The following is a 72,089-nucleotide window of genomic DNA, read 5'->3' on the forward strand; positions in this document are numbered from 1 at the left end:
AGATAAACTAAACATTCATGTTTGACAGCTGCTGCTTTAAGATAAAATAATGAATAAGATAGCTAACGTATCTTATTAAGATAATGAATGTGTATATATTGTAAATTAATATAATTCCATTTGTAATAGTAAATAGAAAAAAAACTCAGCTTTTTTCAGCCTTTATTGGGCATACGATTAGTAATGAATGTGTTTATATTGTGAATTATTGTGAATAATAAATTATTTTTTACGATATTTTGAAGTGCCCATGATAACAATATTGTGCATATTCATTATCGTGATATATTGCGCATGTCTAGCAAGGACCCAAAACACATCACTGAGAACTGGTATCCGTTGTTTTTGGTTCACCTACGGTAGATGGAGGATGGTGTGGGCCCTGGCATTGGGGCAAAAGAAATCTCACAGGAGGAGGGGGGGGCTAGCTGGGGCCACAGGCTTTGGTAGTCGCTGCTTTTTGGTTGATATCTGGAGGCTCGCTGCAATCATGTGTGATAGTCTGGTTCCAGCATACACCAGTTACAGCATACACCTCCATTTTCTCGGAGAAGTTTAGAAGCAGGTATGCTGGAGAGAGGGATAACATGTCTGTTGCTCTGGTGTTACTGGAGGCTGTAATATGTTGTCCTGGATTAACTGGCTGCTTCCAGAAAGTCATCCTTGGGTGCTGAATCTTGGAGCAGTTCTAATCCATTACAGTCTGTCTGTAGTGAGCTCTGTTGGCAGGGCTAAGCTGGGAATGTATCCGTGAGCAGTGGTTGTTGTGGCTGCATGGTGTTATCATTGTCCTTGTTGGATGTGTCAACTGCATGTCCATTTAGGTGTGAAAATGAAGTCCTGTGGTCATCCATGCTCTGTCCAGGTGTGTGTGTGTGTATGTGTGCCATTCAGGTTGAGTGTATTGCCATACACAGCTAAAGGATGGTGGAGGGAAAAATAGACTGCCCGAGTTCACTAGACCACTCCGATGTTGCAGCGCTAGTATAAATATGGAAGTGGGACAAAGGAAGGAGGGGTGGTGAATACACATAAGGACTAATATACCAGGTAGTACAACCAGTCTGTGGGGTGGATCCAACCTGTTCACAAAGTCTGACACCGAATGGTTAGCCGTTTCCGGGGAACACAACTGGGGAAGAATAGACGCACGTATCCAGCCCAGAGGGCGGGAGTGGTGTTGCAAGCCGACACTAGAACGGCACTTAGTGCTACTGGTCACTGGGGGCGAGGATATGGGAAGATACTGGTTCTACACAGAGGGTATAAAATTCAGCGAATGTGTTAGGTGTCGCCCAGCCCGCAGCTCTACATATATTTGTCAGTGAGGCACCTTGAGCCAGTGCCAGGAGGAAGCTACACTCCTTGTTGAGTGGACTGGTAAGCCAAGATGATAGCATCCACTATCCAGTGGGCTAACCTCTGCTTGGAGACAGCCTTTCCCTTCTGCTGGCCTCCGTAACAGACGAAGAGCTGCTTTGAGGTTCTTAAGCTTTGAGTCCAGTCAACATAAGCGCGAAGAGCACAGATGGGACACAACAAAGCCAGGTCTGGGTCTGCCTCCCCCAAAGACAGTGCTTGCAGATGCACCACCTGGTCCCAGAAAGGAGTGGTAGGAACCTTGAGCACGTATCCAGACCGCGGTCTCAGGAGAACGTGAGAATTAGGTTTAGGGTTAGGGCTAAACCTAAAGGGTACTGAGGTAGAATGAGGAGAATTTAGTGTCCTCACACCTCTGAAAAACTTGACGATTAGGTCATGCTTTCCTAAGGATTTACCTTCTACTGCATCATGATACCTCTATATTGCTGCAACATGCACTTTGAGGGTGGAGGGAGACAGCCTTCACTCCAGCCCATCTTGCAGAAAGGAAAGCATGACATTAATTGAACACCTTCGGGAAAGAACACCACTCAGCGAACATGTTCCACTCACAAGCGTAGAGGCTCCTCGTAGAGGGGACTCTAGCAGAAGTGATGAGGTCTACCACTGCCTGTGGCAGGCCACCTAGAACCTCCGCATCTCATCCTGGGACAAGACATGGGAGTTTCCAGGGGTTTGAATGTAGGGGTGCCACAGAGTGCCCTGCCCCTGAGAATGTAGGTCCTTCCTCAGGGGGATCGGCCAGGGAGGGGCTATTGCAAGAAGTGTGAGTTCGGATTGGTTTATGCAATGGCCGCAGTGCTGTTCATACATACCAGAACATGCTTGCCCTGTAGCAGCTTTTTGAGGTGACACAGGGCGAGAAGTACTGCAAGTAAATCTAAGCAATTGATATGCCAGTGCAGTTGGGGCCCCGTCCACAGACCCGAAACTGCATGCCCATTGTACATGGACCCCCAGCCCGTGGATGAGGCATCCGTGAAGACCACAGCATGCCTTGACACCAGTTCAAGGGACAATCCCGCCCATAGAAACACGGGGTCCAAACATGGGTTGAAGGTTTATTGACAGTAAGGAGTAACTGAGACCCGGTACTTGCCGTTCTGCCATGCCCATCTCGGGACTCGGTTGTGAAGCCAGCATTGAAGCCAGTGCTGAAGCAGTCTTATATGAAGCAATCCGAGCGGCGTTACCGCGACTGCAGGTGCCATTTGCCCCAGGGGCTTCTGAAAATCTTTCAGTGGGACCGCTGTCCTGCCTTTGAACGTATTCAAGCAGTTCAATACTGACCGTATTCGTTCCTCTGTGAGGCGTGCAGTCTAGCTGACCAAATCCAGCTCCATACCGAGATGAGATCCTCTGTGTGGGACAGAGTTTGCTCTTCTCCCGGTTGACCCCAAGGCCCAACAGGCTGAGGTGATCGAGCACCAGGTCCCTTTGTTCACACAACTGATCCCAGGACTGAGCAATTATAAGCCAGTCATAGAGATAGTTGAGAATTTCAATGCCGCGTTCTCTGAGCGGAACAATGGCTGCCTCTGTGACTTTCGTGAAGACGCAAGGCAACAGGGACAGCACGAAGGGCAGGACTTTGTACTGATATGCCCTCCCCTCGAACGCAAAGCATAGGAAGGGTCTGTGTCGAGGGAGAATGGAGACACGAAAGTACATGTACTGAGAGAGGGAGGGGTGCGGACACTGCCTCCTCAAGATTAGATCCACTTCTCACTGGGCTACCCATTTCAGGGCTGCTTGCGCGGGCCCCTGGATGGGTTGGGACCCTTGCACTGACCACCTGCTCCCCGGGTGGAGGCTGCTGCTTGGCTTTGGCAAGCTGTCGGAGGCAGCAGTTGGTCGTCAGGGCAGTTTTTTCATCCGACATCTGCTTCTGGGCCACCAAGAACTGCTGGGTGATGTGGTCATGCTCTCATGAGAGAAGATGAACCACCCACGAACACAGTCTCAGCATGCTGGTTGTGCGATAGAGGAAAGGGGGCCCGAGGAGATGTACCCGGCAGTGAAACCCCACTGTAACTCTCAGGTGCACCAGAAAAGAAACTAGATTGGGGGATAAGCAAAGGGACACAATCACATTTTTCGGTTTCATAGTCTCGACCGCGAATCTAGAGCGCCAAGTGATGTACCGGGTTGCCATGGCAACCTCCCGTCAGCCATCGATGGATGGCACACAGCACGCTGCACGCTCAAGCCCTTACGAGAAAGATGAGATGAACAATGTGCCGACGTGACTATGTTCTCCCGAGAGAGCATGGAAAACTGATCCCAATTCGTTGGTCATTTCCGACGTACGTCTAACATGACCAACTGAAAGGGAACGGTGACATTCCTATTTATGTTTGAAGGGAGTAAAGCCTATGTTTAGGCTATTAAAGAAAATTAAGTTTGAAAAAGAAGAACTTTTGCTTTAAATAAATGTTCATTTAAAAGCAGACTAATTCAGTGTAATATGACACCATATCATGCTTAACACTGAGAAATTGTAATGTGACAATCGTGTGCAGGTTATGTGTGGATATCTAAATCAGAGAAAATCAAGTGGATGATTTATTTATAACAGTGAATTCAGTTGATGTTAGAGCTGACCTTAACCCTAACCCTAACCTAACCCATATCTCTAGCAGCTAGACATTGTCAAGTTGTAAATAAGACAACTGTAATTTTGCTGACTTTGATTGGTAAATTGATCATGTTTGTTACTTGGCAAGCCATCACACAACTGAAAAAGCAACAAACAAAAAAAATCAAGATTGTGATGCATCAAATAAAACAATGGTTTGTCTGAGCAGATATACTACAGCCATTGCAACATTATTAGAGGTTTTTTAGAGCTACACTCAGTATTTCTTCTCATTAAAACATTTAGCAGAAAATTACAGAATGTACTTTTGAAAAATCTCTTTAAAGTGATGTACACAAAATGAATGTTTGCATAGATGTATGTGAATGACTGAAGCTGTCAGATTGAAGACACTTACATTTGTATGAAAGGATGAAAGGATGGCATACATCAGCAATGTTCTGTTAGTGGTAGGAGAAAGAAAAATAAATCAGAACATTGAGTCCCATTATCAGCATTAATTAATATATTTGCTACCATGAATCAGAAATCAGAAAAAAAAAAATTGTTAATATACATTTATTGATATGAATAGTTGCTGATATGTTACAGTGCATTTTAATAGATACTAGGGATGCCACAATACTCAATATAATATTGAACCGTTTTTTTGCGTTTTTTTCGGTTTTGCATTTAATTAATTATTTTGAATTGTCTTTGTTTGAAATATCTATATTAGTTTATTTCGGCTCTGTTTGAGTGTGCCTGTGAGTCTACGCACTGATATAAGCAAATATCCAATCATATGTACTAAAGTTAGGGGGTGTTTAGCTGCGTTAAGCCTTGCCGGTTAAATATTTCATGCGCATTCTACATGCGCTGAGCGCGCGCGCCTGTCAGACACATGATTACTGGACTGAGTCGTCTTACTGCGCTAACACTGTCAAATACAACATATATAAACACAGCCGGTTATGTCTAAAGTGAAAGTAAAATTTCATGTCTGTATGAGATGCGAGCAGGTCTTAGCAGTGCAGACTAGTGATTGTGAATGCTCATCCTTAAAGGGACAGTTCACCTCTAAAATTATAGAGGTATTAGAGGTATTAAAATAGACGAAGAAAAAAAATCACTCACTTCTCTTGAATAAAGTAATAATACAGTAGCTTTCAATCAAGGTATATTGTATATTGAAGACTACGTATTTTAGCCAACATTTATTCATTCAATTTCATACTTAAATGCTACTGTACATCTCTGATCTGCCACTGTAAATCTTTATATGTATTTATTTTATATTATACAATACAGTGGGAATGTGTACAAGGGTTGTAAGGGTTACAAAAGTAAAGTTTTAAGTTTAAGGAAGGTTTTTCAAGTCTTTTAAGTAAAATAAAGAAAAGAGTATTACAATAAAAATGTCTTTCTTTAAGGAACTTTTTGTTCCTGTTGCCTAAGAATAGAATAGCAAAAAAACGAACCGAAAACCATGGTAAAAACTGTATTGTTGCATCCCTAATAGATACTATGAAAATGTGTTAATTTTGAAATAAATATTAATATTAATAGCAACGGCATTGTTCAATGTTAGTTCATGTTAAATAATGGAGTTAGCTGATCTTAAAAATAGAAAAAAAGTTTCCCACAAAATAAATGTAAACGATTGGATCATTATGTGCCAAGAGAGAACTCCATTTCACAATGATTAAGTTATTACCAAATATATAATCTGACAAGAGCACTCAAATATATTCTAATGTTCCAAAAATATCCCATATAAACGCCTATTCTACATCTAAAACTCAGGTTTAATCCAAATACTACTAGAAATTCAGAATGAAGGACATATACCCAAATCTGTCCTCAAAGACAAATCCTATAAAAACTACAGATACATTCTCTTCTCATGTATAAGAAAATCCATAAAAAACCGTGGAACCAATTTTCCATGATTCAACCACATTACTTCTCTGTCTAAAGATGTAACTCTTGCTTGTGAATTCTTCTAAGGAAATCGGTTGAACAAGAAATCATCCAAAGAGAATGTCAGTATTACAAATGCAAATAATATATCATTTTAAAATAAATATTACCTGGCCAGTTGAGCTGTGTCCCAGTACTGTATGTCAATGCAAGAACAGCACGCCTGCAAACCAACTGTTGAATAAAAGCATCTGCTAAATTAATACATAGAAATAAACACTAATGTAAAGTCTTTCTTTATACTGACCAAACTAAAGAAATATGTAATAATTAATAACAAAAGATGAAAATAATCAACAGCTTCCTAGAATATTCTTATGAAAATTGGTGTCCGAGATGGAGTTGATTAAAGCGAATGACCATCTGATATCAAACCTTTCAACTTGACACCACAATAATGCTTGTAATCTTTGCTGACAAATGGCAAAGCACTAATGTCATAGCTGACCGACCAGCTATATTTGTGGAAAGTCCTAATATGACCACCCTTAGGTAAAGATGCCTTTAATTGAGCACATGTCCCCTTCTCATGAGGTGTCAACACCTTAGAATTTATTCCACAGCCTCCTGCCATCATTTCAAAGAAACTAGGAAAGCCTGTAGGACACATTGCATTGTCCTTGCAAGGCAAAGCAAAAAGACATGGGCGGGATCCAAAGCACACGGCACACCCTAAGACACATCACCCTGGAGAGCTTTTTAGAAATCAGGGCCACTTTCATGATGCATTCGTGCTTTTTTACACCTCAAAACCCTCACACAAGGCTTCTTGATTGTGGATTTAGTTATCCAATAAAAGTTTGCACAATGGGTGAAATATGCCACACACTGACTCTCTCACTTAGAACAAACCGATCAATTCTTAAAACTCTCAATTGTCTTGAACGTGAAGACATATCAGAGTCACTGAGGCACAACAAGTGCGGTAAATATAAAACATCTGGACCTAAATCTGGAGAATCAGTCATGTCACATCATTATATACTATATCGTCATTTCGCCCAGCTCTAAAACTTTCTCTATGGTAAAGTACAAAGTCATTATAGACATAACAGTAAAACCGATTTGAAATTATGTGTAGTGTGAAAAGTGCTGTAATATGACTACGACTCTGAGATCAACAGCATTTGATCACAAATTAACAGACACCTGAAGCCCAATAGACTAACACAGCACATTAGTAGAGTGTAAAACTGAAATAACAAGCTGGAAAATAGCAGAGAGATGAGAGAGGACAAATTAAATGCATAGCCAAAAATAAACCTGGCATTTAGTCCAAATTAAAACTGCCACTGAACTCATACACTTTGATGTGTTTAATTCACAACAATTGCTATGCTTCTTGTTTATCATCTATTTCTATTATCCACCTGATTAAAATGACTTTATGAATTTATTTAGATTGTCCACTTTTTTACTAGCTATACTCTACGTAACTTTGCTACGATATGCCAACTAACTCAAATTAGAGTATTAGTAGACTGTTCTTATTACACGAAATTGCCAAAAGTATTGGGACACCCCTCTAAATCACTGAGTTCAGGTGTTTAATCACTTCCATGGCTACAGGTGTATAAATCATGCAGACACTTCTACACACATTAGTGAAAGAAGGGGTCGCTCTCAGGAGCTCAGTGAACTCAAGCGTGCTACCGTGATAGGTTGCCACCTGTGCAAAAAGTACATTTTTGAGAATTCCTCACTATTGAATATTCCACGCTCAAATGTTAGTGGAATTATAAGAAAGTGGAAGCCATTGGGAACAACCGCAACTCTAAAGCAGTGGAGACGTGTTCTCTGGACTGACCAATCACGCTTCTCTGTCTGCCAAATCCCATGGATGAGTCTGGGTTTGGCGGTTGCCAGGAGAATGGTTGTTTTTCAGGAGTTGGCCCCTTAGGTCCAGTGAAAGGAACTCTTAATGCTTTAGCATACCAAGACATTTTGGACAATTTCATTCCCCCAACTTTGTCAGAACAGTTTGGGGACAGCCCCTTCCTGTCCCAACTGCATTACTGCGCTCCAGTGCACAAAGCATTGGTCCATAAAGACATGGATGAGCGAGTTTGGTGTGGAGGAACTTGACTGGCTTGACCTCAACCCGATAAAACATATTTGGCATCGACTGAGAGCCAGGCCTTCTCGTCCAACATCAGTGCCTGAAATCACAAATGAGCTTCTAGAAGAATGGGCAAAAATCCCCATAAACACACTCCTAAACCTTGAGGAAAGCCTTCCCAGAAGAGCTGGAGCTGTTAGAGCTGCAAAGGGTGGGTGAACTCCAGATTAAACCCTACGGATTAAGAAAATAATGCCATTAAAGTTCATGTGCATCTAATGACATGCACAACTTTTGGCAATATAGTGTATCTACTAACACTTTATTTTGATGTTCACGCATTAGACATTCTACTGACGTAAAACTAAAATACTGAAGTAACTTTGTAAGTACAACCTTAAAACCTAACCCAAGCCTTTTAGTCTACTAACAGTCTAAAGAGTAAATGTATTAAACAGTAATGTAGTTGAAAAGATACGTATAGATACGTAAGATACAAGTTATGTAGCTTGTAGAATGTCTAAATTATTCTGAACAATGAAACTGACTAGTCTCATATATTTTCATGGTTTGGTCTGAACAGTGTTATTCTGCCAGATCTCATCCATCTTTCAGCATATCAGTGTCATCATATGAATAAGTTCACAGAACGACAACTGTTGTGCCCTAATTTGCTGTTTTGTCATATGAAAAGCTTTTCAGGATTCTGGGAACCGTATCCCAGTGACATCTGAGAGCTTCTCCACGGCTAAACTGGGATCTACTGTAGTGCCAAGACACTAGAAGAAGATTATGCCCAACATAAGACCCAAACAATGTCTGAACTCCAGTAAACGATACCCTTCAAATAACAACCCTTTCTCAAGGTTAAGGTGCTTGATCACAAGTGACGCCTATAAATACATCAAATCTAATTTTTTAATCACTATATTAGTGACATATTTTCAAATATTTGTTAACTTAATCTAGTGCCATTTCACTTCATTTTACTGAAGGGTTCACTACCATCATCTCAATCCCATTATCTGTTCTTCTAACACAATACTTACTTAAACAAAACTAAAAATAAAGTTAGACTGGACAGTTAAATAAATCATATGATAATATGTGTTGTTGGTGTCAGGAAATTGATGAATTTGACAATCAGACACAAAAATTCCAGTTGAAACGGAGCTATAAATACGTGACCAAATACAGTGAGTGCATTTTGCTGAGTGAACAGTATTCTGCCTATATAAGAAGCTGCTTCAGGCTCCTTCAAGAACGGACTGGAACTCAAAGGTGGGTGAGTTGTTCATCATGCTCTCCTTCTACTATTAACCTAATATCACATTCTTGTGTTCAGCGGTTTAGAGATTGAATGGCTAAATCTGATGCATGGTAATCAGTTTGCAGATTTAAGAGTTTAGAGTCTGGCTATGCTCTGTTCAACATGTTTTTGACATGTATTCAAACTAAAATGTTTGCCTTTCTCTTAGCATCTCCTACCTCAGACAAATTCTCTCTGGACAGGACAGCAGGTATTATGATTGTGATTAATAAACAAAATACATACATACATACTTATAACCATTGGTTTCCATTTTTTATAAGCAAAGAAATAAGAGATCCCATTTAGTTCTAAAGCAAACATTTGGTCGAATAGAGTACCACAATGTTTTAAGTGTTAAACTTGAGTAAAGAGTGTTGCCATAAAATGGCTTTAGAACACAGAAGCTCAAAAACACTCACATAGAGCAGCATCCTTGCATCCACATTTATATGAATTCATGTTTTACTCCACTTGCATTTGCTTCATATTTAGAAGTAATGAAAGTAATTATCCCTCTGCACATTCTCTCCTCATCACTTCTCACAGTAAACCACAATTATGGGAGATGGTGAAATGGAGTGCTTCGGCCCGGCGGCCATTTTCCTCCGGAAGCCGGAAAGAGAGAGAATAGAGGCTCAGAACACCCCCTTTGATGCCAAAACGGCTTTCTTTGTGACAGTGCCGGACGAGATATACCTTAAGGGTGCTCTTGTTAGTAGAGAGGGTGGAAAAGCTACTGTCAAAACTCTGTGTGGGAAAGTAAGTAGAATTAGAAACTGTGTTGATCTTCTGTAAAACAGTTGCAGATTATGCTGTGGACTGAACAACTACATGCCAGGTAAAAAAAATATTGCATTTATAGTAAATGTCTCATTCATGTTGAAAACTTTATAGACAGTCACTGTAAAAGAAGATGAAATCTTCCCCATGAATCCCCCCAAGTTTGACAAAATTGAGGACATGGCCATGATGACCCACCTCAATGAGCCTACTGTGCTGTATAACCTCAAAGAGCGTTACGCAGCATGGATGATCTACGTAAGTCTCAGCAAACCATATTTATTCCTGGGATGGGGCGGCAGCATTGTTAAACTGGACTATCTATCTCTGTTTCAGACCTACTCTGGTTTGTTCTGCGTCACTGTCAATCCCTACAAGTGGCTCCCAGTCTACGATTCAGTCGTTGTGGCTGGATACAGAGGCAAAAAGAGGGTTGAAGCCCCGCCTCACATCTTCTCCATCTCTGACAACGCCTACCAGTTCATGCTCACTGGTAAGTGGGCATATAAATTGTCAATCCGTTTTGCAATCCATAAACTTGTGCTAAACTTGAGCCAGTTTCTATTTTACTTAACACACCAACAATTTCTTTATTTATTGGACTCATTTTATGTAATAAATCTCTCATGAGTAATTTATGTATGGTGTACATTGTGTTACATATGTTATATGCAAAAAAATGGGGAAAAACAATCTGTTAAGCTGTTGCACTTAAAATAACACTAAATGTGTTTCAGACAGGGAGAATCAGTCTATCCTGATTACGTAAGTAGGCTATGATAATTATAGTTTTGTATAAGAATCATCATGTGAATGCTAACACTGTTCAAGCTATTGAGATAAGGCAGTTTAACACCTGGCTTTTCTGCTGGACAATGCTGGTAATGTGGTCATGCAAAAGCATACGAGTCGTTCTTATTGGCATGTGCTGGGAAAGACAGGATAACTAAAGTAACAGAAAGGTGTGGAGAAAAGCCGCTTACTGATAGTGCATGTATATGAGGTGAAGACCACACTGCCTGCATAATGCAGGTGTAACAAAGGCCAGCTAGTAGTAGTTGCTGTGCGAGTAAACCTCACTCCCCTGACCTCAAGAGATGCTCTAGCGACTGACGCTAGAGGTTGCAGCCTTTAGCCTCCTTCTTAGAGCATCCGGCTCTCATGCCGGCGGACCCGGGTTTGAGTCCCGGTCCGAATAGAAGGGGTTATACAGGTGCATGCAGGTTTCACGCCTTAAGACTTAAAGAAGCACTTCATATCACGCCATTTATAATATTCTGAAATATGTTATTTTCTATCTTAACATGTCCACTCCATGTCCAGTGGAGAATCTGGTGCAGGAAAGACTGTCAACACCAAACGTGTCATCCAGTACTTTGCGACAATCGCTGTGGCTGGTGGAAAGAAGGCAGAACCAGTTTCTGGCAAGATGCAGGTGACTAAACATTCAAATATCATTCAAAGAACAGCTAAATAATTATTCTGCATGATGAAATTACTTGACTACTCACCAGGGGTCGCTAGAGGATCAAATCATTGCAGCCAACCCTCTGCTGGAGGCTTATGGAAATGCCAAGACTGTGAGGAATGACAACTCCTCTCGTTTTGTAAGTTGAAATTAATTGTACAAACTCAGTTAACATTCCAAAGCTGAGCAATTCTGGGAAAACTGTTCTAAATATTTCAATCTACTTAGGGTAAATTCATCAGGATTCACTTTGGGACCACTGGAAAACTGGCCTCAGCTGATATTGAAACTTGTGAGTAATTTTTGTTTTAAACCAAAATATAAATGTTTAATAAAGCAAAAAAAAAATGTATTAATGTTATTTATTTATTTTGGAAGATCTGCTGGAAAAGTCAAGAGTAACATTCCAGCTGTGTGCTGAGAGGAGCTACCACATCTTCTACCAGCTCATGACCGGACACAAGCCGGAGCTGCTGGGTGAGAAATCGGCAGTATTGTGCATTTCATTTATTATTAACAATATTCTTGTTTAATAGACACGTCATCCTCAATAAACTTGTCTCTTGCGTGATACCCACAAATTTAGACTATTCTGATCTAATATGATTTCTGACCTGTAAGGTGGCCAAAATAATAATCCTCCACTGTGTTAATATGCCCGAGGAGAACTGAGTCTGGTTTCTCCCAAGGTTTATTTTTCTCCATCATGCCCTGATGGAGTTTTGGCTCCATTTATACTGTCGCCTTTGGCTTGGCTTGCACAGTTGGGGACACTAAAATTTTGATCTAAGTTATTCAACTAAATATACAAATGAAATCCATTTATTAGGTCTTATTAATTCTGTAAACTATAATACTGATCTTCCAACAATGTCGCTATATGATAAATTAAAATAAGCGTATAACAATAAATGAATAAAATTGCAATATTGTCCTGTTTAACACTGTGAAGCTGCTTTGAAACAATCGCCATTGTATAAGTGCTATATAAATAAAGTTGATTAATTATTTGATTGATTGAATGAATGAATGAATGAATGAATGAATGAATGAATGAATGAATGAATGAATGAATGAATGAATGAATGATTAATTGATTGATTGATTGATTGATTGATTTTCACCATATTTGAGAACACTGTTAACATACTGCACATCAACTCTTTACAGAGGCTCTGCTCATCACCACCAACCCTTACGACTATCCAATGATCAGCCAGGGTGAAATCACTGTCAAGAGTATCAATGATGTGGAGGAGTTCATTGCCACAGATGTGTGTGGACAGCTACAGTATTAGTAGTAGCAGTAACTGAAGATTGCAGGACATATGAGAATATGAAATACCCTTTTTTTTTGACAGTGATTAACTTGGTCATTGTATTACAGACTGCCATTGACATTCTGGGCTTCACTGCTGATGAGAAAATGAGCATTTATAAGCTTACAGGTGCTGTGATGCATCATGGGAGTATGAAGTTCAAACAGAAGCAGAGAGAGGAACAGGCCGAGCCTGATGGCACCGAGGGTAAGACTACTAGCACATGCTATTAACAGTCAAAACATTCACTTCATTAGAGACAATAATGCATAAAACTGTTCTTCCTTAGTGGCCGATAAAATCGCCTACCTCATGGGCCTCAACTCCGCTGACATGCTGAAAGCTCTGTGTTACCCCAGAGTGAAGGTCGGAAATGAGATGGTGACCAAAGGCCAGACAGTACCACAGGTGATTACTAATCTCATCGAATAAAGTTAGAAATGTCTCTCAGACATATATATAGTTGTCATGAGACGTAAAATTTTAATGATATGATCCATACTGACCTTTGAATTTCTCAGGTGAACAACGCCGTCTCTGCGCTCTGCAAGTCTGTCTATGAGAAAATGTTCTTGTGGATGGTCGTCCGTATCAATGAGATGTTGGACACAAAGCAGCCTAGGCAGTTCTTCATTGGTGTGCTGGACATCGCTGGATTTGAGATCTTTGATGTGAGTGTCAGCTATCAAAGTCTCTGTAGCAATCAGGATATAAAACATAATAGACTATAGTAAGAACTTGCCCCTGTTTAATTATCAGTTCAACAGCTTGGAGCAGCTTTGCATCAACTTCACAAATGAGAAACTGCAACAGTTCTTCAACCACCACATGTTTGTTCTGGAGCAAGAGGAGTACAAGAAAGAAGGCATTGAATGGGAGTTCATCGACTTTGGTATGGACTTGGCTGCCTGCATTGAGCTCATTGAGAAGGTAAGAAACATTCAGCAAATTTAAAAGATGAATTTAACATTTAACATTTAACATTTAATCATTTAGCAGACGCTTTTATCCAAAGCGACTTACAAAAAAGGGTAGAGCAATAGAAGCAACGAAACAAACAAAGCCAACAACCTGTAAGAGCTGTAAGAAATCTCAATTAATTAGCACAGTACACAACTGTTTTTTTTTATTTATTTATTTATTTATTTTTTTATAGCCAGCTACAACAAATACTCACGTACGGAAAATACAGAACACTGGATTTGGATAGCTAAGATAACAACCCATTAGGACTAAGGCTGATGCCCCAACTGTTGTCGTTAATGCGGATTCAGTGGCCCAATGGGTTGGTTTTGTATGGCATTCTAGCTAAACGCGCAGCAATAGCCATCGGCAGCAAAAACTCACGTACGCAAAATACAGAACACTGGATTTTGGTAGCTATGATAACTATGTAACATACCCGCCTGAAGGCACAAATTCGGATGAGAGACGTAGATATGATCAGTAAGTGCTATTCTGTATTGGTCAAGTGCAATAGGAAAAGTGCAATTGGAAAAGATGTGTCTTAAGATGTTTTTTAAAAATGGCTACAGACTCGGCAGCACGAATTGAGATCGGCAGGTCATTCCACCAGGTGGGAACGGTCCAGGAAAATGTCCGTGAGAGCGATTTCATGCCTCTTTGGGAAGGAACCACGAGGCGCCGCTCATTCGCAGAACGCAAGCTTCTGGAGGGTGTGTAAGTCTGAACAATTGAGTTTAGGTATAATGGTGCAGAACCAGTGGTTGTTTTGTAGGCGAGAACTAGAGCCTTGAATTTGATGCGAGCAGCCATTGGCAACCAGTGCAGTTTGATGAAGAGAGGCGTAACATGCGTTCTCTTCGGCTCATTAAAGACCACTCTCGCCGCTGCATTCTGGATCAGCTGCAAGGGTTTGATAGTGCATGCTGGCAGCCCAGCCAGAAGAGCATTACAATAGTCCAGTCTGGAGAGAACAAGAGCTTGAACCAGGAGTTGTGCAGCCTGTTCTGATAGGAAGGGTCTAATCTTTCTAATGTTGTATAAAGCAAATCTGCAGGACCGGGCTGTTGCAGTAATGTGGTCAGTGAAGTTTAACTGGTCATCAATCACAACTCCAAGGTTCCTGGCTGTCCTTGATGGAGTTATGGTCGATGAACCAAGCTGAATGGAGAAATTTTGATGAAGTGCTGGGTTGGTTGAGAAAACAAGTAATTCTGTCTTTGCAAGATTGAGTTTAAGATGATGCTCTTTCATCCAGTCAGAAATGTCTGTCAGACAGGCAGCGATACGAACACTGACTGTAGGATCATCTGGTTGAAATGAGAAGTAGAGTTGAGTGTCATCAGCATAGCAGTGATAGGAAAAGCCATGTTTCTGAATGACGGAACCTAATGATGACATGTAGATGGAGAAGAGAAGTGGTCCAAGGACTGAGCCCTGGGGAACCCCAGTAGCTAGATGATGTGACTTAGACACTACACCTCTCCATGACACCCTGTAGGACCTACCAGAGAGGTAAGACCTGAACCACTGGAGGGCAGTTCCTGAGATACCCATCGTCTTAAGTGTTGACAGGAGGATCTGGTGGTTAACTGTGTCAAAAGCAGCAGACAGATCCAGCAGAATGAGCACTGAGGATTTGGAAGCTGCTTTTGCCAGTCTCAGTGCCTCAGTTACCGAGAGCAAGGCAGTCTCAGTCGAATGGCCGCTTTTGAAGCCGGATTGGTTGTTGTCTAGGAGGTTGTCCCTTTCAAGAAACATAGAGAGTTGATTGAACACAACTCGCTCAAGGGTCTTTGCAATGAAAGACAGAAGGGATACCGGTCGGTAGTTTTCTAAAAGTGCTGGATTCAGAGAGGGTTTCTTAAGCAGTGGGGTTACCCGAGCCTGCTTAAATGCTGTGGGAAAGGTTCCCGTATGAAGAGAAGTGTTGACAATGTGAGTGAGTGCAGGAGTGATTGAAGAAGAAATGGCCTGAAGGAGGTGAGTGGGTATAGGATCAAGTGGACAGGTAGTAGGGTGATTGGAAAGGATGAGTTTAGAAATATCTGCCTCGGAGAGCGGAGAGAAGGATGGAAGCGTGTTCGTGTTAGTTGTTGAGATGTGCTTGTCAGTTTGTGATGAGGAGAACTGTTTGCTGATGAGGGATGTTTTGTTTGTAAAAAATGATGCAAAGTCATCAGCTGTAAGAGTTGATGAAGGAGGGGGAGGAGGAGGACAAAGGAGAGAGGAGAATGTTTTAAAGAGTTTGCGAGAGTCAGAGCATTTGTTGATTTTGTTGTGGTAGTATGTTGTTTTAGCAGTGGAGACATTTGTAGAGAAAGAAGAGAGAAGCGACTGATACAAGGTAAGGTCAGTATAGTTTTTAGATTTCCGCCATTTCCTCTCTGCCGCCCTGAGTCCAGAGCGATGTTCACGGAGAGATCTTCAGACAGCCAGGGGGCAGATGGGGTGGGGCGGGCTGGTCTGGATGAGAGGGGGCAAAAACTGTCTAAGGAGGATGTTAGAGTGGAGCAAAGAGTGTTGGTAGCACTGTTAGTGTCCAGTGCTGAGAACTGAGCAGGTGGAGGGAGTGAAGATGATACCATAGTGGATAGGCGAGAGGGAGAGAGGGAGCGTAGATTACGCCGAAAGGTAATCTGTGTAGGAGTGCGTGTTGTATCAGGAGTCAGTATGAGGTTAAGAGTGATGAGAAAGTGGTCTGAGGTGTGTAATGGAGTAACTAAAGTGTTGTCCGTGGAGCAGTTGCGTGTGTATACAAGGTCTAATTGGTTACCTGATCTGTGAGTAGCCGTAGTAGATACTAACTTAAGGTCAAATGAAGTCAGTAGAGTGCTGAAGTCTGCAGCTAGGTGTTTATCAAGATGGATGTTGAAGTCACCAAGCAGAATCAGTGGAGTGCCATCCTCAGGGAAGCTAGAAATTAACACATCCAACTCCTCCACAAAGTTACCGAGGTGACCTGGAGGACGATAGACCACTACCACATGGATTTTAACAGGGTGAGTAACAGTGATTGAGTGCGATTCAAATGAACTGGCTGGTAGAGATGGTAATGGATCAAATTTCCAATCATTTGAGATAAGCAAACCAGTACCCCCACCCCTCCCAATAGGCCGAGGAGTGTGTGAAAAAGTTAAATTGGTTGAAAGGGCTGCAGGAGTGGCAGTGTCCTCTGGTTTGATCCAGGTCTCAGTTAGGGCCATGAGGCTGAGCTGAGAATGAGTCCCAATAGATGAAATGAAGTCTGCTTTGTTTACAGCAGACTGACAATTCCAGAGACCAATTGGAATAGAGAGTAAAGTAGCAGAGGATGTTAGGATATAGCGCAAATTATTAGGATTGCGGCGTCTCGTGCGTACAGAGCGTGAATTACGAGTGCTAGTAGTTATAGTTGAGATTTGGAAGCACATGGTGAATACAGATCAGAGAAAAGGCCAGATCGGAATTAGAAAAGAGCCGAACACAAATAATGAAAGGAAGATGATACTCAAGTGGCTTGTCGAGGTCCTTGCTCGAGAGGAGTTGCACAGGGAAGAGTTGAAGTCTTTACACTCGTCGGTCTTCACACAAGGAGGGCTTCACACTGCCGCGGACTATCACGCTATTTATACTCACTTGAGTATCGTTATTGAAAGCAGCTGGGAACGCCCCCAACAAACTGACTCCCAACGTGGCAAAGACCAAACAAATGCTAACTCAACAAATGCTAACTCCCACACACACCACCAGAATACACCAAAACTACTAATACACACCACTGCACCACACAGACACACTTATCCAACAACAAATGAACAAACAATCAAAAATGAGAAAAGTTACAAACACTTACACAGTAGTTGTCTATCAGTCAATCAATGCTTCACCTCTAGCCAGCTGCTAACAAACACACGAGGCTTTTAATACCTCATATTGTTAATGAATCATATTGTACCTGTTCTTGAGCCTGAATATTCCTTCATCAGCCAATGGGCATCTTCTCCATCCTTGAAGAGGAGTGCATGTTCCCCAAGGCTACAGACACTAGCTTCAAAAACAAGCTGCATGATCAGCATCTGGGCAAAACTGCAGCTTTCCAGAAGCCCAAGCCTGCCAAAGGTAAGGCTGAGGCCCACTTCTCTCTGGTGCACTACGCCGGCACTGTGGACTACAACATTAATGGCTGGTTGGACAAGAACAAGGATCCACTGAACGACTCTGTTGTGCAACTCTACCAAAAGGCATCGCTCAAAGTGCTGGCCTTCCTGTATGCCGCTCATGCAGGTGCTGAAGGTACGACCATCTGCATTTCCTCGATTCCTTTGTTATGATGTAATTAGTTATTATCTGATAGTGATTTATTAAAGGGGTTAATGGAAAGCCACCCAATATCAACAAAGACCATTTTTTATTGACATAAACAGCTGAGGGAGGTGGAAAGAAGGGAGGCAAGAAGAAGGGTGGTTCCTTCCAGACTGTCTCTGCACTTTTTAGGGTAAACAGATTCTCTATTTTAATGAAAGTGAACTTTTTGTCCAATAAATATAAAACTATTGATAAACATTTCCACAGGAGAACTTGGGTAAGCTGATGACTAACCTGAGGAGCACTCACCCTCACTTTGTGCGCTGCTTGATTCCTAATGAGTCCAAGACTCCAGGTAAACTTAATCCCTGAAGACTCAAAAGTTTTGAAAATACCTCTGGAACCTAAAGAACATTTTCATTGCAGGTCTGATGGAGAACTTCCTGGTTATCCACCAGCTCAGGTGTAATGGTGTGCTGGAGGGCATCAGAATCTGCAGGAAGGGTTTCCCCAGCAGAATCCTCTATGGTGACTTCAAGCAGAGGTAAAGACACCTTTGGAGCCACTGAATTAGAGATGATGCACCACCTAATCTTCACAATCTTTTAAATATTTTTCTCAAAAACCTGACTTTTCCCTGACTGCCCTCTAGATACAAAGTATTAAATGCTAGCGTCATCCCTGATGGACAGTTCATTGACAACAAAAAGGCTTCAGAGAAACTCTTGGGCTCTATTGATATTGACCACACCCAATATAAGTTTGGACACACCAAGGTGAGCTGCACAACAAATGGTGAAGCTCAAATCTACAATAGAGGAGAATGGATTCTGTAATATACCAGTACCATCAATATATGTTGTTGTAGGTGTTCTTCAAAGCTGGTCTCTTGGGTACTCTTGAGGAGATGAGAGATGAGAAACTAGCAACGCTGGTTACCATGACTCAGGCTTTGTGCCGTGGATTTCTCATGAGGAAAGAGTTTGTCAAAATGATGGAGAGGAGGTATAAATTAACTTACAATACTGTTCGGCACAACTGTTTATTATGAAAGATTGATAATGACTGATTTACTGGTTGCAAATTACACAGAGAAGCAATTTTTTCCATCCAATACAACATCCGCTCATTCATGAATGTGAAACACTGGCCATGGATGAAGCTCTACTTCAAGATCAAGCCTCTTCTAAAGAGTGCAGAGACTGAGAAGGAAATGGCAGCCATGAAGGAGAACTATGAGAAATTGAAGGAAGATCTAGCAAAGGCATTATCTAAAAAGAAAGAGCTTGAGGAGAAAATGGTGTCAATAATTCAGGAGAAAAACGACCTTCAACTGCAAGTGGCAGCTGTGAGTATTTCAGCTCTTATTGATCCTAATATGGATACTACAGTTATGAACATAAGCCATTAAACTAAATCCATCTCAATGAACAGGAAACTGAAAACCTCTCTGATGCTGAGGAGAGATGTGAAGGTCTCATCAAAAGCAAGATCCAGCTCGAGGCAAAACTCAAAGAGACAAGCGAGAGACTGGAGGATGAGGAGGAAATCAATGCTGAACTGACTGCCAAGAAGAGGAAACTGGAGGATGAATGCTCTGAACTGAAGAAAGACATTGATGACCTGGAGCTCACCTTGGCCAAAGTGGAGAAGGAGAAACATGCAACAGAAAATAAGGTCAATAATCTTTTCACATGTTCTTCACACTGCTGATTGTTCAGGATCTTGAGAATAAAACCAGTAAACAATGTTTCCATTTAGGTTAAAAACCTGACAGAGGAGATGGCCTCTCAGGATGAGAGCATTGTCAAACTGACCAAAGAGAAGAAATCCCTCCAAGAGGCACACCAGCAGACTCTTGATGACCTTCAAGCAGAGGAAGACAAAGTCAACACTCTGACTAAATCTAAGACAAAGCTCGAGCAGCAAGTGGATGATGTAAGATGTTTGGCATGAAAATAAAAGCATAAATTAATTGTGTCTCTATACCAGACTTAAATGCTCTGTTTTCTGTAACAATAGCTTGAGGGCTCACTGGAGCAAGAGAAGAAGCTCCGTATGGACCTTGAGAGATCCAAGAGGAAGCTTGAGGGTGACCTGAAACTGGCCCAGGAGTCCATAATGGACCTGGAGAATGACAAACAGCAATCAGATGAGAAGATCAAAAAGTGGGTGGACATCAGTCTTTACACAATTGCACAAAATTAGTATTTTGCACATTTAACAAAGCAATACTATAAATACAGGAAAGACTTCGAGATTAGTCAGTTTCTCAGCAAGATTGAGGATGAACAGTCTTTGGGATCACAGCTTCAGAAGAAGATCAAAGAACTTCAGGTAACACTAACCCTAATCTTTTCTCTGTGTTATATGAAGTAGTAGCACAGCTTGGAAAACCCAGGTTATCAATATCACTAAGCAATTAATTTTTCTTTATATATTTAGGCCCGTATTGAGGAGCTGGAAGAGGAAATCGAGGCTGAGCGAGCTGCTCGTGCTAAAGTGGAGAAGCAGAGAGCGGATCTCTCCAGGGAACTTGAGGAGATCAGTGAGAGGCTTGAGGAAGCTGGTGGTGCCACTGCTGCCCAGATTGAGATGAACAAGAAGCGTGAAGCCGAATTCCAGAAGTTGCGTCGTGATCTGGAAGAGTCCACCTTGCAGCATGAAGCTACAGCCGCAGCTCTCCGAAAGAAGCAGGCAGATACTGTTGCTGAGCTCGGAGAACAGATTGACAACCTCCAGCGAGTCAAGCAGAAGCTGGAGAAGGAGAAGAGTGAATACAAGATGGAGATTGATGACTTGACGAGCAACATGGAGGCTGTGGCTAAAGCAAAGGTAAAATATTAGGAAAACTTCAAGTAAAGATTTATTTTTTGTTTTACAAAACTACTTTAACTTCTTCTAATATAAATAACTGCCAAAAGTACAAACCACAAAGAGGTCAAGACATTTTTAAACCCTTTTAATTAACAGGCAAACCTTGAAAAGATGTGCCGGACATTAGAAGATCAAGCAAGTGAGCTAAAAACAAAAAATGATGAGTTTTTACGCCAACTTAATGATTTAAATGGACAGAAGGCCAGGCTGCAAACTGAAAATGGTAAGTAAATAAACTGAATATACCAAAACACATTAAATATACCATGGACACAATTATATAATCTTGTACAAACCTGCAGTGAGAGAACCTTATATTGACATCATACAGCTCTTCTACACACTTTCATAAAATATAAATGTCTCATTCTAGGGGAATTTGGGCGTCAATTGGAAGAGAAAGAAGCTCTTGTTTCTCAATTGACAAGAGGCAAACAAGCTTACACTCAGCAGATTGAGGAACTCAAAAGACATATTGAAGAAGAGGTTAAGGTCTGTACCTGCAAAAATGCTACAATTGTCTGTTACGAAGTACTGTAAATACCTATGAACATATGAACATAGCTGTGTACAATAAAAGGAAACTTTTTGACTTCAAGGCTAAGAACGCTCTGGCCCATGCGGTTCAGTCTGCCCGCCATGACTGTGATTTGCTCAGAGAGCAGTATGAGGAAGAGCAGGAGGCCAAAGCTGAACTCCAGCGTGGAATGTCTAAGGCCAACAGTGAAGTGGCTCAGTGGAGAACCAAATATGAGACTGATGCCATCCAGCGCACAGAGGAGCTCGAGGAATCCAAGTAAATACATCAATGGAAAAAGTCCTAATTTCTCTACATTTAACATTAAAAATATTAGCAAGATTTTATAATTTTATTTAATTTTGCTCAGGAAAAAGCTGGCCCAGCGTCTGCAGGATGCTGAAGAATCCATTGAGGCGGTGAACTCAAAGTGTGCCTCTCTGGAAAAGACCAAACAGAGACTGCAAGGTGAAGTAGAGGATCTCATGATTGATGTGGAGAGGGCAAATGCATTGGCAGCCAACCTTGACAAGAAGCAGAGAAACTTTGACAAGGTAAGAAAGACATGGATAACCTGTAAACCTAAAACTTGAATTATGGACTTTACCAATTAACAATGACTACATTTCTTTCATTATCAGGTGCTAGCAGAGTGGAAACAGAAGTATGAGGAAAGTCAGGCTGAACTAGAAGGCGCTCAGAAAGAAGCTCGTTCTCTCAGCACTGAGCTTTTCAAAATGAAGAACTCCTATGAGGAAGCTCTTGACCACCTCGAGACCCTGAAGAGGGAGAACAAGAATCTGCAACGTAACGCAACTTTTATTTGTACACTAAAAAAGAGATGTATTAAATAACAAAAACGTACACTTATGCATTTTAAACCCTTTTAGAGGAGATTTCTGACCTCACTGAGCAGCTTGGAGAGACTGGAAAGACAATTCACGAACTGGAGAAGGCAAAGAAGACAGTGGAGTCTGAAAAAACTGAGATACAGACTGCACTTGAGGAAGCTGAAGTATTGTTACTTAAAACTCTTAAATCCAAAACCATGAAAACATACAATTGCACCATTGTGAACATTACGTAATTTTTCTACCAGGATTACGTAATTATTACTTTATCCATCAGGGTACCCTGGAGCATGAAGAGTCCAAGATTCTTCGTGTGCAGTTGGAGCTGAACCAGGTGAAGAGTGAGATTGACAGGAAGCTTTCTGAGAAGGATGAGGAGATGGAACAGATCAAGAGGAACAGCCAAAGAGTAATCGACTCCATGCAAAGCACTCTGGACGCTGAGGTCAGGAGCAGAAATGATGCCCTGAGAGTCAAAAAGAAGATGGAGGGAGATCTGAATGAGATGGAGATCCAACTGAGCCATGCCAACCGCCAGGCTGCCGAGGCACAGAAACAGCTCAGGAACGTCCAAGGCCAACTCAAGGTATCTTTCTGTAGAACATGGAATTGCAATAAATACTGAATGTTGGGCAAAATGAATATGACACATGAATTATGACACCAAATGAAGAGAGCTAACAAAGAAAGAATGTTGCCACAGGATGCCCAACTGCACCTTGATGACGCTCTCAGAGGACAGGAGGACATGAAGGAGCAGGTGGCCATAGTGGAGCGCAGGAATAACCTGATGCAAGCAGAGATTGAGGAGCTGAGAGCTGCACTGGAGCAAACAGAGAGAGGCCGTAAAGTGGCAGAGCAAGAGCTGGTGGATGCCAGCGAGCGTGTGGGACTGCTACACTCACAAGTACAAAAAATTACTACATGCATTTAACAAATTCAGGAAACACAATAAACTTTCATATAAATGTATACTAAACAAAATGCTTACATCCCACAGAATACAAGTCTTATTAACACCAAGAAGAAGCTTGAGGCTGATCTGATCCAAGTTCAAGGTGAGGTGGAAGATTCAGTCCAGGAGGCCAGAAATGCAGAGGAGAAGGCCAAGAAGGCCATCACTGATGTGAGTGTTGAGATTCTGCTTATATACTCTAAATTAAACAGTTATTTGCATTGTCTTTAGGAGCATGTAATAACCAATTACACAGTCATGGAATGTGTTTCTATATATTGTGTTGGTTAGTTAATTTTTCAATCATGGCTTATATTTCAGGCTGCCATGATGGCTGAGGAGCTGAAGAAGGAGCAGGACACCAGTTCTCATCTGGAGAGGATGAAGAAGAACCTGGAGGTGACTGTCAAGGACCTGCAGCACCGTCTGGATGAGGCTGAAAATCTGGCCATGAAAGGTGGAAAGAAACAGCTCCAGAAACTGGAGTCCAGGGTAAATTTGAGTGTTCAGGAGCTTAACAAAGCACCTTCTTAGGTGTACTGGTCATAGCAGAGATTTGACAGGCAAAACTATAACTCTCTACTGAAGGTGCGTGAGTTAGAGTCTGAAGTTGAAGCTGAGCAGAGACGTGGTGCAGACGCTGTGAAAGGAGTGCGCAAATACGAGAGGAGAGTGAAGGAGCTCACCTACCAGGTAAAACTACCCAGGTATTAGAAATGTTCCACCTTTTACAACATACAGTTTAACTAAGACCATGGCCATTATTTACACCCAAAGACTGAGGAAGACAAGAAGAACGTTACCCGACTGCAGGATCTGGTAGACAAGCTGCAGCTGAAAGTGAAGGCCTACAAGCGCCAGGCTGAAGAAGCTGTAAGTCTAATATCAAATGTCTTGAGCATGAAGTTTTAGTATTGAAAAAAACATTTAGCGCCCTGAATGCACTGCTATAAAATGGGTTGGATATCTTTTGTAATCGTAAACAGGAGGAGCAGGCCAACACTCACCTGTCCAGGTACAGGAAGGTGCAGCATGAGCTGGAGGAGGCTCAGGAGCGTGCTGACATCGCAGAATCCCAGGTCAACAAGCTGAGGGCCAAGAGCCGTGATGTCGGGAAGGTAACAGTCAAACCTATACTACCATGATAACAGTGTTGGGGTGACAATACCAACAAAGAGCAAAGTTGTTCATCTTAGCCCCACTAGCTGATTCAAAACAACTCGACAGTGATAGGAAAAACAGAATCACACAAAGTGCTCTTTTACATTTCGTAATCGCATCTTGATTTCAAACTTAGCAGTTATTTCCTCCAACCATTAAGCGTTGTTTGCTGCTTGTCTGTCTTTGAGTGGTTTGTTCATCTTCCACTCATCCTCTTGTGTAATGGTATGCAGGCTTTAGTGGATCTGTATGTCCATATGTCAGCAAATAAATTCCTGTGTTCTGTGCATCGGTTGTTGGCTGGATGTTCATATGCGACATTTGCACTGACAAGAGTGTGAGCATTTAAGAAGACTCGGTGATTGGAGAAGTCCTGTTTGTTACCAGAAAGAAAAAATAAAATGTCTTTCATAAGAAGATCAATACAACAAGATGCCTTTAGAAAATAGAGTGAATTCACATTTCTGCTCCTGATTTAAGGAATGCATCCCAGTACTCTATTTTTTGTGTCCTAGAGGAAATAATGTTTCCTACGGGAACTGTTCTTTCAAAGCCTTGATCAGAATATTCAGGATGGCATCAGTGAGCTGAAACAAAAGAGATATATAATGCAGAAAAGCAAATCATGTGTAACTCAATGCATGCCTTCTTTAGTTAATGACTGCTGATGGGAAAACCAAGACCGATCAATTAATGAGGATCAATTAATTGAGGATCAATTAATGAGGATCAATTAATGAGGCCAGAGGAGAACTGGCACCCCGACTGAGTCTGGTTTCTCCCAAGGTTTATTTTTCTCCATCACGCCCTGATGGAGTTTTGGTTCCTTGCCACTGTCGCCTTTGGCTTGGCTTGCTCAGTTGGGGACACTAAAAATATGATTAAAGTTATTCAATTTATTATACAAATAAAATATATGAATTAGGTCTTATTTAATTCTATAAACTATAATACTGATCTGCCAACATTGTCGCTGTATAATAAATTAAAATAAGCTGATAACATCACTGTTTTCTCCAGTACGACTGTACAGCCAAATCTAATTTTGTCGCAATATTATCCTGTTTGACACTGTGAAGCTGCTTTGACACAATCGTGATTGTAAAAGCGCTATATAAATAAAGTTGATTGATTGAATGAATACAATGAAGATGTAAAACAGCACTTTATAAATTGAGACAAAGGAAAATCAAGCAAATATGTAGTTTTAACCAAAAAATTATATTTATTACTAGCGCTGGGAAGATGAAGATAAAACATTTAAAATGATTTTAAGATCAAGTTCTGTAAACCAAAAAAAGTTGGCATAATGTAGGTAATCAGTTGAGAAATGTACAGTTTAAGTAAGCAGAATTTGCAGGTTTTTATTTTGTAATCATACATTTTAATTGCTCTGAACTTTAAACTTTAGTTTTAACTAGCTAACTAAATAGAACAAAAGAGAAACTCTTCTAAACTAGCATAACAAAACATTTCTACTAAATGTCCAACTTAACATTAATCTTGCACAAAAAACATAACACTTCATTTTGGCATTTGCCCTTCCTGACATTAGTGTTATGGCAAAGCATTCTGGGAAACAGAGTTTTGGGTACAGCCTAGTTTTGGGTAAATTTAAGTTAAATTAAGTCTAAATTAAAATAAAAAAGTGAATGAAATTCAAAACAATAAAAAACATTTTTGAAAAAAAGATTTATGTAGAATGTGTTAGTTTTGAAAAACACACTATACAAACCATAGGGTTTATGGCGTATGCATGCATTATTTGTGTAACGCTAATTAATAACTAAACACTCACTACTGTATAGTCACAAAATCCTACCGTTTTAATTTGAAATCACTTATAATAAAAAAATTAAACGATTATTTAAAAAAATTAGCTGAATTCAATTAAACGCCTTATGCATGTTCTGTCAGTCATTTTCAAAATTGTGAACACATTGGATGTAAACAGAAGTTTGAGCTCATCTTTCCATCCTCCGTGTAAAATGTGTGTGAAAGCGTCTGTCCATGAAGCGTCTTACTTTACTGTTGTGCATGTATGAAACCTTTCAGTCCTGCTCCTGGAGATTTACCTTCAAACCTTGATGATCTGGTTGTTGAGGTCTGTTTTAGGAGTAGGACAGAGGAGCTTGCGGCAAAATAACTCTGATATGTTCTTGTTTTCAGAGCAAAGAAGCAGAGGAATGAGGGACAACACCCAGACACAGCAGCAAGTCATCATATAATATGAATTTCTTGTGAAGTGTCTGTTTGTAATTTAGTGACAATAAAGGTAAAACTGCAATCTTATTACTGTTGTGTTCTTATCAAGCTCTTCAATGACACCTTCCACTAAACGAGGCTGAGCAATGTCTGCAACAAAACAAATAATCAGAAATCAGAAGAAGAAGAAGGTCATTAATTCCTTGAGAAAAGTTCATTAGCTTTTATACGGTACATTATTACACAGTGAGGCCTAATTTGGCTCATTTGATTTACAATGAACAGAACAGGAACTGGCCTGGAAACTCTGCATAACAGAATAATTAATATGATATCATCATCTTTACCCTAAATGTAAAATGTACTTCACTTGGTTTTACAGTTTTTTTCCATTGGTTTGGTTCTTTTTTTGAAACAGAAATTACATTCTCAAAATTGTAAGATCATTTGACAAAACAGTCTTACAGTTCAGCACAACACTATAGCTCACTTGCAAAAGCTAATATCTCTCCCAAAACTGTTCACTCATGCTTCAGAACTCAATTCCTTTCCCATATAAATAGTCAGTGCCACCAAAATGGCAAAGATCCTTCTCAATTGCTTTGGCTCATTTCTTGAAACAGACTGGACGTTCTCAACACTTTTGGTGCTTTTGCCAAAATAACATGGATGATTCTGCACAACACCCTGGTTCACCTGCAAAATCTCATACCTCTCCCAAAACATTTCACTCATATGTCAAAACTTAATTTCCTTCTCATTTAAACAGTCAGTACCCCCAAAATGCTTTATCCCTTTGACATTGTGTAAGCACTGCAAGTCAAAATGTTTAGATGTTTTCTCACTACCCTAACCCTAACCCCCTCTCATCCCTTCTATACCCCTCTCTAGCCCTCTCAACCCCTTCCCCTCTCATCCCTTCTATACTCCTCTCTAGCCCTCTCAACCCCTTCCCCTCTCATCCCTTCTATACCCCTCTCTACCCCTCTCAACCCCTTCCCCTCTCATCCCTTCTATACCCCTCTCTAGCCCTCTCAACCCCTTCCCCTCTCATCCCTTCTATACCCCTCTCAACCCCTTCCCCTCTCATCCCTTCTATACCCCTCTCTACCCCTCTCAACCCCTTCCCCTCTCATCCCTTCTATACCCCTCTCTACCCCTCTCATCCCTTCTATACCCCTCTCTAGCCCTCTCAACCCCTTCCCCTCTCGTCCCTTCTATACCCCTCTCTAGCCCTCTCAACCCCTTCCCCTCTCATCTCTTCTATACCCCCCCTACCCCTCTCAACCCCTTCCCCTCTCATCCCTTCTATACCCCCCTTTAGCCCTCTCAACCCCTTCCCCTCTCATCTCTTCTATACCCCCCTCTACCCCTCTCAACCCCTTCCCCTCTCATCCCTTCTATACCCCCCTCTAGCCCTCTCAACCCCTTCCCCTCTCATCCCTTCTATACCCCTCTCAACCCCTTCCCCTCTCATCTCTTCAATACCCCCCTCTACCCTTCTCAACCCCTTCCCCTCTCATCCCTTCTATACCCCTCTCTAGCCCTCTCAACCCCTTCCCCTCTCATCTCTTCTATACCCCCCCTACCCCTCTCAACCCCTTCCCCTCTCATCCCTTCTATACCCCCCTTTAGCCCTCTCAACCCCTTCCCCTCTCATCTCTTCTATACCCCCCTCTACCCCTCTCAACCCCTTCCCCTCTCATCCCTTCTATACCCCCCTCTAGCCCTCTCAACCCCTTCCCCTCTCATCCCTTCTATACCCCTCTCAACCCCTTCCCCTCTCATCTCTTCAATACCCCCCTCTACCCTTCTCAACCCCTTCCCCTCTCATCCCTTCTATACCCCCCTCTACCCCTCTCAACCCCTTCCCCTCTCATCCCTTCTATACCCCTCTCTAGCCCTCTCAACCCCTTCCCCTCTCATCCCTTCTATACCCCTCTCTAGACCTCTCAACCCCTTCCCCTCTCATCCCTTCTATACCCCCCTCTACCCTTCTCAACCCCTTCCCCTCTCATCCCTTCTATACCCCCCTCTACCCCTCTCAACCCCTTCCCCTCTCATCCCTTCTATACCCCTCTCTAGCCCTCTCAACCCCTTCCCCCTCTTATCCCTTCTATACCCCTCTCTAGCCCTCTCAACCCCTTCCCCCTCATCTCTACTATACCCCCTCTACCCTTCTCAACCCCTTCCCCTCTCATCCCTTCTATAGCCCCCTCTACCCCTCTCAACCCCTTCCCCTCTCATCCCTTCTATACCCCTCTCTACCCCTCTCAACCCCTTCCCCTCTCATCCCTTCTATACCCCTCTCTAGCCCACTCAACCCCTTCCCCTCTCATCCCTTCTATACCCCTCTCTAGCCCTCTCAACCCCTTCCCCTCTCATCCCTTCTATACCCTCTCTAGCCCTCTCATCCCCTTCCCCTCTCATCCCTTCTATACCCCTCTCAACCCCTTCCCCCTCATCTCTTCTATACCCCCCTCTACCCTTCTCAACCCCTTCCCCTCTCATCCCTTCTATACCCCCATCTAACCCTCTCAACCCCTTCCCCTCTCATCCCTTCTATACCCCTCTCTAGCCCTCTCAACCCCTTTCCCTCTCATCCCTTCTACAACCCTCTCTAGCCCTCTCAACCCCTTCCCCTCTCATCCCTTCTATACCCCTCTCTAGCCCTCTCATCCCCTTCCCCTCTCATCCCTTCTATACCCCTCTCTAGCCCTCACAACCCCTTCCCCTCTCATCCCTTCTATACCCCTCTCTACCCCTCTCAACCCCTTCCCCTCTCATCCCTTCTATTCCCCTCTCTACCCCCCTCAACCCCTTCCCCTCTCATCCCTTCTATACCCCTCTCTAGCCCTCTCAACCCCTTCCCCTCTCATCCCTTCTATACCCCTCTCAACCCCTTCCCCTCTCATCCCTTCTACACCCCTCTCTAGCCCTCTCAACCCCTTCCCCTCTCAACCACTCTATACCTCTCTCTAGCCCTCTCAACCCCTTCCCCTCTCATCCACTCTATACCCCCCTCTACCCCTCTCATCCCTTCTATACCCCTCTCTAGCCCTCTCAACCCCTTCCCCTCTAATCCCTTCTATACCCCTCTCTAGCCCTCTCAACCCCTTCCCCTCTCATCCCTTCTATACCCCTCTCTAGCCCTCTCATCCCCTTCCCCTCTCATCCCTTCTATACCCCTCTCTACCCCTCTCAACCCCTTCCCCTCTCATCCCTTCTATACCCCTCTCTAGCCCTCTCATCCCCTTCCCCTCTCATCCCTTCTATACCCCTCTCTACCCCTCCCCCTCTCATCCCTTCTATACCCCTCTCTACCCCTCTCAACCCCTTCCCCTCTCATCCCTTCTAAACCCCTCTCTAGCCCTCTCAACCCCTTCCCCTCTCATCCCTTCTATACCCCTCTCTAGCCCTCTCAACCCCTTCCCCTCTCATCCCTTCTATACCCTCTCTAGCCCTCTCATCCCCTTCCCCTCTCATCCCTTCTATACCCCTCTCTAGCCCTCTCAACCCCTTCCCCCTCATCTATTCTATACCCCCCTCTACCCTTCTCAACCCCTTCCCCTCTCATCCCTTCTATACCCCCCTCTAACCCTCTCAACCCCTTCCCCTCTCATCCCTTCTATACCCCTCTCTAGCCCTCTCAACCCCTTCCCCTCTCATCCCTTCTACAACCCTCTCTAGCCCTCTCAACCCCTTCCCCTCTCATCCCTTCTATACCCCTGTCTAGCCCTCTCATCCCCTTCCGCTCTCATCCCTTCTATACCCCTCTCTAGCCCTCTCAACCCCTTCCCCTCTCATCCCTTCTATACCCCTCTCTACCCCTCTCAACCCCTTCCCCTCTCATCCCTTCTATTCCCCTCTCTACCCCCCTCAACCCCTTCCCCTCTCATCCCTTCTATACCCCTCTCTAGCCCTCTCAACCCCTTCCCCTCTCATCCCTTCTACACCCCTCTCTAGCCCTCTCAACCCCTTCCCCTCTCTACCCCCTCAACCCCTTCCCCTCTCATCCCTTCTATACCCCACTCTACCCCTCTCAACCCCTTCCCCTCTCATCCCTTCTATAACCCCTCTCTAGCCCTCTCAACCCCTTCCCCTCTCATCCACTCTATACCTCTCTCTAGCCCTCTCAACCCCTTCCCCTCTCATCCACTCTATACCCCCCTCTACCCCTCTCATCCCTTCTATACCCCTCTCTAGCCCTCTCAACCCCTTCCCCTCTCATCCCTTCTATACCCCTCTCTAGCCCTCTCAACCCCTTCCCCTCTCATCCCTTCTATAACCCCTCTCTAGCCCTCTCAACCCCTTCCCCTCTCATCCACTCTATACCTCTCTCTAGCCCTCTCAACCCCTTCCCCTCTCATCCACTCTATACCCCCCTCTACCCCTCTCATCCCTTCTATACCCCTCTCTAGCCCTCTCAACCCCTTCCCCTCTCATCCCTTCTATACCCCTCTCTAGCCCTCTCAACCCCTTCCCCTCTCATCCCTTCTATACCCCTATCTAGCCCTCTCATCCCCTTCCCCTCTCATCCCTTCTATACCCCTCTCTACCCCTCTCAACCCCTTCCCCTCTCATCCCTTCTATACCCCTCTCTAGCCCTCTCATCCCCTTCCCCTCTCATCCCTTCTATAACCCTCTCAACCCCTTCTCCTCTCATCCCTTCTATACCCCTCTCTAGCCCTCTCATCCCCTTCCCCTCTCATCCCTTTTATACCCCTCTCTACCCCTCTCAACCACTTCCCCTCTCATCCCTTCTATACCCCTCTCTAGCCCTCTCATCCCCTTCCCCTCTCATCCCTTCTATACCCCTCTCAACCCCTCTCCCTCTCATCCCTTCTACACCCCTCTCTAGCCCTCTCAACCCCTTCCCCTCTCATCCACTCTATAACACTCTCTAGCCCTCTCAACCCCTTCCCCTCTCATCCACTCTATACCCCTCTCTAGCCCTTTCAACCCCTTCCCCTCTCATCCACTCTATACCCCTCTATAGCCCTCACAACCCCTTCCCCTCTCATCCCTTCTATACCCCTCTCTACCCCCTCAACCCCTTCCCCTCTCATCCACTCTATACCACTCTCTAGCCCTCTCAACCCCTTCCCCTCTCATCCACTCTATACCCCTCTCTAGCCCTTTCAACCCCTTCCCCTCTCATCCACTCTATACCCCTCTATAGCCCTCACAACCCCTTCCCCTCTCATCCCTTCTATACCCCTCTCTACCCCCTCAACCCCTTCCCCTCTCATCCCTTCTATACCCTTCTCTAGCCCTCTCAACCCCTTCCCCTCTCATCCACTCTATACCACTCTCTAGCCCTCTCAACCCCTTCCCCTCTCATCCACTCTATACCCCTCTCTAGCCCTTTCAACCCCTTCCCCTCTCATCCACTCTATACCTCTCTCTAGCCCTCTCAACCCCTTCCCCTCTCATCCACTCTATACCCCCCTCTACCCCTCTCATCCCTTCTATACCCCTCTCTAGCCCTCTCAACCCCTTCCTCTCTCATCCCTTCTATACCCCTCTCTACCCCTCTCAACCCCTTCCCCTCTCATATCTTCTATACCCCTCTCTAGCCCTCTCAACCCCTTCCCCTCTCATCCCTTCTATACCCCTCTCAACCCCTTCCCCTCTCATCCCTTCTATACCCCTCTCAACCCCTTCCCCTCTCTACCCCTCTCTACCTCTCTCTACCCCTCTCTAACCCTAACCCTAACCCCTTTTATGATGTCATAACAGGAAAATTCAAGATCAGCTCGTCTGAGCTCTCATTTTCTCAAAGGCAAAGAAAGACAGCTAGAACTCAGTTTACACCGATCAAAATTTCTAGCCACTTGGGGAGAATATTCAGGCTAGTGGAACTCTAATTAATTTTGAAAACCATATAAAATGAAAATTTCATGCCATGGGACCTTTAAAGGGGGGGTGAAATGCTGTTTCATGCATACTGATCTTTTTACACTGTTAAAGACTTGGAATCCCATACTAAACATAGACAAAGTTTCAAAAGTTAAGGTGGACGTTTGATGGGAGTATTTCTTTGTCAAAAATACTACTTCCGGTTAGTCATAAGTTTCGGCAAGTTTTTTGAGATCATGCGTCCCCTTTGACGTTAATGGGGGCGGAATTTCCTTGTATGGGCCTTACGGACAATTCTACCGGAAGCGCGTGAGAGAGAGAGGGAGAGAGCGAAAGTAACAGGCTACGCCCATCAAAGCGCTGGCTTGTAGGATGCGCTGAACAGGTGATGTGCACATAACAATGTCACCAAAAAAGTGCGACAAGACAGTCCTGCACAGATTCCCCAAAACCCCCGCGTTAAGGCAACAGTGGATGTAATTTGCTTTTCCGGATCAGCAACTGAGTTGCGCGAATGTTTATATCTGTTCGCTGCATTTCGGTGCCGACTGTTTCATAAACAAGGCCCAGCTCGACACAGGATTTTCTGATCGCCTAATGCTGAAGGATGGAGCAGTCCCAACGTTAGAACCGCAGGCGGTGAGTGAGACTGCTTCAAATGTCTGTGTTTTTGCCAATGCTCATCAAGTAGCCCAAACATGATCACGTATAGTTAATTGATCAATGGAGCATGCGATGTGTAGTGCGTGTACATTTGTTTAGCTGGCCACTATATGTGAAACTTTATGTTTGTGTATTGTAAAAGCACTCCAAACAACAATACACAAAGAGGGGGGAAATATGTTGACCTAAATAAGCACGCTGCTTCATTCAAATTCGCTACTATTCCGTGTCTTTCTATGTAAACACTAACTTAGCCTGCGGTGCAAAACCAGTCCGCTTACTGTCTACACAAACCACGCGTAAACACACAAACACACGTGCACTGCACTTCCCACATGTACACCTTCAAAGACAAAAATACGACGATATAATTCAAGTATAAATATGTAAATAACACAAGCCGCTAAGCATATTATGTAGTTAGTGTATAACTTGTACCACATAGAGACGTCCTGCTCTAGTCGTTTTTGCTGCTGCTCCTGTTCAACTGCAGCCTCTGGGTCTGATTCCGGATCATAGATGTATGGCTGTATCTGATTAAAAGCCATATTTTTATTTTGAATAAAGTTTTTTTCCCACTGTTAGGGATGACACAGCTTTACGACGCACTCGACTCAACACAATAGCAGCAGCGAGCACACGTCATTATTTAGCTCCGCTCACACGACACGCCCCCACCCGCTCAGCTTTTTTCGGAAAGACTCGGAACAGCGCATCTTTCTTATATAATTATAAAAAAAATAAAGACTTTTCGGAGATATGCAGGATGCAATGCTACTCTATAGGTACTCAAGATTGACATGACACTGACTGAAACTGAGTGTTTCACCCCCCCTTTTCATAAGTCTATTCTGTAGCTTATGTTTTTTAGCATAAGCCCATTTTCTAGCCATGTAACTTGAAAAATTTACAAGCACATATCCTGATTGATTGCTCCTGTCTGCCTGCTGCTGCGTGCCTGCCTCTGTGTTTGTAGCTCTGTATAGCTGAGTTTTAATCTCTATTTGATATATTTTCTTTGTTACCTACACTGCTAAATATAACTTACTCATCACCATATAGTGTTTAATATAGCCTATCAAGTTAAATTTGACATCGCTAGCTTTTAATCTAAATCACTACAAAACGTTAGCTTTTCGCTAGCCTGGTAGCTTTCCATCTCGGCACCTGGGTCTTCTGATTTCTGAGTTCTTTAGACAACTAAGGTGAGTTGGATTATTAAATAGACTCCATCAAACAACTGTGGTAAGTTTTGGATTCATCAACAAATATGGTAAGCCATGTCTTCTTCTCCAGTCATTGTCACTTGCACTGCATGCTACATGTTTAGCATATCTATCTCCGTTGGCGAACAGGGCTTCACATGTGATAAATGTAAGGAATTAATCAGGCTGACGGAGAAGATTTCAGATTTAGAGACACGCATCCAAGCTTTATGTGAGAGTAGTGAGAATGTAACAGCTTTCAACAACAGAGAGGAGCAATTCATTGACTGATAGACAACTACTCTGTAAGTGTTTGTAACTTTTCTCATTTGATTGTTTGTTCATTTGTTGTTGGATAAGTGTGTCTGTGTAGTGCAGAGGTGTGTATTATTAGTTTTGGTATATTCTCTCGGTGTGTGTGGGAGTTAGCATTTGTTGAGTTAGCATTTGTTTGGTCATTGCCACGTTGGGAGTGAGTTTGTTGGGGGCGTGGCCAGCGAGGTATTAAAAGCCTTGTGTGTTTGAAACATTTTGGCTAGAGAGGAGCAATTAAATTGACTGATAGACAACTACTCTGTAAGTGTTTGTAACTTTTCTCATTTGATTGTTTGTTCATTTTTTGTTGGATAAGTGTGTCTGTGTAGTGCAGAGGTGTGTATTATTAGTTTTGGTATATTCTCTTGGTGTGTGTGGGAGTTAGCATTTGTTGAGTTAGCATTTGTTTGGTCATTGCCACGTTGGGAGTGAGTTTGTTGGGGGCGTTCCCAGCTGCTTTCAATAACGATACTCAAGTGAGTATAAATAGCGTGATAGTCCGCGGCAGCGGAAGCGGCAGTGTGAAGCCCTCCTTGTTTGAAGACCTACGAGTGTAAAGACTTCAACTCTTCCCAGTGCAACTCCGCCCGAGCAAGGACACCGGCAAGGCACTTGAGTATCATCTTCCTTGTCATTATTTGTGTTCGGCTCTAATTCCTATCTGGCCTTTTCTCTGATCTGTATTCACCATGTGCTTTCAAATCTCAACTATAACTACTAGCATTTGTAAATCACGCTCTGTACGCACGAGACGCCGTAATCCTAATAATTTGCGCTATATCCTAACATCCTCTGCTACTTTACTCTTTATTCCAATTGGTCTCTGGAATTGCCAGTCGGCTGTAAACAAAGCAGACTTTATTTCATCTATTGGGACTCATTCTCAGCTTAGCCTCATGGCCCTAACTGAGACCTGCATCAAACCAGAGGACACTGCCACTCCTGCAGCCCTCTCAAGCAATTATACTTTTTCACACACTCCTCGGCCTATTGGGAGGGGTGGGGGTACTGGTTTGCTTATCTCAAATGATTGGAAATTTGATCCATTACCTTCTCTACCGGCCAATTCATTTGAATCGCACTCAATCACTATTACTCACCCTGTTAAAATCCATGTGGTAGTGGTCTATCGTCCTCCAGGTCACCTCGGTAACTTTGTGGAGGAGTTGGATGTGTTACTTTCTAGCTTCCCTGAGGATGGCACTCCACTGATTCTGCTTGGTGACTTCAACATCCATCTTGATAAACACCTAGCTGCAGACTTCAGCACTCTACTAACTACATTTGACCTTAAGTTAGTATCTACTACGGCTACTCACAGATCAGGTAACCAATTAGACCTGGTCTACACACGCAACTGCTCCACGGACAACACTTTAGTTACTCCATTACACACCTCAGACCACTTTCTCATCACTCTTAACCTCATACTGACTCCTGATACAAAACGTACTCCTACACAGATTACCTTTCGGCGTAATCTACGCTCACTCTCTCCCTCTCGCCTATCCACTATGGTTTCATCTTCACTCCCTCCACCTGCTCAGTTCTCAGCACTGGACACGAACAGTGCTACCGACACTCTTTGCTCCACTCTAACATCCTCCTTAGACAGTTTTTGCCCCCTTTCATCCAGACCAGCCCGCCCCACCCCATCTGCCCCCTGGCTGTCTGAAGATCTCTCCGTGAACATCGCTCTGGACTCAGGGCGGCAGAGAGGAAATGGCAGAAATCTAAAAACAATACTGACCTTGCCTTTTATCAGTCTCTTCTCTCTTCTCTACAAATGTCTCCACTGCTAAAACAACATACTACCACAACAAAATCAACAATTGCTCTGACTCTCGCCAACTCTTTAAAACATTCTCCTCTCTCCTTTGTCCACCTCCTCCCCCTCCTTCATCAACTCTTACAGCTGATGACTTTGCATCATTTTTCACCAACAAAACAGCTCTCATTAGCAAACAGTTCTCCTCATCACAAACTGACACGCACATCTCAACAACTAACACGAACACGCTTCTATCCTTCTCTCCACTCTCCGAGGCAGATATTTCTAAACTCATCCTTTCCAATCACCCTACTACCTGTCCACTTGATCCTATTCCCACTCACCTCCTTCAGGCTATTTCTTCTTCAATCACTCCTGCACTCACTCACATTGTCAACACTTCTCTTCACACGGGAACCTTTCCCACAGCATTTAAGCAGGCTCGGGTAACCCCACTGCTTAAGAAACCTTCTCTGAATCCAGCACTTTTAGAAAACTACCGACCGGTATCCCTTCTGCCTTTCATTGCAAAGACCCTTGAGCGAGTTGTGTTCAATCAACTCTCTATGTTTCTTGAACGGGACAACCTCCTAGACAACAACCAATCCGGCTTCAAAAGCGGCCATTCGACCGAGACTGCCTTGCTCTCGGTAACTGAGGCACTGAGACTGGCAAAAGCAGCTTCCAAATCCTCAGTGCTCATTCTGCTGGATCTGTCTGCTGCTTTTGACACAGTTAACCACCAGATCCTCCTGTCAACACTTAAGAGGACGGGGATCTCAGGATCTGCTCTCCAGTGGTTCAGGTCTTACCTCTCTGATAGGTCCTACAGGGTGTCATGGAGAGGTGTAGTGTCTAAGTCACATCATCTAGCTACTGGGGTTCCACAGGGCTCAGTCCTTGGACCACTTCTCTTCTCCATCTACATGTCATCATTAGGTTCTGTCATTAAGAAACACGGCTTCTCCTGTCACTGCTATGCTGATGACACTCAACTCTACTTCTCATTTCAACCAGATGATCCTACAGTCAGTGTTCGTATCGCTGCCTGTCTGACAGACATTTCTGACTGGATGAAAGAGCATCATCTTAAACTCAATCTTGCAAAGACAGAATTACTTGTTTTCTCAACCAACCCAGCACTTCATCAAAATTTCTCCATTCAGCTTGGTTCATCGACCATAACTCCATCAAGGACAGCAAGAAACCTTGGAGTTGTGATTGATGACCAGTTAAACTTCACTGACCACATTACTGCAACAGCCCGGTCCTGCAGATTTGCTTTATACAACATTAGAAAGATTAGACCCTTCCTATCAGAACAGGCTGCACAACTCCTGGTTCAAGCTCTTGTTCTCTCCAGACTGGACTATTGTAATGCTCTTCTGGCTGGGCTTCCAGCATGCACTATCAAACCCTTGCAGCTGATCCAGAATGCAGCGGCGAGAGTGGTCTTTAATGAGCCGAAGAAAGCGCATGTTACGCCTCTCTTCATCAAACTGCACTGGTTGCCAATGGCTGCTCGCATCAAATTCAAGGCACTAGTTATCGCCTACAAAACAACCACTGGCTCTGCACCAATATACCTAAATTCACTTGTTCAGACTTACACACCCTCCAGAAGCTTGCGTTCTGCGAGTGAGCGGCGCCTCGTGGTTCCATCCCAAAGAGTAGGGATGACACTAAACAACATTAAAGAGGTGTGTAAACTCGCAAGTACGATGTCAAAAGCCGTATTTTTCTCTGGTCCTCTCCCTGTGAAAAGGAGTGATGAAATAGTTAGCAGATTATCATCACTCAATGGCTGGTTGTCTAAGTGGTGTCTGCAAAATAACATAGGGTTCATAGACAATTGGAAAAGTTTTTGGGGCAGACCTGACCTGTTGAAGATAGACGGCATTCATCCCTCCTGGGCTGGTGCTGCTCTTCTCTCTAGTAATTTGGCACATAGTCTTAGAGCTAAACCTTGACTCACTGGGGCCCAGGTCAGGAAGCAGACAAACTGGCTAAACCAACCGTCTGCTAGCTGTCTCACGTCACCAAAGTCAGCTAAATCCCAGCACATAGAGACTCTTTCACCTAGATATTATCATATAGAGACTGTGTCTGTTCCCCGAATTAGTAAATACAAAAAACCATCAAAACCATTCAACAGTAAAAATTTAATTGATGTCCAACAAATAAACAACAGATATAATACAGATGAACAATTGATAAAGCTCGGGTTGCTGAATATTCGATCCCTTTCGCCAAAAACGCTTGTTGTCAATGATATGATTATAGATCATAACTTAGATGTGCTGTGCTTGACAGAAACCTGGCTAAAACCTGACGATTACATTACTTTAAATGAGTGCACCCCCCGAGATTATTGTTATAAACATGAGCCACGTCTGAAAGGTAAAGGGGGAGATGTTGCTATAATTTATAATAATATTTTTAGTATTACTCAGAAGTCTAGTTTCAAATATAATTCCTTTGAAGTTTTGGTGCTTTATGTAACGTTGTGTAGTGTAAATGATAAATCCCGTCTGACATTTGTGTTGGCTACTGTATACAGGCCACCAGGGCACAATACAGACTTTATCAAAGAATTTGCTGGTTTTGTATCGGAGTTAGTATTAGCTGTAGATAAAGTACTAATTGTTGGGGATTTTAATATCCACGTAGACAATGAAAAAGACGCATTGGGATTGGCATTTAGAGACATTCTAAACTCTATTGGAGTTAGACAACACGTATCGGGACCCACTCATCGCCTTAATCATACTTTAGATCTAATAATGTCACATGGAATAAATGTTGATAATGTTAAAATTCTGCAGCAGAGCGATGACATCTCAGATCATTACCTAATATCATGTATACTTAATTTACCTAAGGCTGCAAAGCCATCCCCTCGCTTCAAATATGGACTGCATTTATATAGCGCTTTTATCCAAAGCGCTTTACATTTTGCCTCACATTCACCCATTCATACACCGCCGGCGGTGTCAACCATGTAAGGCGCCATCCAGCTCGTCGGGAGCAGCTGGGGTTAGGTGTCTTGCTCATGGACACTTCGACACTTGGTCAGGTGGAACCGGGGATTGAACCACCAACCTTCCGGTTTGTAGACAATCTACATGAACCACTGAGCCACTGCCGCCCCAAAATATGGCAGGACGATAACCGCTGCGACTAAAGATTGCTTTGTACATAATCTTCCTCATCAGTTCCATCTCCTCAGCATTACAGATAGCCAAGAGGAACTTGATGCTGCAACAGAAACTATTGACTCTCTCTTTACTAGCACTTTAGACATATTTGCTCCCCGGCGCTTAAAGAAGATTAAAGCAAATAATCCAACGCCGTGGTACAACGAGCACACTCGGGCCCTTAAAACAGCAGCCAGAAAAATGGAGCGCAGCTGGAAGAAAACAAAACTGGAGGTTTTTCGCAATTTGTGGAAAGAGAGCATGATTGCATACAGAAAGGCCATAAAAACTGCTAGATCTGCTTATTTCTCAACTCTTTTAGAAGAAAACAAACACAACCCTAAGTATTTATTCGATACAGTAGCTAAATTATCAAAAAATAAAGCTTCAGCTTCTGATGTTTGTAAACAACACAGCAGTAATGACTTTATGAACTTCTTTACTAGTAAGATTGATAATATTAGGAATAAAATTATAACCATGCAGCCGTCTATTACAGTATCACTTCAGACAGAGCGCTGTAGTGTCACTGAGGAAAAATTACACTCATTCACTACTATAGGAGGAGAAGAACTGGCTAAACTTGTTAAATCATCAAAATCAACAACATGTATGCTTGACCCTATACCGACTAGGCTATTAAAAGAGATACTTCCAGAGGTCATAGATCCTCTGCTTAATATCATTAATTCATCTTTGACATTAGGATATGTACCGAAAACTTTTAAGTTGGCTATAATTAAACCACTTATTAAAAAAACGCAACTTGATCCTAAAGAATTAGTCAATTACAGGCCAATCTCGAATCTACCGTTTCAATCAAAAATACTAGAAAAGGCTGTGTCTTCACAATTATGTTCCTTTTTAGAAAGAAATGGTATATGTGAGGATTTCCAGTCAGGATTTAGACCGTATCATAGCACTGAGACTGCTCTAATTAGAGTTACAAATGATTTACTCCTATCATCTGATCGTGGTTGTATCTCTCTATTAGTGTTACTCGATCTTAGCGCTGCATTTGATACTATCGATCACAATATTCTTCTGAATAGAATCGAAAATTATGTTGGCGTTAGTGGAACTGCTTTGGCATGGTTTAAATCGTACTTATCTGACCGTTATCAGTTTGTAGCAGTAAATGAAGAGATGTCACAGCAATCACAAGTTCAGTATGGGGTACCGCAAGGCTCAGTGTTAGGACCGTTGCTTTTCACCCTGTATATGCTACCACTGGGAGATATCATTAGGAAACATGGCGTTAGCTTTCATTGTTATGCTGACGATACTCAGCTCTATATTTCCTCACGCCCTGACGAAACCTACCAATTCACAAGATTAACGGAATGCATAGCTGATATAAAAAATTGGATGAATAGTAATTTCCTGCAACTTAATTCAGATAAAACTGAATTTTTAATTATTGGACAGAAAAGTTCCACAAGTAGTAACCGAGAATACTGTCTAACACTTGATGACTGCTCTGTCAAGCCCTCGTCGTCAGTGAGGAACCTGGGTGTGCTCTTTGATACCAATCTTTCATTTGAAAGCCACGTTTCTAGCATCTGTAAAACCGCATTTTATCATCTTAAAAATATATCTAAATTACGGCACATGCTTTCAATGCAAAATGCTGAACAGTTAGTATATGCGTTCATGAGCTCAAGGCTAGATTATTGTAATGCTCTACTGGGTGGTTGCCCTGCTCGCTTAATAAACAAACTCCAGCTAGTCCAAAATGCAGCAGCTAGAGTTCTTACTAGAACCAGGAAGTATGATCATATTAGTCCAGTTCTGTCAACATTGCACTGGCTCCCTATTAAACATCGCATACATTTTAAAATCTTGCTTATTACTTACAAAGCACTAAATAGTTTAGCTCCCCGGTACTTAAGCGAGCTCTTAACACATTATACTCCATCACGTCTATTGCGGTCTCAAAACTCTGGCCAGTTGATAATACCTAGAATATCTAAATCAACTGCAGGCGGTCGATCCTTTTCCTATTTAGCTCCTAAACTCTGGAATAGTCTTCCTAGCATTGTTCGGGAAGCAGACACACTCTGTCAGTTTAAATCTAGACTAAAAACACATCTCTTTACTATGGCATACACACAGAACATTTTTAACTTTTTATTATTCAAATCAATTGACTGATTGTTAGGCTGCATTAACTAGGTCAGCCGGAACCGGGAACACTTCCCATAACACCTGATGTACTCGTTACATCATAAAAAGAGTGGCATCTACGCTAATGTCTCTCTGTTTATCCCGAGGTTTATCCCGGATCTGGGCCCTGTCCGGATCGGATGGTGGACCTGCCTGGACATGACCAGCTCATCCTGGAGTGTCTGCTGAGCCGTGTCAAATGGTGTCTCCTCCGAATTTGCCTCACTTGCACGACATGCTCAAAACCCGTCTTCGGCGCAATAATTCCGATCTTTCATGTATTCATACTCTTGTGTAATCGACGCACCATCCCATCATTTATTTCCAAATAAATCTGTCTCTTCCGTTATACCCTGAAATTTTGATTACTCCAATCTAATATGATTTCTGACCTGTAAGGTTGCCAGAATAATAATCTTACACAGTGTGTTAATAGGCCAGAGGAGAACTGGCACCCCGACTGAGTCTGGTTTCTCCCAAGGTTTATTTTTCTCCATCATGCCCTGATGGAGTTTTGGTTCCTTGCCACTGTCGCCTTTGGCTTGGCTTGCTCAGTTGGGGACACTAAAAATATGATTAAAGTTATTCAACTTATTATACAAATAAAATGTATGAATTAGGTCTTATTTAATTCTATAAACTTAAATACTGATCTGCCAACATTGTGGCTCTATGATAATTTAAAATAAGCTGATAACATCACTGTTTACTCCAGAACAACTGTACAGCCAAATCTAATTTTGTCGCAATATTATCCTGTTTGACACTGTGAAGCTGCTTTGACACAATCGTGATTGTAAAAGCGCTATATAAATAAAGTTGATTGATTGATTGATTGACACACCCACTGAGGATCCTGTTGAAAGTGCCCTAGTTATTGGCGATTCTATTACACGGAACGTGAAAATAGAGACACCAGCCACCATAGTCACATGTTTACCGGGAGCCAGAGCGCCTGACATCAAAGCAAATTTAAAAGTGCTGGCTAAAGCTAATCGTAAATTCTCTAAGATTATTATTCACATCGGCACTAATGATGTTCGACTTCGCCAGTCGGAGATCACCAAAATTAACATTAAAGAGGTGTGTAAACTCGCAAGTAAGATGTCAAAGGTAGTATTTTTCTCTGGTCCCCTCCCTGTTAAAAGGAGTGATGAAATAGTTAGCAGATTATCATCACTCAATGGCTGGTTGTCTAAGGTGTGTCTGCAAAATAACATAGGGTTCATAGACAATTGGAAACGTTTTTGGGACAGAATTGACCTGTTGAAGATAGACGGCATTCATCCCTCCTTGGCTGGTGCCGCTCTTCTCTCTAGTAATTTGGCACATAGTCTTAGAGCTAAACCTTGACTCACTGGGGCCCAGGTCAGGAAGCAGACAAACTGGCCAAACCAACCATCTGCTAGCTCAGTGGTTTTCAAAGTGGGGGCCGCCAGGGGGGCCGCAGCAAGTTGGAAGAAAAAAGCAACAAAAAAAAATTGCATTCGATACTATCGATCACAATATTCTTTTGAATAGACTCGAAAATTATGTTGGCATTAGTGGAATTGCATTGGCATGGTTTAAATCATACTTATCTGACCGTTATCAGTTTGTAGCAATAAATGAAGAGATGTCACACCGATCACAAGTTCAGTATGGAGTACCGCAAGGCTCAGGTTTGGACCGCTGCTCTTCACCCTGTATATGCTACCACTGGAAAGTATCATTATTCATTGTTATGCTGACGATACTCAGCTCTATATTTCTTCACGCCCAGACGAAACTTACCAATTCACAAGATTAACGGAATGCATAGCTGATATAAAAAAATGGATGAATAGTAATTTCCTGCAACTTAATTCAGATAAAACTGAATTTTTAATTATTGGACAGAAAAGCTCTAAAAGTACTAACCTAGAATACTGTCTAACATTTAATGACTGCTCTGTCAAGCCCTCGTCGTCATGAGCTCAAGGCTAGATTATTGTAATGCTCTACTGGGTGGTTGCCCTGCTCGCTTAATAAACAAACTCCAGCTGGTCCAAAATGCAGCAGCTCCAGTTCTTACTAGAACCAGGAAGTATGATCATATTAGTCCAGTTCTGTCAACACTGCACTGGCTCCCTATTAAACATCGCATACATTTTAAAATCTTGCTTATTACTTACAAAGCACTAAATAGTTTAGCTCCCCGGTACTTAAGCGAGCTCTTAACACATTATACTCCATCACGTCTATTGCAGTCTCTAAACTCCGGCCAGTTGATAATACCTAGAATATCTAAATCAACTGCAGGCGGTCAGTCCTTTTCCTATTTAGCTCCTAAACTCTGGAATAGTCTTCCTAGTATTGTTCGGGAAGCAGACACACTCTGTCAGTTTAAATCTAGACTAAAAACACATCTCTTTACTATGGCATACACATAGAACATTTTTAACTTTCATTATTCAAATCAATTGACTGTTAGGCTGCATTAATTAGGTCAGCCGGAACCGGGAACACTTCCCATAACACCTGATGTACTCGTTACATCATAAGTAGAGTGGCATCTATGCTAATGTTAGTCTCTCTGTTTATCCCCAGGTTTATCCCGCATCCAGGTCATGTCCGGATCGGATGGTTGACCTGCGCCTGGACATGACCAGCTCATCCTGGAGTGTCTGCTGAGCCGTGTCAATTGGTGCGGCGCCTCGTGGTTCCATCCCAAAGAGGCATGAAATCGCTCTCACGGACATTTTCCTGGACCGTTCCCACCTGGTGGAATGACCTGCCGATCTCAATTCGTGCTGCCGAGTCTGTAGCCATTCTTAAAAAACATCTTAAGACACATCTTTTCCATTTGCACTTGACCAATACAGAATAGCACTTACTGATCACCATAGCAACGACCAAAAGCGCACACTCCTGGATCATATCTACGTCTCTCATCCGGATTTGTGCCTTCAGGCGGGTATGTTACATTGTTATCATAACTATCAGAATCCAGTGTTCTGTATATTGCGTACGTGAGTTTTTGTTGTAGATGGCTATTGCTGCGCGTTTAGCTAGAATACAAAACCAACCCATTGGGCCACTGAATCTGCATTAACGACAACAGCTGGGGCAACAGCCTTAGTCCTAATGGGTTGTTATCATAGCTATCAAAATCCAGTGTTCCGCACTTTGCGTACGTGAGTTTTTGTTGTAGATGTCTGTCTTTAAAAAAAAAAAAAAAAATTTGTTGTGTATTGTGCTAATTAATTGAGATTTCTTACAGCTCTTACAGGTTGTTGGCCTTGTCTGTTCCGTTGCTTCTATTACTCTCCCCTTTTTTGTAAGTCGCTTTGGATAAAAGCGTCTGCTAAATGATTAATTGTAAATTTAAATGTAAAATGCTTTAGATACTGCTTTGGATGCGACTAGCTTAGTGAACACTCATTGTTTGGTTCCAGCTGAGCCCTTGCAGAAGGGCTGGGTAACTGTGAGACATAGTCACGGACCAAAAAAACACTCTTCCGTTCCGATTAGAACATCAAACAGGTTCTCCCCACTTAGTGACACACCCACTGAGGATCCTGTTGAAAGTGCCCTAGTTATTGGCGATTCTATTACACGGAACGTGAAAATAGAGACACCAGCCACCATAGTCACATGTTTACCGGGAGCCAGAGCGCCTGACATCAAAGCAAATTTAAAAGTGCTGGCTAAAGCTAATCGTAAATTCTCTAAGATTATTATTCACATCGGCACTAATGATGTTTGACTTCGCCAGTCGGAGATCACCAAAATTAACATTAAAGAGGTGTGTAAACTCGCAAGTAAGATGTCAAAGGTAGTATTTTTCTCTGGTCCCCTCCCTGTTAAAAGGAGTGATGAAATAGTTAGCAGATTATCATCACTCAATGGCTGGTTGTCTAAGGTGTGTCTGCAAAATAACATAGGGTTCATAGACAATTGGAAACGTTTTTGGGACAGAATTGACCTGTTGAAGATAGACGGCATTCATCCCTCCTTGGCTGGTGCCGCTCTTCTCTCTAGTAATTTGGCACATAGTCTTAGAGCTAAACCTTGACTCACTGGGGCCCAGGTCAGGAAGCAGACAAACTGGCCAAACCAACCATCTGCTAGCTCAGTGGTTTTCAAAGTGGGGGCCGCCAGGGGGGCCGCAGCAAGTTGGAAGAAAAAAGCAACAAAAAAAAATTTGCATTCAATACTATCGATCACAATATTCTTTTGAATAGACTCGAAAATTATGTTGGCATTAGTGGAATTGCATTGGCATGGTTTAAATCATACTTATCTGACCGTTATCAGTTTGTAGCAATAAATGAAGAGATGTCACACCGATCACAAGTTCAGTATGGAGTACCGCAAGGCTCAGGTTTGGACCGCTGCTCTTCACCCTGTATATGCTACCACTGGAAAGTATCATTATTCATTGTTATGCTGACGATACTCAGCTCTATATTTCTTCACGCCCAGACGAAACTTACCAATTCACAAGATTAACGGAATGCATAGCTGATATAAAAAAATGGATGAATAGTTATTTCCTGCAACTTAATTCAGATAAAACTGAATTTTTAATTATTGGACAGAAAAGCTCTAAAAGTACTAACCTAGAATACTGTCTAACATTTAATGACTGCTCTGTCAAGCCCTCGTCGTCATGAGCTCAAGGCTAGATTATTGTAATGCTCTACTGGGTGGTTGCCCTGCTCGCTTAATAAACAAACTCCAGCTGGTCCAAAACGCAGCAGCTCCAGTACTTACTAGAACCAGGAAGTATGATCATATTAGTCCAGTTCTGTCAACACTGCACTGGCTCCCTATTAAACATCGCATACATTTTAAAATCTTGCTTATTACTTACAAAGCACTAAATAGTTTAGCTCCCCGGTACTTAAGCGAGCTCTTAACACATTATACTCCATCACGTCTATTGCAGTCTCAAAACTCTGGCCAGTTGATCATACCTAGAATATCTAAATCAACTGCAGGCGGTCAATCCTTTTCCTATTTAGCTCCTAAACTCTGGAATAGTCTTCCTAGTATTGTTCGGGAAGCAGACACACTCTGTCAGTTTAAATCTAGACTAAAAACACATCTCTTTACTATGGCATACACATAGAACATTTTTAACTTTCATTATTCAAATCAATTGACTGTTAGGCTGCATTAACTAGGTCAGCCGGAACCGGGAACACTTCCCATAACACCTGATATACTCGTTACATCATAAGTAGAGTGGCATCTATGCTAATGTTAGTCTCTCTGTTTATCCCCAGGTTTATCCCGGATCCAGGTCATGTCCGGATCGGATGGTGGACCTGCCTGGACATGACCAGCTCATCCTGGAGTGTCTGCTGAGCCGTGTCAATTGGTGTCTCCTCTGAATTTGCCTCACCGTCACGTCATGCTCAAAAAACCCGTCTCAGACGCAATAACTCTGAACTTTCTTGTATTCATACTCTTGTGTAATCGACGCCCCATCCTAAATAAATCTGTCTCTTCCTGGATACCCTGAAATTTTGAATATTCCAATCTAATATGATTTCTGACCTGTAAGGTTGCCAGAATAATAATCTTACACGGTGTGTTAATAGGCCAGAGGAGAACTGGCACCCCGACTGAGTCTGGTTTCTCCCAAGGTTTATTTTTCTCCATCACGCCCCGATGGAGTTTTGGTTCCTTGCCACTGTCGCCTTTGGCTTGGCTTGCTCAGTTGGGGACACTAAAAATATGATTAAAGTTATTCAACTTATTATACAAATAAAATGTATGAATTAGGTCTTATTTAATTCTATAAACTTAAATACTGATCTGCCAACATTGTCGCTATATGATAAATTAAAATAAGCTGATAACATCACTGTTTACTCCAGAACGACTGTACAGCCAAATCTAATTTTGTCGCAATATTATCCTGTTTGACACTGTGAAGCTGCTTTGACACAATCGTGATTGTAAAAGCGCTATATAAATAAAGTTGATTGATTGATTGATGTGATGAAGTTTCCTAAAATCCAACAAAATGTTTCCGAGAATTTATCTAGGGCCCTATAATTTCTGCGATCACGGAATCGCGGACGGAATTGCGGAATTGGTATATTAACGCGGAATCTGCATAGTAGCACAGAATATAGTGTTAACGCAGATTTCGTATGTCTGAGGAAAATGCAGACCGGAGGGAGCAAATCTTCGCAAAACCCCTCCCATCATTTCAGCTCGCCCGTTAAAAAAAATGAAAGTATGGCGAAGTTTGTCTCCACGGCTCTGATTTCGTCAGCGAAAAAGTTAAGAAACTCGCCGGTTTCACACTGCACGCGCAGGCAGCGCAGAAGCTTTGCGTATGGAGAGCGGGAGCTGCGCACCCCGAACTGCGGCTCGTGTATTGCAAATACAGACAAATATTGTCCATTCTGTCAGATTTTCCGGTGGTCTGCTCGACCCCTGTAATTCTTGGCAACATATCTGCTGCAAATGCGACCGTGTTCCCCTCTGTTCCAAACACATGCATATAACATCCTGTATATGGGTGGTTTACATGATAAACATAACCTTAAAGTTAAGATAAGCCTCTAGTTTTAATCATTTAAAGGGGCCTTTGAAGTTGGGGAAAAATCTTCTGGCAGTGTTGTGCTTTCGTGTATTTTATTTTTTATTTTTCACAGCTCTGGATATTATAATTGTGAATGTTTAACACACAGAACAATTCACTACATTATCATAGTGAAATGTGTTGTTGTTTTTTTTTCATGTTAATTTTCAGCTTTAAATGTTTTACTTAGCAGCCATATCACCCTGTAGCCCAAGACTGGTTTCCCACTGAAGCTAAGCAGGGCTGAGCCTGGCCAGTACCTGGATGGGAGACCAACTGGGAAAACCAGGAGCTGCTGGTAGAGGTGTTAGTGAGGCCAGCAGGGGGCGCTCTCCCTGTGGTCTGTGTGGGTCCTAACACCCCAGTATAGTGATGGTGTTAGTGAGGCCAGCAGGGGGCGCTCTCCCTGTGGTCTGTGTGGGTCCTTATACCCCAGTATAGTGATGGGGACACTATACTGACAAAGAGCACCGTCCTTCGGATGAGACGTTAAACCGAGGTCCTGACTCTGTGGTCGTTAAAAATCCCAGGATGTCTTTCGGATAAAGAGTAGGGGTGTAACCTCGGCATCCTGGCCAAATTTGCCCATTGGCCTCTGTCCATCATGGCCTCCTAATCATCCCCATATCCTGATTGGCTTCATCACCCAGTCTCCTCTCCACCATAAGTTGGTGTGTGGTGAGTGTTCTGGCGCAATATGGCTGCCGTCACATCATCAGGTGGTGCTGCACATTGGTGGTGGTTTGAGGACATTCCCCCTTCTATGTAAAGCGCTTTGAGTGCCTTGAAAAGCGCTATATAAATCGAACGCATTATTATTATTTATTATTATTACTTAATAGTACTGTGTGTAAAAGATGATTCTTATTTTAAAAATTTAGTTCTTTTTTTTTTTTAAATACTTGAAAGAAAAAGCTAATGGAGCACTTTCATTTTAACTTATATAAACTAATATAATGTATTTTACCGGAAAGTTTAAAGCTCATAACCATTAATATTTGAAGTACTTGAAGTGCAGTGTTATGTTGCATCATGCAGTATTTGTCCTAAAAAGTAAATGTGATGTTTGTTACCTCAATACATTTTAGGTCGTTTTATGTTCTATTATATTTACAGTCAAAGCACACTCTTTTTACTAAAATAACAGTAAAGGGTAAAAAAAAAAAACTGAATTCCCCAAAATTTTAATGGAAAAAATTTAAAATTTAAAAATTTAAAAAAAACGGAATTTGGGAAAAAAAAACAGATTTTATAGGGCCCTATTTATCAGATCCAAAAAAATTAAGTCCAAAACAGCATCCAACCTGTGATCTATTTAACAGGGCACCTGCAAGCAGTTCTTGCACAGTTAAATTTTAGGCTAACTATGCAAAATGAATAGCTGTAATGTACATCAATGTGTTGTATTGTGTCTCATTTGTAATGTACAGTAGGTTTTACCACGTAAAACCACTGTATTTATAAAATATGGCCCATTATTGAACCGACAACAGACAGCCTACAGAAACCCTGTTGAATAAGTTACAGGCGGCACCATATGTGATGACATTTCCTAAAATCCAACAAAGTGTTTCTGAGAATTTCTGAGTGCATAAAATCTGTCCTAGCCATAAATGCAATGGTAGTAATTAGAGATGCACCGATTGATCGGCCAGAGATCGGAATCGGCCGATTTTCTGCATAATCGGCTCTGATCGGCCGATCAGTCACACGTGTCGCCGATTTTGAGCCGATCCCTACATGCGGCTGGGAGCGCGACCGCAACCCTAACCTTAATGTCAAGCCCTGATTTTATATGAATTATATCTTAATTTTAAGCAATTGTTTTATCAAGTAATTGCATTGATTTAATAAATAATAAGAAAACATAGCATACAATGGCATGGAGGAGCTGGCGCCGCGTAAACAACGGCTTAAATGAAGAACTACTAGAAGCAAAGCTTTAGTTGGGGCAGCCCTATAGCCGTTTATTATAGACCTTTATTTGATCCATCATTCTCAATGGGCATTTCGGGTGGAGCGTGCGACCGGAATGAGCCTCAGAAATGAACCGAATATTCAGAAAGGCGCTCTCCATTCTGGAGGAAATAGCGTAATACTGCTCATTCTTTCACACACACAGCATTAGTCACAATATGACCTCATGTAAGTTTTAAAAACATAATTCTACATATAAATAATACCTGTTATTAACTTTTTTATTTGTTTAAAAATAGTAGTGAACATATTTGGTTAAAATCGATTGCCTATTTTTGTTTTCAAAACTTGTGTTGGTTGGTCCGCTCGATTGTGCAATCGATTTTCGGAGTTCGTAGGCCGCGCTCCCTCCCTCACCGTCTCGTTGCCTCGCCCTATCGTACATACAATTGTCCAACAGTTATACCGTTTTCAACGCTATCCATGTCATTACTGCAAGGTGGATGGTTCAGATACAATGCTCAGTCATGGTAAATATCCACACGTCAGTTAATCTGATGCACGTTTCCATAGACGTGTCGCTTGTTGACGCTTTCACCCCAGAATTAGCCCGTAATGACCCGTCCAGATCTGGAGCAGAGTCAGCTTGCCCAGAACAAGTCCACCCATCTCTTAGGATGCCCATTCTCAACGCTGCGGTATTAACATAGATCCAATTAGCAAAATCAACGCCTAATTCACCATTAATTCAGCCATAAGACGGTGAAACCACGTCGCGATATTAGTGTTAATCCAATTTGATCCGAATCGAAAGGTAACGTCGATTCAAACAATGGTACCTGAAGTTGATTCAATGTTGAAATGCCGGCTGGGTAGAACGACAACTGTTCAATTTGTTTACAAATAACACACAGCACTAATACATTACATGACAATATAAAGAATATTTTCCAGGTTAAAAACACCATAACCCAATGTCAATGCTCATCACTTATATTTTTAGTCTCATCACCGGTTAGCTTTTCATGTAAGCATTTGCGATATTTCATTTATATTTTAAGTTTAGCTTGAAGCTTTTCACTAAACTCCCAAGCAACGCCTTAGCAACTAGCTAAAGTAGCTCCATAGATATCCTCCACTAACCCTCATATACCCCTTTTCCACCAAGGCAGTGCTGGTGCTAAATCGGAGCCAGAGCCTAGTTTCAAATCGGTTCTTTGTGTTTCCACAGCCAAAGCACCAGCTCTGAGCCAGGAAAAGTGGTTCTTAAGTAACACCAAAACATTGCTGGGCTAGAAGTAAGAACCGCTTGCGTCACCGGCTGGGGGCGGCGTTACCGTGATCAACAAGATGAACACAAACCTGTGACCGCCATTTTTTCAATAGCAGCTAATCAAGCTAACAGCTGCTGGATTGTAATCTCCGTCTATACAAATCATGGAGAGCTGCACAAATGCGTTGGATTTGCGGCGTTTTAATGCTGATGTAGGATCATTAAGCCATGAGCCACTGAGGGAAGGCTTGTTCGAGATGCATCGGCGCGCGCTGTGCAGACTGATTGCGTATGACATCAAAGTAAAGCGAGCGCCAACGACTCCTTATGCTTTTGAATCGCTCGCGCAGTATTTGGATCATATGTGGGTTGGTCTGCGCTGCGTCAATGCATTAGATAGAACATGCCTGGAAATTGTGTGTGTGTGTGTGTGTTTCCCGCTGCCTCGCTAGCAGTAGAGTCCTGCAACGGGTCGGGTACCCGCGGGCATAAAAGTGGCTTTAAACAGGTGGATTGTGACATAAATTATAAAATACACGGGCGGGGTGCGGGCGGATAATTAATTCCGTGCAAGCGGGTAGAAGCGCGGATGAAAAATATGTGCAATATTTTTCTGTGCTGTGGCGAGGCGGAGGAGCGAGCGAGACCGGGGCGTGATGGCGAATGAGTGTCACCTGTGAGCCACACCGGTCTCAAATCCTTTCACGAGGGAGCTCGGCGGCTTATAAGGACGAGAGATCACCAGACCTGGGTTTGACGTTGAGTTGTGTTTGTTTTATTATGTGTGTGCGTGGCAGATGTCCGTGAGGGGCCGCGTTACTTTCGCTTTGTTTGATTAAGTCTTTTAAATGTTCGCCGGTTCTCGAAAAACGATCAAAACGATCCGGTCGTCCTTCTTCCCCCCCAAACATACTGTATTACAATTTCTATGTCCAATTTACCATTACACACACACGCAACAACTATTTGCCATATGATCCATCACGTCACCACCACTGTGACTTTTGTTGATGCCACTCGTAGCCCAGATGGAGCGAGCGTTGCAGGATTAGCAATGGATGAAGTAAAAGTAAAGTTGGTGAGTGAAGTATATAAAATTGTTGACAACGAGTCTATAAAGGCACTTTAGCCTGTTTCTTTAGCCCATTCATGATGCTGTTGATGTTGAGAGAAGTGCAATATAAAAAAATAAATAAAGCATTTTAATTGGAATGATTTTAGTGTGTGTGATTTATTGCGGGCACGGATCGGGTAACGTGCAAATATTAACGGGTCTGGGATGGACCCGTGCAGGACTCTGGTATGACGTAAGACCTGGCTCTGTTGTGGCTCTTAGCATGTGGAAAAGCAAACGGTTCTTAGAAGGCTCTCAAGTCGAACCAACTTAGAACTGACACTAGCACTGGCTCCGAACTAGCACCCGGTTCATTCTGGTGGAAAAGGGGTAATAGAGCTGAACAACTCTTAGAATAATCCAGTTATTCTGTGTGCTGTTCTTCTCTGAAGAAGGACCCTCACAAATGGCAGACTGAGAGCAAACATGGCAACCCTTACCAGTAACTCATCCTATCACAGATAAATAAAGACATCATTGTTTATTTTTAGATGAGGAACTTTAAGAAAAGCTGTAAATGCCTGTGGATTGACACTGGTCCTCATCTGCGGTGTAAACAGTTAGATTATGACATTTAATATAAACTCTAGAAAACACTAAACTCAATTTAAAGCACAAGAGATTGTGAAGACGACATCTGAGGGCACACACAGTTCATGGCATTTGCAGACGGAATAAATAAAAACATCTATTTACCTCACGTCATGACATGTGGATTAGCCGTCGTGTGGAAGCAGATTCTCTCTCTCTCTCACACACACACACACTCTCTCTCTCTCTCTCTCTCTCTCTCTCTCTCTCTCTCTCTCTCTCTCTCTCTCTCTCTCTCACACACACACACACACACACACACACACACTCTCTCTCTCTCTCTCACACACACACAGACACACACACACACTCTCTCTCTCTCTCTCTCTCTCTCTCTCTCTCTCTCTCTCTCTCTCTCACACACACACACACACACACACACACACACTCTCTCTCTCTCTCACACACACACAGACACACACACACACTCTCTCTCTCTCTCTCTCTCTCTCTCTCTCTCACACACACACACACACACACACACACACACACACACACACACACACACACACACACACACACACACACACACACACACACACACACACACTCTCTCTCTCTCTCTCTCTCTCTCTCTCTCTCTCTCTGTTGTAGTCCATATGTGTGTAATTTCCGATTAAACGCACGCCGGTGGGCGTGTCTGCGTAAGTGGGCGTGTGTGCGCCGGTGGGGCGTGTCTGCGTAAGTGGGCGTGTGTGCGCCGGTGGGGCGTGTGCGTAAGTGGGCGTGTGTGCGCCGGTGGGCGTGTCTGCGTACGTGGGCGTGCGTGCGCCGGTGGGCGTGTCCTCGCGAGCCATTTCTCCGTCTCTAAGCTCATTTCAATTATCATAAAGTGTCCAAATGAGCAAGCCAAGAGCCAAAGGCGATTATACTTGTGAGTATTCATTATAAATAATTCATCTTTGAGGAAAATTTGAGCTTAAAAGTCCTAAAAATGACATTCTTGGTTAAATTATTAATACAAAATACAACAAAAATGTAGAAAATATGATTAAAAGTATTTGAAATCTACTTAGGCAATTGTACTGTTGTTTTCAATGATAATACTAAGATTATGGTAACATTTTACATTAGTTAAGGTTCATTAGTTAACATGAACTAATAATGAACTGCACTTATATAGCATTTATTTATCTTTGTTAAGATTAATTTCAACATTTAGTAAAGCATTTTTTAAATCTTTTTAACATTAATTAATGCACTGTGAACTAACATGAACAATCCATAAGCAGCTGTATTTTTATTAACTAACATTAACAGAGATGAACTAATGCTGAGGCGTTGATCATGGTTAGTTCATGTTAACTAATCCATTAACTAATGTTAACTAATACAACCTTATTGTAAAGTGATTATTTACCTTATGAGAGAAATACGTTTGTGATTTCTCCATATAAATAGTCACGCTATTACATTTTATTGTCACATTCAACATGCCACTTCTCCGACCCTTGCTGCCCTTCATCCGTCATGCAATATGAGGCCGTCAGGTCCACAGGCTCTTCTTCCAGGCCCTCTATATCTAAACAACCATGGTCACAAACCCTTTTCATACACTCACCAAAATCTGGAATGATATTCCACATCACATAAGACAAATACCACCCATCATGTGTTTCAAAAAGGCATACAAAGTGTTTCTTCTAGAAAGTTAAACATGCATTCACTGATTGTTTATTCAGTTTGCAAAATTTTGTAATGTTGTTTGTAGTCGTTTGTATTTGTTTAGCCTGTGTTTGTTTAGCCTGTGTTTGTTTAGCCTGTGTTTGTTTAGCCTGTGTTTGTTTAGCCTGTGTTTGTTTAGCCTGTGTTTGTTTAGCCTGTGTTTGTTTAGCCTGTGTTTGTTTAGCCTGTGTTTGTTTAGCCAGTATTTGTTTAGCCTGTGTTTGTTTAGCCTGTGTTTGTTTAGCCTGTGTTTGTTTAGCCTGTGTTTGTTTAGCCTGTGTTTGTTTAGCCTGTGTTTGTTTAGCCTGTATTTGTTTAGCCTGTGTTTGTTTAGCCTGTGTTTGTTTAGCCTGTATTTGTTTAGCCTGTGTTTGTTTAGCCTGTGTTTGTTTAGCCAGTGTTTGTTTAGCCTGTATTTGTTTAGCCTGTGTTTGTTTAGCCTGTATTTGTTTAGCCTGTGTTTGTTTAGCCTGTGTTTGTTTAGCCTGTGTTTGTTTAGCCTGTGTTTGTTTAGCCTGTGTTTGTTTAGCCTGTGTTTGTTTAGCCAGTGTTTGTTTAGCCTGTATTTGTTTAGCCTGTGTTTGTTTAGCCTGTATTTGTTTAGCCTGTGTTTGTTTAGCCTGTGTTTGTTTAGCCTGTGTTTGTTTAGCCTGTGTTTGTTTAGCCTGTGTTTGTTTAGCCTGTGTTTGTTTAGCCTGTGTTTGTTTAGCCTGTGTTTGTTTAGCCTGTGTTTGTTTAGCCTGTGTTTGTTTAGCCTGTGTTTGTTTAGCCTGTATTTGTTTAGCCTGTGTTTGTTTAGCCTGTGTTTGTTTAGCCTGTGTTTGTTTAGCCTGTGTTTGTTTAGCCTGTGTTTGTTTAGCCTGTGTTTGTTTAGCCTGTGTTTGTTTAGCCTGTGTTTGTTTAGCCTGTGTTTGTTTAGCCTGTGTTTGTTTAGCCTGTGTTTGTTTAGCCTGTATTTGTTTAGCCTGTGTTTGTTTAGCCTGTGTTTGTTTAGCCTGTGTTTGTTTAGCCTGTGTTTGTTTAGCCTGTGTTTGTTTAGCCTGTGTTTGTTTAGCCTGTATTTGTTTAGCCTGTGTTTGTTTAGCCTGTGTTTGTTTAGCCTGTGTTTGTTTAGCCTGTGTTTGTTTAGCCTGTGTTTGTTTAGCCTGTGTTTGTTTAGCCTGTGTTTGTTTAGCCTGTGTTTGTTTAGCCTGTGTTTGTTTAGCCTGTGTTTGTTTAGCCTGTGTTTGTTTAGCCTGTGTTTGTTTAGCCTGTGTTTGTTTAGCCTGTGTTTGTTTAGCCTGTGTTTGTTTAGCCTGTGTTTGTTTAGCCTGTAATTGTTTAGCCAGTGTTTGTTTAGCCAGTGTTTGTTTAGCCTGTGTTTGTTTAGCCTGTGTTTGTTTAGCCTGTGTTTGTTTAGCCTGTGTTTGTTTAGCCTGTATTTGTTTAGCCTGTGTTTGTTTAGCCTGTGTTTGTTTAGCCTGTGTTTGTTTAGCCTGTGTTTGTTTAGCCTGTGTTTGTTTAGCCTGTGTTTGTTTAGCCTGTGTTTGTTTAGCCTGTGTTTGTTTAGCCTGTGTTTGTTTAGCCAGTGTTTGTTTAGCCTGTGTTTGTTTAGCCTGTGTTTGTTTAGCCTGTGTTTGTTTAGCCTGTGTTTGTTTAGCCTGTGTTTGTTTAGCCTGTGTTTGTTTAGCCTGTGTTTGTTTAGCCTGTGTTTGTTTAGCCTGTGTTTGTTTAGCCTGTGTTTGTTTAGCCTGTGTTTGTTTAGCCTGTGTTTGTTTAGCCTGTGTTTGTTTAGCCTGTGTTTGTTTAGCCTGTGTTTGTTTAGCCTGTGTTTGTTTAGCCTGTGTTTGTTTAGCCTGTGTTTGTTTAGCCTGTGTTTGTTTAGCCTGTGTTTGTTTAGCCTGTGTTTGTTTAGCCTGTGTTTGTTTAGCCTGTGTTTGTTTAGCCTGTGTTTGTTTAGCCTGTGTTTGTTTAGCCTGTGTTTGTTTAGCCTGTGTTTGTTTAGCCTGTATTTGTTTAGCCTGTGTTTGTTTAGCCTGTGTTTGTTTAGCCTGTGTTTGTTTAGCCTGTGTTTGTTTAGCCTGTGTTTGTTTAGCCTGTGTTTGTTTAGCCTGTGTTTGTTTAGCCTGTGTTTGTTTAGCCAGTGTTTGTTTAGCCTGTGTTTGTTTAGCCTGTGTTTGTTTAGCCTGTGTTTGTTTAGCCTGTGTTTGTTTAGCCTGTGTTTGTTTAGCCTGTGTTTGTTTAGCCTGTGTTTGTTTAGCCAGTGTTTGTTTAGCCAGTGTTTGTTTAGCCTGTGTTTGTTTTGCCTGTGTTTGTTTAGCCTGTGTTTGTTTAGCCTGTGTTTGTTTAGCCTGTGTTTGTTTAGCCTGTGTTTGTTTAGCCTGTGTTTGTTTAGCCTGTGTTTGTTTAGCCAGTGTTTGTTTAGCCAGTGTTTGTTTAGCCTGTGTTTGTTTTGCCTGTATTTGTTTAGCCTGTGTTTGTTTAGCCTGTGTTTGTTTAGCCTGTGTTTGTTTAGCCTGTGTTTGTTTAGCCTGTGTTTGTTTTGCCTGTGTTTGTTTAGCCTGTGTTTGTTTAGCCTGTGTTTGTTTAGCCTGTGTTTGTTTAGCCTGTGTTTGTTTAGCCTGTGTTTGTTTAGCCTGTGTTTGTTTAGCCTGTGTTTGTTTAGCCTGTGTTTGTTTAGCCTGTGTTTGTTTAGCCTGTGTTTGTTTAGCCTGTGTTTGTTTAGCCTGTGTTTGTTTAGCCTGTGTTTGTTTAGCCTGTGTTTGTTTAGCCTGTGTTTGTTTAGCCTGTATTTGTTTAGCCTGTGTTTGTTTAGCCTGTGTTTGTTTAGCTTGTGTTTGTTTAGCCTGTATTTGTTTAGCCTGTATTTGTTTAGCCTGTATTTGTTTGCTAATGTTTTGTATAAGTGTTTTTTCATTCTGAGTTGTAAATCAGGCCCGTTTAAATTGTACCTTAAATGTTACTTTTTAATCTTTCCTGTATAATAAATAAATCAAATTAAATGAGACGAGTGAAAGAAAATGAATGACACTTCAAAATAAAAATTCTAAAGATGGTTTCTGATATTTTAGGTGTTTTTATTACACTGATGTTCATTTTTTCAGTATAACTTTGGTTGCAGTTAGTAATTTGATGCTATAAATACGGGAGTGTGACGGCATGATTGACAGCTGAGATTGTTTAATTAATATTAGCGCTTAAAGAGTGAATATTAGCACTTATAGAGTGAATATTATAATCTATAAGTCTATGTTTCTAACCGTTCTCCATGAAAAAGCCATTGATCCGGTTCAGTGTTTATCTGTATTAAACCTGGAATCATTGCTAAATGTGAGATTCACTCATGAGAAAGTCGAGCTTTAAGACACCAAGTCATGTTTTGCTTGCAAAAAAGTGCTATGCAAATAAAAATGGCCCGACTTGAAAGTGCACTGTTGCTTTTACTTGTGTTGTCCAGCAGATGGCGCTAATGTTAGCTTTATGGATGTATCATCAGGTTTTGCACCTGTAAATGGGGCTATAAAAGCACCACCTGGTTTGAGCCATTCAGCTCTCACTCATACACAACATTCCCAAGTGTTGTGCCACCTCTACACACACACACACACACACACACACACACCTGAGCTCCCCATTGTTAACCCGTGGGGTTTAATCTGGAGTCGGCCCACCCTCTCTAACAGCTCCAGCTCTTCTGGGAAGGCTTTCCTCAAGGTTTAGGAGTGTGTTTATGGGGATTTTTGCCCATTCTTCTAGAAGCTCATTTGTGAGGTCAGGCACTGATGTTGGACGAGAAGGCCTGGCTCTCAGTCTCCGCTCTAATTCATCCCAAAGCTGTTCTATTGGGTTGAGCTCAGGACTCTGTGCAGGCCAGTCCAGTTCCTCCACACCAAACTCCTCATCCATGTCTTTATGGAGCGACGCTTTGTGCACTGGAGCGCAGTCATGCTGGGACAGGAAGGGGCCGTCCACAAACTGATCCCACAAAGTCAGGAGCATGAAATTGTCCGAAATGTCTTGGTGAAGCGTTAGGAGTTCCTTTCACTGGAACTAAGGGGCCAACCCCTGAAAAACAACCCCACCCCATACAGATGTTTTGCTAACTGCGTTAAAAGTTTAGGAAATTTGTTATAAGTATTGAAAAAGTTGTCCTAGCGACTGTAAAACCCTGTATTATCAGGGGTCTGGCAGCACATTCTGAAGAGTCTTTGCTTCGCTTCCATGCGTTTATTCTCCAGATCTGGCCAGATGGCGTGTCCATTCCTGCGCCCAGATTTCAGGAAGATGAGTTCTGTCCGACAGCTGCTCCTGAACCATCTGTTCCAGCATCCGGACGCCCCTCACCACACTGCCAGCTCACCAGAATAACCCTAACACAGCATACCCGCTCAAGATACTGAGGTTTGGTCACTCACGAGTGGTGCCTATATTCTCTTTTACTTTACTTTCCCAGGCTGAACTCGACTTCACATTCCTGCAGCGAGTCCAGACAGGAGGCCGTGTTCATCTGTGTGTGTGTGTGTGTGTGTGTGTGTGTGTGTGTGTGTGTGTGCAGACCCAGAGTGTGTGTGTCTGTTAGCGTGTTCTAAAGCCACTGGATCACTGGATGACACTGAGACACATGACGTGTTTAAACAGTTGCTGCCTGAAGGCTTTCAGATAGTCTTTCAAATAAAATGTCCACAGACGTGAATGCATTTATCTTTGTGAAGTGTTTTTGGCTTGGCTTGCTCAGTTGGGGACACCAAAAATATGATCCAAGTTATTCAACTAAATATACAACTAAAATTTATTAATTTGGTCATATTTAATTCTATAAACTATCCAAATTAAACTAGCCAAATCAACTTTTGTTGCATTGTTATCCTGTTTAACACTGTGAAGCTGCTTTGAAACAATCGTTATTGTAAAAGCGCGATATAAATAAAGTTGATTTCAGGACTTGTGAAGGGCGGAGCTGTGTTTGAGGGGGCGGGGCTTAGTCTTGATCCTTCACCTCCAGCCTCAGGATCTCTGATGGGCGGGGCCTCACCTATGAGGGGGCGGGGCTTATTTTTGATCCTTCTCTTCCAGATCTCTGATGGGCGGGGCTATGTCTGCGAGAGGGCGGGGCTTAGTCTTGATCCTTCTCCTCCAGATCTCTGATGGGCGGGGCCTCACCTATGAGGGGGCGGGGCTTAGTCTTGATCCTTCATCTCCAGATCTCTGATGGGCGGGGCCATGTCTGCGAGAGGGTGGGGCCTGTCTGATGTGAGCACCTGGGACAGGTATCAGGGCTCAGACTCATGTTCTTCTCTGTGATCAGCAGATGTTTATCCACTCCCGCTTCATTAAGTGCTTTTCCTCAGTCTGTTTGGCCTATGTGTGTTTATATTTGCAGGAAGTTTGACTGTGAACCATCGGTCGAAAGGTGAGAATCTTCTATTTTACAAATAGCATCGAGATACTGTCATCGTTTTGTTCATATTTTAAATGAACTATTTTTTTTTTCATATTTTAAGTGTGTGTGTGTGTGTGTGTGTGTGTGTGTGTGTGTGTGTGTGTGTGTGTGTGTGTGTACTTGTTTAAATTACATTGACCAAATGTCCACACAATGGTAATGGATTTATAAACATACTAAATTGTTTTTCTGAAAATGTAACACTCTTTGTGTCTTTATAGCTCTCTGGAGCTCCTCCCGCCGGATCGTCATGCATTGTGCCCTTCATTCCACCGGAGTCTGTGGAAGCGGATCAGATTTCAGTGGAATGAGGAACACAACACATGGAGAAAAGCATCAGCGGATGTCATTCAACAATGTTTAGAAAACATCACTGTGTGAATGCAGACTCTGTTACAAATAAAGATATTTGAAAATGAGTCTAACAAAGAAATTCATTTAGAGTAGAGAGTCAATGTTTCTCCCAGACACAAACGCATAATGCTGACAAACTATCTATCTATCTATCCATCCATCTATCTATCTATCTATCTATCTATCTATCTATCTATCTATCTATCTATCTATCTATCTATCTATCTATCTATCTATCTATCTATCTATCTATCTATCTATCCATCCATCCATCCATCCATCCATCCATCCATCTGTGTCATGTTTTCATTGTGACAGTTTACTCTGTAAATGTTCTCCAATGCAGTCAGATCTCGGTGATACTAGCTGAAAATGCTCAAGACAGCACTATAAACTATTTGCACAGCCATTTAAAAAAATACAGTAAAGTTACACATTACTGTATTTAGTGAGGTAACTGAGTACAAGACACTGAATATGTATGTTTCACAGTTTTACTGCATATGCTCTTTGCTTTTGTAATGTGTTCACAGCATTGTGCAAAAGAAAAAAAAGTCACCCTTATTTACAACAAACATTAACTCCCTTTGGGTAGAGGTTTGCACATTAATATCACAATGCATATTACAATACATATTACTAAACATACAACAAATATATAACTACTGCTTCACACACCCCTTCTCATCAGTGAAAGTTAAGATTCACTTGAGATCATTTTTCAATTTAGGAGACATTTTCAGGGGGGAAAAGATTTTTTTTTAAAGTGTAAAATTAACTTGATAGATTTTAACATTTAGTTCAACATTTTTGTATGTAATTACTCAAGAGGACTATTATTTTATATGGAATGAATATTCAGCATTCACAAGCGTGGTTAATATTGACTGACATGACATAAGCAAATATATTTTCTCACCCCACTGACAGATCATTTTGCTTGTTTTAAGCAAAAACTCACTTAATTTTGATATTTTATTTTAACAAGGAAAAATATCATGTCATTTTACTCATCTAGTAAAAGCATCTTGATTAAGATTTTTTTAGATATTTAGACTAGAAACAAGACAAAATTACTAAGTAAGAAGAGCATTTTTTCATGTTTTGTCATTTCCGTGTCCACTTGTCGCACCGAAGCATCTGAGAGCGTCTCTGGCTCTCCGGCCCACTTTCCTGTTTGAGGCGATGATGACGATGGGACTGACGGCGGCGTAGAGCGAGGAGAAGAAGATCCTGAGGTCTGAGACCAGCGAGGAGCCGAGCGTCTGAGGCACGGTCAGCGTGTAGACCCAGAGCCCGTTGTCCACGCCGTAGAACAGCAGGTAGAGCGAGACCAGCATGACCACGGAGAGGGCCGCGCGGCGATCCGCAGACAGGCCAGCTCCGGCCTTCCTCCGGCTGTGGCGGAGCAGGAACACCAGCAGCACCAGGCTGGCCGACGCCATCAGCGCCATGGGCACCGCGTCCCTCGCCACCTGCGCCGCTCCATTAATGTCCCGCGACAGCCGAGACGGGAAGCTCAGGAAACAGAACTCCACGTTGATGGAGTTCTGCAGGAGTGTGGAGTCGTTGCGGGCCCTGACGGCGAACATCAGCGGGGCGACGCTCATAGAGGAGTTGATCACCCATAGGGCCAGGAACACCCAGCCCAGGGCCCGGCCGAGCAGCGAGCGGACCCCGGCCCATCCGGACCCCGGCGGAGCCACGCTCAGGCTCTGGAACACGCTCAGCACGCAGGTCAGCCAGATGGACAGAGACCTGGCGGTGCGGTAGATGAAGATCACAGCCTTGCAGCCGCTGTCCTGGAACATGTTGTGGATGCCGAAGGTGGCCAGGACCTCCAGGGGGCAGCGCACACCCACCACGGCCAGGTTAGCGGAGGCCAGGTGCAGCAGGATGGCATCAGCGGGAGCGAGGCGGGCCTCGAGGAACGCCAGCGAGAGGAAGGCCCAGATCACAGCAGCGTTCCCTGGGACGCCCGTCACGGCCAGAGACAGGAAGAGCAGTCCACGCGTCAGAGCATCCGCTTCCATCCCAAACGCCTCGCTCCGAGAGATCCACAAATGCCTCGCTCCGAGAGATCCACAAATGCCTCGCTCCGAGAGATCCACAAACACCTCTCTCCGAGAGATCCACAAACGCCTCGCTCCGAGAGATCCACAAACGCCTCGCTCCGAGAGATCCACAAACGCCTCGCTCCGAGAGATCCACAAACACCTCTCTCCGACTGGGAGATCCACAAATGCCTCGCTCCGAGAGATCCACAAACGCCTCGCTCCGAGAGATCCACAAACACCTCTCTCCGACTGGGAGATCCACAAATGCCTCGCTCCGAGAGATCCACAAATGCTTCGTTCCGAGAGATCCACAAACGCCTCGCTCCGAGAGATCCACAGATCTGGCGCTGCTTTATCTGAGAGATCCACAAACACCTCGCTCCGAGAGATCCACAGATCTGGCGCTGCTTTATCTGAGAGATCCACAGATCTGGCGCTGCTTTATCTGAGAGATCCACAAACGCCTCGCTCCGAGAGATCCACAAACACCTCTCTCCGACTGGGAGATCCACAAATGCCTCACTCCGAGAGATCCACAAACGCCTCGCTCCGAGAGATCCACAAACGCCTCGCTCCGAGAGATCCACAGATCTGGCTCCGCTTTATCTGAGATCCACAGATCTGGCTCCGCTTTATCTGAGATCCACAGATCTGGCTCTGCTTTATCTGAGATCCACAGATCTGGCTCTGCTTTATCTGAGAGATCCACAGATCTGGCTCCGCTTTATCTGAGAGATCCACAGATCTGGCTCCGCTTTATCTGAGATCCACAGATCTGGCTCCGCTTTATCTGAGATCCACAGATCTGGCTCTGCTTTATCTGAGAGATCCACAGATCTGGCTCCGCTTTATCTGAGATCCACAGATCTGGCTCTGCTTTATCTGAGAGATCCACAGATCTGGCTCCGCTTTATCTGAGATCCACAGATCTGGCTCCGCTTTATCTGAGATCCACAGATCTGGCTCTGCTTTATCTGAGAGATCCACAGATCTGGCTCCGCTTTATCTGAGATCCACAGATCTGGCTCCGCTTTATCTGAGATCCACAGATCTGGCTCCGCTTTATCTGAGATCCACAGATCTGGCTCCGCTTTATCTGAGAGATCCACAGATCTGGCTCCGCTTTATAGTGTGGCTGGAGCCATGGGACGCTCGTGTACGGGACGGTCCAGTGACTTCAGACCGCAGCTCAATTACACCGATGATGTGCAGTTCAGTGATCCTGTCACAGTCACTCCAGCACACAGAAGCTTTAAGAAAATGTTATTTCTCTGTTATACACACAGTGAGTAAAGGGTGTCTGGATTGTACCTTTTTAAGAGCTTGTCACTGGGACAGAACATCTTTGTTCCTTTTGTCCTAGAAAGTGTAATACCTTAAGGTATGTATTTGCACTCTAAGGTATTACTATGCACTTGTTTTTTCTTGGTTATGTGAACATCATCTTTCAAGTGACTTTTATTTATATAGCCCTTTTTACAATGCCGATTGTTTCAAAGCAGCTTCACAGTGTTAACAGGAAAATAATGCCAACAGAATCTGATTCGGCTGTACAGTCGCTCTGGAGAAAACAGTGATGTTATCCAGCTTATTTCAATTATCATATAGTGTCAATGTGGGCAGATCAGTAATACAGATGCTGGTCATATAGTTAGAATATCATCAAAAAGTTTATTTTTTTTCACTAATTCCATTCAAAAAGTGAATCTTGATATGTTTATATCTTTTAATTTTGATGATTATAACTGACAACTAAGGAAAATCCTAAATTCAGTGTCTCAGAAAATTTGAATATTGTAAAAAGGTTCAATATTGAAGACTCCTGGTGCCACAATCTAATCAGCTAATTAAATCAAAACACCTGCAGAGGCCTTTAAATGGTCTCTCAGTCTCGTTCTGTCGGCTACACAATCATGGGGAAGATCGCTGACTTGACAACAGATGACCATTGACACCTTGCACAAGGAGGGCAAGACACAAAAGGTCATTGCTAAACAGGCTGGCTGTTCTCAGAGCTCTGTGTCCAAGCACATTAATAGAGAGGCAAAGGGAAGGAAAAGATGTGGTAGAAAAAATGGGACAAGCAAAAGGGATAACCTCACCCTGAAGAGGATTGGGAAACAAAACCCATTCAAAAATGTGGGGGAGATTCACAAAGAGTGGACTGCAGCTGGAGTCAGCGCTTTAAGAACCGCTGCGCACAGACGTATGCAGGACATGGGTTTCAGCTTCGCATTCCTTGTATCAAGCCACTCTGATGTTCTCTGATGAAAGTAGACTTTACATTTCCTTTGGAAATCAGGGTCCCAGAGTCTGGAGGAAGAGAGAAGAGGCACAGAGTTCATGTTGCTTGAGGTCCAGTGTAAAGTTTCCACAGTCTGTGATGGTTTAGGGTACCATGGCATCTGCTGGTGTTGGTCCACTGTGTTTTTTGAGGCCAAAGGTCAAGGCAGCCATATACCAGGAAGTTTTAGAACGTATCATGCTTCCTGCTGCTGACCAACTTTATGGAGATGCAGATTTCATTTTCCAACAGGACTGGGCACCTGCACACAGTGCCACAGCAGCCAGTGCCTGGTTTAAGGACTATGGCATCCCTGTTCTTAACTGGCCAGCAAACTCGCCTGACCATAACCTCATAGATAATCTCTGGGGTATTGTGAAGAGAAAAATGCGATATGCCAGAGCCAACAATGCAGAAGAGCTGAAGGCCTATCAGAGCAACCTGGGCTCATAACACCTGAGCCGAGCCACAGACTGACCGACTCCACGCCGCATCGCTGCAGTAATTCAGGATAAAGGAGACACAACTGAGCACTGTGTGCTGTTCATGCTAATAACTTTCATGTTCATACTTTTCAGTAGGTCAATATTTATTGTTTGTATTGGTCTTAAGTAATATTAGAATTTTCTGACATACTAAATTTGGGATTTTCTTAGTTGTCAGTTATAATAATCAAAAATAAAATAAATTATCATTTGAAATATATCAGTCGGTGTGTAATGACTGAATATAATAAACAAGTTTCACTTTTTGAATGAAATTAGTGAAATAAATCAACTTTTTGATGATATTCTCATTATATGACCAGCACAGGTATAGTTGAATATTTAAAAGTCCCCAACCGAGCAAGCCAAAAGCCAAACGCAAACGTTAAGGGAATGTTGAATCAAACATTAAGGGAGCGTCACTTTTTAATGCTCTCTGAATGTTACAGTTATGTATAAATACTGTTTTCTACACAAACTTTAAAGGCCAGGGGTCGCATTTATAGCTTCGAGAACCTTAGAGAAACATGGAGTAAAAAGTATGACATTTGTCTTTAAAGTTAAAGTCATTATGTAAAAAATAATACTCATAAAGTGTACTTCAGTACTTCTCCAGCTCTGGCGAAGGGCAATGAGAGCTAAAGGCCGGTCAGAGTCGGATCTCATCTAATCTGCATAATGCTTTTGTGTTCTTTAATTTCCTTTATTTCTCTGTCAGTGCCTTGTTTATCATGTTTTATCCCTCTATGCTCTTGTCTCTGTTCCTTGGAGCAGTTTTGGGTCGTTTCCACAAATGGGATGATAATATCCCTGGATATGAGCTGAGCAGATGACAGCATCTGTTACATGAAGAGAAAAGATATCTCCTGATCAATTCTCCGAGTTTAAACACGTCTCTCCCGAGGGAATCATGGGACAAGCCCGGGCCTGCTCGTCCCAACGCTCCTCATTACAGCGCTAATGATCCTAATGTTGTCTAATTCTCTCCCGAGGACTCCTAATCACAGGACAGCTGCGCTCCAGAACAAACAAGAGACACGCTTTATTCCTCACAAACACGACGATTCAACAGATCCAATGCTTAATCCTCACAAAAATAAGAAACACCAATACATGAAGCACAAATACACGGGAATCAGTCCGGGAAGATTGGTTTAAACACACACACACACACACACACATACATGGGAATCAGTCCGGGAAGATTGGTTTAAACACACACACACACACACATACATGGAATCAGTTCGGGAAGATTGGTTTAAACACACACACACACATACATGGGAATCAGTCCGGGAAGATTGGTTTAAACACACACACACACACACACACACACACACACACACACACACACACATATATGGGAATCACTCCGGGAAGATTGGTTTAAACACACACACACACACACACACACACATACATGGGAATCACTCCAGGAAGACTGGTATAAACTGCTCTTCGCTGCTCTTTTTAAAGATGTCTATCAGTGTAAGCAAGTATCATTTGGTGAATATTGTCTCTAGAATATCTGGGTATTGTGTTAAAAGGTTCTCCACGCATCCTGCTTATCATTATTTACAGACCTCTGAAGTACTCTCCAGCCTTTATTGAGGAATTTACAGAACTGTTATCAATAATTTCCTCAGAGTTTGACTGTTTTGCTATTGCTGGGGATTTTAACATTCACATAGACAATATTGAATCCAGTAAAACAAAAGAGTTCATGACTGTTCTTAACACTTTTGATTTGACACAGCATGTAAATGGACCCACACACAATCATGGACACACTCTAGATTTACTTATCAGTAAGGGTCTAAACATTTCATCGATTGTTATTAAGGATGTGGCACTGTCTGATCATTTCTGTATTTTCTTTGACATATCAATCTCTCCTGCCATTGAAGCTAGATCTGTCTCTGTCAAAAAGAGATGCTTAAATGAGAACACTAATGTGCTGTTTATGAAGGCTTTATCTCTAACACCAAGCATATCTGCAGACTCTGTTGATTTTCTCCTTGACTCCTTTAACTCAAAAGTTAAGAGTGTAATTGATGATATTGCCCCTCTGAAAGTCAGGAAAAAGAACGGCAAACAAAAGGCACCATGGAGAAACTCAACAGCAGTTCAAATAATGAAAAGACAATGCAGAAAATCTGAACGAAAGTGGCGGAAGACAAAACTTGTAGTCCATTATAACATCTATAAAGACACCCTTCATGCTTTCAATGTTGAACTAGGCAAAGCTAGACAGACCTTCTTCTCAAATATTATAAACAGAAACATAAACAACACACACACTCTTTTTGCTACTGTCGAGAGACTAACAAACCCCCCGAGTCAGACTCCTAGTGAAATGCTCTCAGACAGTAAATGCAGTGAGTTTGCTTCCTACTTCTCAGAGAAAATCAATAATATCAGAAAGGCGATCAGCACATCCTCTAGTTGCTCTGGGGTCAGTCAGATCAGACCACAACTCCAAAAAAGTTACTGTCTGATTTTGAAGCAACTGACGGTAAAATTTTAGAAGACACAGTACAGCGTCTTAAAACATCAACCTGTGCCCTAGACACACTCCCCACATCTTTTTTTCAAAAGTGTGTTTAACTGTTTGGAAGCAGATCTCCTAGAAGTGGTGAACTCCTCACTTCTCTATGGGACTTTTCCAACCGCCCTTAAAACTGCAATAGTTAAGCCTCTTCTGAAAAAGAGAAATCTGGATAACTCCATACTGAGCAACTACAGACCAATCTCAAATCTCCCCTTCATAGGCAAAATCATCGAAAAAGTTGTTTTCAATCAGCTGAACAAATTCTTAAACTCAAACGGATTCTTTGACAATTTTCAATCTGGTTTCCGACCGCATCACAGCACAGAGACAGCGCTCATAAAGATTATAAATGATATTCGCTTAAATACTGATACAGGCAAAACATCAATTCTGGTTCTACTCGACCTCAGTGCTGCATTCAACACTGTTGACCACACCATACTTCTAGACCGGCTGGAAAACTGGGTCGGGCTTTCTGGGATGGTCCTCAAATGGTTCAGGTCTTAGAAGGGAGAGGTTATTATGTGAGTATAGGAGACCATAAGTCTGAGTGGACATCCATGACATGCGGAGTCCCACAAGGGTCAGTTCTAGCACCTCTCCTGTTTAACCTGTATATGCTGCCACTGAGCCAAATAATGAAAAAGAACAATATTGCTTACCACAGCTATGCTGACGACACCCAGCTCTACTTAGCACTGTCACCTAATGACTACAGCCCCATTGACTCGCTGTGCAAATGCATTGATGAAGTTAACGACTGGATGTGCCAAAACTATCTTCAGTTAAACAAAGACAAAACTGAAATCACTACATTTGGAAACAAAGATGAAATTCTCAAGGTGAACGCATATCTTGACGCTAAAGGCCTGATAACAAAAAATCAAGTCAGGAATCTTGGAGTGATTTTGGAGTCAGACCTGTCTTGTTTCTGATTGAAATCTTGTTTCTTGTTTCCATCCCAAACAGAAAGAAGATTTTTTTTTCACCCCACTGGCAGATAATTTTAAGCAAAAACTTAATTTGGATATTTTTCCCCAGTAAACAAGCAAAAAAAGATGTATGTCATTTAACATATATAGTAAATGCATCTTGATTTAAGAATATTGTGTGAAAGTGACTGTGATCTCTGGAGAGGACGTGCCTCAGCTGGACACGTGTGTGTGTGTGTGTGTGTGTGTGTTTCCGCCTTGAGCGCTCCCACGGGAATGGCAGAAGAGGCTTTATATGGGGCTGCAGTGCTCAGCCGTCCGACTCTCTGATGGATCTCTGCGTCACTATTAAAGGGGTTTCGTTCCTGCTGCAGACGGGCCTGGGGGCTCTGGCCAACGCTGTGGTTCTGCTGGCCTACACACACGTGCTGTTGAGCGAGGCCCGTCTGAGCCCCACCGACGCCATCCTGAGCCATCTGGTGCTGGCGGACCTGCTGCTGCTGCTGACCCGCGGAGCACCGCAGACCATGGCCCTGTTCGGCATGACAGACCTGCTGAACGACGCCGGCTGTAAAGTGGTCATCTACCTGTACCGGATCTCCCGAGCCCTGTCCGTGTGCCTGACCTGCATGCTGAGCGTGTTCCAGGCCGTGTCCGTGAGTCCCGCGGGCGGCCCGAAGATGGCCCGGATGAAGGCCCAGCTGCCGGTGCTGATCCTGCCGGGCTTCGCTGCGCTGTGGCTCCTCAACATGGCCGTCTGTATCGCCGCGCCGCTCTTCTCCGTGGCTCCGCGGAACCACACCATCCCTCCATTCACACTCAATCTGGGCTTCTGCCATGTGGACTTCCGTGATAATCTTTCCTACGTGATCAACGGGGCGGCCGTGGCGGTGCGAGACTTCGCCTTCGTGGGCATAATGCTGGGCTCCAGTGGGTTCATCCTGGTGCTGCTTCACCGGCACGGGCGCAAGGTCCAGGCAGCTTCATTTATACAGCACTTTTACAATGTCACGTCAAGCCAACTTTATTTATATAGGGCTTTTACAATGACGATTGTTTCAAAGCACCTTCAAAGCAAGGTGTGTGTGTGTGTGTGTGTGTGTGTGTGTGTGTGTGTCAAGTCAACTTATTAATACAGAGCTTTTACAATGACAATTGTTTCAAAGCAGCTTCACAGTGTTATCCCTTATAAATGCATACCTCGGATCGTTAGCGTTAGTCGTCCTCCTCATTCATATTTTAAAGTTTGACATCAACATTCTAAGTATTCCTCAATCGGTCCATTTTAAACAATACTAAAAGAAAAAATAATTCAATTATAATTGAGTGCCTGTTTTTTTCACTAGTTTTTTTTTCCAATTGTATAAGGTCTAACGACCCGAGGTGTGTAAGACTACTTACATTATTTTGCACAATGATCAATGAATCTATAATGACAAAATAGGTGCAATTTTCCATTAATCCACAAGGCGACGATGTCTGACACACAATGATGAAGTGATGTTTCACTCATAGTCACTGCAGGCAGAAAACAAAACTATCAATCAATCAATCAACTATGATAATTATAATCTGCAAAATTTGAAATGGTTCAGTGATTTACAGCAGAGAGCGAGAACTAAACACAACCAGATATTAGTGTCACTGTCACTGATGATGGATGTGTTCCAGAAGCTGTCAGAGATCAAAATATTGATTTAGAAGACGTTGAAAACGAGTTTGGAGAATATGCGTGAGATGGCGAATATGAGCAGATGCTGAATGAGCTCTGATGAGGACAGATGGGATAAAACATCTGCTCAAACTGAACCCTTACAAGCTCCAAAAGGGGACGGAATATGTTTTATTTTATTCTTCTATAATTGTTACTCCAACAGGTAGAAATCTATCCGTGTTAAATATAGATCCGGGTCGCTAATGACCCGAATATGTAAGAATATTTGGTGAAACAGTCAGGGTTAAACTGGAAAATATTGCAACAGAATTTGATTCGTCTGTACAGTCGTTCTGGAGAAAACAGTGATGTTATCAGCTTATTTCTATTTATCATATAGTGGGCAGATCAGTAATATAGATGATAAAGTTAATTTAGTAATTCATTTTATTTGTATATTTAGCCTAAAACTTAGATCAAAATGTTAGTGTCCCCAACTGAGCAAGCCAAGCCAAAGGCGACCAAAGGAACCGAAACTCCATCAGGGCGTGATGGAGAAAAATAAACCTTAGGAGAAACCAGACTCAGTTCTCCTCTGGCCTATTAACACACAGCGGAGGATTATTATTCTGGCTTCTTACAGGTGCGGAGCATCCGGCGCTCGCAGGGCGACTCCATGGAGACTCGCGCGGCCAGGACGGTGGTGATGCTGGTGGTTCTGTACGTGGTGTTTTTCGGCATTGATAACATCATCTGGATCTACATGCTGACGGTGGCTCAGGTTCCTCCGGTGGTGGCAGACATGAGGGTCTTCTTCTCCTCATGCTACGCCTCCTTCAGCCCCTTCCTCATCATCTCCTCCAATAAGAAGATCAAAGCCAGGATGCTGTGCACGACCGCGGGCCAAGACGAAAAGCTGAAGTCTTAGTGAAGCTAACTTACCCATTCTATAATTAGGGGTACATGTCATGTCTTCGGACTCAACTATCAATTCTACATTGCAAAACATGCTCTTCTTACTTAGTAATTTTGTCTTGTTTGTAGTCTAAAAATCTAACAAATCCTAAATCAAGATCAATTTACTAGATCAGTAAAACAACATTAGATATTTTTTTTCTTGTTTTGTTGAAAATCAAATCAAAATGAAGTGAGTTTTTGCTTAAAACAGGCAAAATGATCTGCCAATGGGGTGAGAAAAATAATCTTATTTCTTGTTTCCTTCCCAGACAGAAATAAGATTATTTTTCTCACCCCATTGGCAGATCATTTTTCTTGTTTTAAGCAAAAACTCACTTCATTTTGATATATTTCCCAAGGAAAACAAGAAAAAAAATATATTATGTAATTA

The 72,089-nt window shown here is 42.6% G+C and overlaps 3 protein-coding genes across 3 annotated transcripts; 2 read left to right on the forward strand and 1 right to left on the reverse strand.

Moving 5' to 3' along the window:
- Nucleotides 1-9,502: 9,502 nt before the first annotated feature.
- LOC137040772 (myosin heavy chain, fast skeletal muscle) lies at nt 9,503-29,230 on the forward strand. The gene is made up of 40 exons (XM_067416544.1): nt 9,503-9,523; nt 9,862-10,074; nt 10,210-10,353; nt 10,432-10,588; nt 10,833-10,860; nt 11,419-11,530; nt 11,610-11,702; nt 11,792-11,855; nt 11,942-12,040; nt 12,734-12,837; nt 12,951-13,089; nt 13,172-13,290; nt 13,404-13,553; nt 13,642-13,812; nt 17,814-18,120; nt 18,252-18,322; nt 18,400-18,487; nt 18,559-18,676; nt 18,785-18,908; nt 19,001-19,137; nt 19,225-19,480; nt 19,567-19,809; nt 19,894-20,070; nt 20,155-20,300; nt 20,379-20,469; nt 20,578-20,967; nt 21,106-21,232; nt 21,383-21,501; nt 21,609-21,805; nt 21,897-22,080; nt 22,168-22,333; nt 22,417-22,541; nt 22,655-22,963; nt 23,081-23,284; nt 23,378-23,503; nt 23,654-23,824; nt 23,921-24,025; nt 24,110-24,205; nt 24,319-24,456; nt 28,784-29,230. Exons 2-40 carry the CDS (start codon nt 9,874-9,876, stop codon nt 29,228-29,230), a joined length of 6,243 nt encoding a protein of 2,080 aa, XP_067272645.1. The 5' UTR covers nt 9,503-9,523; nt 9,862-9,873.
- Nucleotides 29,231-61,872: 32,642 nt separating this feature from the next.
- On the reverse strand, nt 61,873-62,808 carry ora2 (olfactory receptor class A related 2). The gene has a single exon (XM_067416545.1). The coding sequence runs from the start codon at nt 62,806-62,808 to the stop codon at nt 61,873-61,875; it is 936 nt and encodes a 311-aa protein (XP_067272646.1).
- Nucleotides 62,809-69,416: 6,608 nt separating this feature from the next.
- LOC137040774 (olfactory receptor class A-like protein 1) lies at nt 69,417-71,669 on the forward strand. The gene is made up of 2 exons (XM_067416546.1): nt 69,417-70,058; nt 71,385-71,669. Exons 1-2 carry the CDS (start codon nt 69,417-69,419, stop codon nt 71,667-71,669), a joined length of 927 nt encoding a protein of 308 aa, XP_067272647.1.
- The last annotated feature ends 420 nt before the right edge of the window (nt 71,670-72,089 follow it).

This window comes from Pseudorasbora parva, chromosome 14, assembly GCF_024679245.1.
Source record: "Pseudorasbora parva isolate DD20220531a chromosome 14, ASM2467924v1, whole genome shotgun sequence".
Classification (NCBI taxonomy): domain Eukaryota; kingdom Metazoa; phylum Chordata; class Actinopteri; order Cypriniformes; family Gobionidae; genus Pseudorasbora; species Pseudorasbora parva.

Coding starts and splice junctions, on each gene's coding strand:
- LOC137040772 (XM_067416544.1), top strand. CDS start 9,874: ATGGGAGATGGTGAAATGGAGTGCTTCGGCCCGGCGGCCATTTTCCTC. Junction 22,542..22,654: donor CTGCACTTGAGGAAGCTGAA/GTATTGTTACTT, acceptor TTTATCCATCAG/GGTACCCTGGAGCATGAAGA. Junction 24,206..24,318: donor AGCGCCAGGCTGAAGAAGCT/GTAAGTCTAATA, acceptor AATCGTAAACAG/GAGGAGCAGGCCAACACTCA.
- ora2 (XM_067416545.1), bottom strand. CDS start 62,808: ATGGAAGCGGATGCTCTGACGCGTGGACTGCTCTTCCTGTCTCTGGCC.
- LOC137040774 (XM_067416546.1), top strand. CDS start 69,417: ATGGATCTCTGCGTCACTATTAAAGGGGTTTCGTTCCTGCTGCAGACG. Junction 70,059..71,384: donor TTCACCGGCACGGGCGCAAG/GTCCAGGCAGCT, acceptor GGCTTCTTACAG/GTGCGGAGCATCCGGCGCTC.